We start from the raw sequence: 60527 nt of genomic DNA on the forward strand, positions 1-60527 counted from the left end.
CTGGAACTAGGGGTATCCCCAATGTTGGTTTTATTTTCTTCTTGAAAGTGCTGCTTGGCATATGAATTCCTTCTTTTAAGATTGCGCTTTCCAGTTTTCAGGAATGCGTTCCCAGTTTGCGGAGGCTTCCTAACAGCTAGAGTGCCTGGTTGGGATGTGCCTGCATCTGGTCTGATACAGAACGGGGCACCCTAAGCTCTCTTCACAGTCCAAAATAGGGACTTTACCACTTAGAGGAGGGGTCATTTAGCTTTCCCTCTTAGATTTGGGTTATATTTCAAATGTTTGAGTCCGATTATAATCTGTAAACTCCTGCCCAGGTCGCTGCACCACTTCAATGAAATTTGCATTCCTGCTGTCATTAAGGTTTGTATAAAGAATTTTTAGTTCTTTACTTTTATTTTTAGTTGTAAAATATAACATATATACAAATGCACATTAAACATACAAGTTTGGTTGCATGGTCAATTATGAAACAAACATATATCTTCAAATCAAAAAGTAGCTCATAGTCCCAGAAGCACCCCCAATTACCTAATAATGACCCCCCCTTTCTTTCTCACTCGTCCTGGGACCCATGTAATGGCTCATGTGAAAATCACTTACTTGCATTTCCTTAAACTAGTGTTTTGCCATCTATGTATGCATCCCTAAAGGTTTTGCCTGTTTTGAATTGTATATAAATAAAATCCTACCGAAGGTATGTTTTCATGTCTTGCATATTTTGCTCAATTTAGTTGTGAGTAGTTTGTTGTGATGTAATGTAGTTTTCTACTCTGGGAATTTGCAACAATTTATGTCCATTCTGCCAGAGGCTTGTTTCCAGGAATTAGGCTTGTTTGGGGGATTATGAACAATGTTTCTACCACCCTTTTTGTATGTGAGCTGGTGACTCTGTACCTGCGTGCATACTTTAGGATGCAATAGGGCAGCTGTAAGCCACATGTCTGTATGACTAGTTCACACATGTTTTTCAAAGTGGCTCTTGTATGTGTCTTCCCAATGAATCAGCAGGCCTGTGTCTCACAGGCCATTTGGGGCTGGACGGAGCTAACATCTCGATGGATGCTCAGGTAACGTGGGCTGTGGCAGGGGCCGACTCCAGTTCAGAACTGGGATATCTGGTTCCTAAATTGTGTGTCCCTGGAAAGAGACAGGGAGAAAACGGGCTGGAGGCAGTGGAGCATTAGGAAACTCCCCAGCTACCTTCTAATTCTGAGATTTGGGGGGATGAAATAGCATGATTCTAACCAATTGGCTCAAACAGAGCAGGTGGGCTGGGGTACCCACAGTGTCTGAGACATGGGAGATATTAGTAGATATTTGTTTAGTAATCCTATCTAATAAAAGAGAAACATGGTAATTAGCTGTACCTCCGCTACCCTTCCCATTGGCTAATCAGGGCGATATGCAAATTAACTGCCAGCCAAGATGGCGGCCAGCAGCCAGGCAGCTTGAAGCGAACATGAGGCTTGCTTGCTTCAGTGACGGAGGAAACCAACTTTCCCCGCCTGCCGCTGCTGGCCTCTGAGCTTGCAGTTTGAAACATTGTTACAAATATAGAAGCTAAACAAAACCGCAGAAACCTGCTTTCAGCCAGCCGGGATCTCAGAGCTGGAGTTGAAACAGTGTTTCGATTATAGAACCCAAACAAACCAGATACCTGCTTTCAGCAGCCGAGGCCTCAGAGCTGGAGCCAGAGCTAAAGCTGGCCCAGAATAATAAAAAAAAAAAGGAGCGGTTGGGAGCTTCAGTCACCCGCCAGCCTGAAAACAGCCTTCAGCCCTTCACCCAGACTGGCCGGGCACCCCAGTGGGGACCCCCACCCTGATCCAGGACACCCATCAGGGCAAACCAGCTGGCCCCCACCCATGCACCAGGCCTCTATCCTATATAGTAAAAGGGTAATATGCCTCCCAGCACCGGGATCGGCGGAGCCGAGAGGCCTCCCAGCACTGGGATCAGTGTGACAGGGGGCAGCGCCCAAACCCCCTGATCGCCCTGAGGCTCTGTGTGTGACAGGGGGCGGGGCCACAACCTCCCTATCGGCCCTGCTCTGTTCGTGACAGGGGAAGGCGCCCCAACCCCCTGATCAGCCAGCCCTGCTCTGTGCCTGATAGGGGGGAGCTCCCCAACCTCCTGATCTCCCTGCAGCTCTGTGTGTGACAGGGTGCGGCGCCCCAACCCTCCCCCCCCCCACGGGCCCTGCTCTGTGTGTGACAGGGTAGAGCCATAACCTCCCCATTAGCCCTGCCCTGAGTGTGACAGTGGCGGCGCCCCAACCCCTGATCGGCCCTGCTCTGTGTGTGACAGGGGGCAGTGCCCCAACTCCCCTATCGGCCCTACTCTGTGAGTGACAGGGGGGAGCTCCTCAACCCCCTGATCGGCCCTGCTCTGTGTGTGACTGGGGGGAGCTCCCCAACCCCCTGATGAGCCCTGCTCTGTGCGTGACAGGGTACAGAGCCCCAACCCCCCTGATGGGCCCTGCTCTGTGCATGACAGGGGGTGGCGCCGCAACCTCCCCATCGACCCTGCCTTGAGTGTGACAGGGGGCGGTGCCCCAACCCCCCAATCGGCCCTACCCTGAGCGTGACTGAGGGTGGCATCACAACCAGCCGATCCGCCCTGCTCTGTGCATGACAGGGGGCGGTGCCTCAACTCCCCAATCAGCCCTGCTCTGAGCCCAACCAGGGGCTGCACCTAGGGATTGGGCCTGCCCTCTGCCACCCGGGAGCAGGCCTAAGCCAGCAGGTCGTTATCTCCCGAGGGGTCCCAGACTGCGAGAGGGCACAGGCCGGGCTGAGGGACCTCCCCTCCCCACCAAGTACACAAATTTTTGTGCGCCGGGCCTCTAGTGCATTAATAATTTTCAAAGAATTGTGTGAAAAATTTAATTTTTTTCTAGTTTCTCCTGAAGAAAACTGTAGCCACTAGGTGGCGATGTTGCTCACATCTAGATGGCTTATTAGTGGGAATTCAGATGTGGCATCAGGCATTTGAAATAAAATACAATCTGTTTCAATTCTGTCTTTGAATTCGTTAATCATTAAGTTTTTTTTTTTAGGAAAAATAGAAAACTTTATTTTATGATTCTTCAAAAGAAAAATCATTTACATATTGTCAAAATTGTTTTATATATCTAGTTAAACAATGGTTTCAAATGTGGGTAAATATGTCTTTAATTGCAGACTTTCAGAGACAGGCTGTGCTTTTTTCTTAATAAAAGTGTAGCTCAGTGAGAAGTTCCACATTGTGGACTTGGGCAACATGGGCTTTCAATCTTTCTTCAATTCAAACCGTTTCTGGTTTACTGGTATGTGCAGGACAGCTCTCCACACTGGTAGGCTGGTGAGGGATGATGAAGGATAGGACGTCCAGTCACTTCAGGTGTCAGGGGTGTACTCTTATTTTCAAACCTAGTCAGCACCACAAAGTAGTTTGTTGGAATGGGAACACTGCTGTTAACTACATATTCTGTAATTTCCCTTGGGTCATCAAAAGGATCATCGTAATTATAATCAAACTAGAGGCCTGGTGCACAAAATTCATGCACTGGTGGGGGGGCAGGGGGTCCCTCAAACTGGCCTGTGCCCTCTCACAGTCCAGGAACTCTCAGGGGATGTCCGACTGATGGCTTAGGTCTGTGGGGGAGCAGGCCTAAGCTGGCAGTCGGACATCCTTAGTGCTGCCATGGAGGTGGGAGAAGCTCCCTCCACTGCCGCTGCGCTCTCCAAGCATGAGCCCAGCTTCTGGCAAAGTGATGCTTCCCCAGTGGGAGCCCACTGCCCACCTGGGCGCAGCTCCTGTATTGAGCATCTGCCCCCTGGTGGTCAGTGCACATCATAGTGACTGGTAGTTCTGCTGTTCAGTTGATTTGCATATTACCCTTTTATTATATACTAGTCTACTAATGACATTTACTCCATTTCTTTCCATGGCATGTTCTAGGAGAAGAACATTGTGGAAGTAATCCCATATTTTTTTGAATGCTTTATACATAGGAACCGAATTACTTATAAATTAAAGCATTCTATTGACTATCAGAAGTGCTATTGTATGCAGGAGGATAGAGGAAGCCGTGGGTGATATTCTTGTGTGATAAATAGAAGGAACATATTTGCTCTCAGAAGGAGCAACCCTGAATCAGCCCTCAGACAGTCTGGGACAATGGGAGGAAGAGGTGAAGTATCTCCTGGTTTGGGGACTGTATATGAGCTCCACATGAGCATCTTGGTAGCTTTTCCAACTCCACTGACATATTCCCTGTGATAAAGGAGACAGTGTTCCTTGTTCTTCTGCAGAACCCTGGGCCTCCCACATGGCAAGTTTAGTTTCTCTGTCGCTGTCATTTCATCGTGAGGGAGATTTGGCATTTGATTCCCCTGTTCTACATTAGGATTTTCTGGTAGCTCAGTGCATAAACAATCTAGAGTATGTGTGGCCGATGGAACAGTAAAGCCACAAACTGAAAACTTGGACACTTCTGCATGGGATGGCTCATGAAAAGGCACCTTCAGAAAATGGTTTAAACTACCACGGGTACCATTGTTTGGTGCTAGTTGGATGTGTAGAAGATCACACATTAGGTTATAGCCTTTAATATGGTCAAATGGTTCAACTTCAGCCTTCTCTTTAAAACTGAGTCCTTGCGCCAAAATGATAGCCTCCATGGCCTTAAACTTATTGTCAAAACCACGATCACCTAAGTCAGTCATTTTATGGCCCAACTGGATGTAAATTCTTTTCATTTTTCGTTCAGATAAATGAATGTCAAGTCAGTTTACCCTGCTGCTCAGAAGTGGTCTTTTATTGTCAGAATCTGGCGATCTCCTTTTTTGATTGCATCTGGTGGATATGAGTCTGTTAGAGACCCAATTCCCTCTGCCAGACCCTTCACAACCCTCTCCCTGAGCCCCTCTGGGCTCTGTCTCCCTGAGTGACCCTCCTCTTTCCCAGCAGCCTCAGAGTCCTAGGTCTTTGCTTTTCTCTTCTGTGGGAAATGAGATGTCATGCCACTCTACCATTTTTTAAAAATTCAAAATCTATTTGATTATTTGAAAATACAGCTAAAGCCGCAGGTTCCTGTTTTCTATGGGGAAAGTGAATATGAAAACCTAGAGATGACTTTGAGATACTGACATAGAGATAGGAAAATAACCTCAAATTCATCTCTTCATCACTATCTTGGTATACATTATCATTATAGTAAAACTGACATTTTCCTCTCCTGTGTACAGTTCTGTAAGATTTAATACATATATTGAGTCATGTAACCAACACCATGATCAGGATGAAGAACAGTATCATTACCTTCAAAACGCTCCCTGTGCTAGTACTCCCTTTTTAGTCATGCCGAAATGTTGCTGTACAACATGGTGCCTATACTTAACAACTAAAAACGCACACCATTCTGCTGCTTCCTTTGCCATAGAGTTTCTAATTTGGATCACTCTTCTCCATGGGCAATGGGTCATTTTTATTTAGCTGTTTTCAAGATTTTTTTCTTTAGTCTTTAGCAGCTTAATTACGATATATCTGGGCTTATAGGTTCTTGTGTTAGCTCCTTTGGGTTCACTGAGCTACTTGAGTTTGCAGGTTCAACCTCATTTCTTCACACACAAACAAAAGTCATTGTTCTGGATATCTTTTATATGCCTCTCCAGATATTCTTTCCACCTTTCTCTGGTCTTCCCTGTCCCCCAAATGAGTGTCTTATATGGATCACATCACTGGGCTCTCTTGTCCTATGACTTCCTTTCTGTTGGGTTTGGCCAGTAGGGAACCTTAACAAGATCTTAGAGGAGGGTAGTTTGGGCATTTACTCTCCAGGTCCCCTCACTGCCAGGTCATGTCAGGCTGGCTGTGCTTCTCTGGGAAGCTCAGTGAAGCACCACTTCCATCAGTTAGCTCTGTCCCCGAATGAAACACAGTAAGTACTCCCTTTCCTCACCTTTTGGCCCCAGGGGTGCTGACACCCTCCCTGACCTACCTTGGTTACCAACCCTAGTGTGGTATCATCACTGACAGTTTTCCCCAAACTTTGCTGGCATCTTTGTAAATAGTCCCTTTATCACACGCTTCTCAAATGACCCACTCTGAGCACGTTGAGTGTGCCATCTGTTTTCTGCTGGGATCACGACAGCTAGGGTGTTTCTTTGGGGATCATAATTAGCCTTACTCTGACGGACACCCCAGGCAGCTGACTCCCATTGGCCTTCCAGGCTTTTAATCCTTTTTCAGGCTGGGCTTCCTGAAGCAAGAATGTCCATTTTCTTAATTTGATGATCAAGGATTAGTTTAACATTAACTGATATAATTGACTTTTGCACTACATATTGTTTTTATAACTTTGAAGATAACTCAAGAATAGGGAGTTCTAATGTGTATCTATTATTGTGATTATATCCTTCATACAGAAGAGGGTATAAAATGTATATGTGCAGTTTTAATAATAATAATTGTGTCCACCACCTAGGTTAAGAAGAAAAGTTGCCCCGACTATAGACCTTCATGCAATTCTCTATAGATGCATCTTTCCCCTTCCCATTCACCCCTGCCAGGAGGAAACTGCTGTCCTCACTTTCATCTTATTCATTGCCCCACTTTTCAGTTTTAAGAGATGTAGATATGAGTAATACAGGTGTTTTTTTTTTAAATCCTCACCTGAAGAAATTTTTTTCCATTGATTTATCGAAAGGGTAGAAGTGAGGGAGGAGGAGGGGAGGGAGAGAGAGAGAGAAACATCAACGTGAAAGAGACACATTGATTGGTTGCCTCCTGCACGCGCTCCAACTGCGTCTCAGGAACCTGCAACCAAAGTACATGTCCTTGACCCAGAATTGAACCCGTGACCCTTGAGTCCACATACCAATGCTCTAATTACTGAGCCAAACCGGCCAGGGTTAAGTAATAGCATTTTTGGTTTCGAAGAACTGAGGAGCATGTATAAAGCGAGGTGCATCCGTAATGGTCAGGCTGGTATTCGTAAATGAAGAGCATGGACCGGATTCTGCCCTCCTGCAAGTTTTAAGAACCCTCTCTGGGGGAGTCGGTGGAGAGTCCTGAGCAAGTCTAGGGCAACAAAAGCTGCCCATATTTGAGGCTGTATTGTGGGCCAGAAGGAATACGGTCAGTGGGTCCCCTGGCTCACTGGACTAGAATAGACCAAAGCGGAACACTTCTGTGGAAGGTGGTAGGAATGTCCTCAGCATAGCCAAGTGGGGATATGATCCTGAGGCACAGGGTCCAGACAGTTCAAGTAAAATCAGAACCTGGCCACCTCTCTCTTTGGTTCATTGTTGGTTGGTCACACCCCAGTTTCGCTCTTCTGATTCTCATTTTATCCATGTTGCCCAAACAATGCTTCTTCTTTAAAGAGAGAGCACCAGTCCAGTCAGCTGTAAGCAGGGTACATTTTCCAGCTTCTGCTCTGGGAGACCATCCTTCTTTTAATGATGGATTTTATCCACAATATACTGACTGGACAGGCTGAGTTCTCATTATTTTTGAGGTGAAATGTATTAATTAGAGTAACGTCTGGTTGTAAGCGACAGAATAGGTGAAATGACTAAGTTTTTTTTCTCACATAAACATCTAGGCTGTACTCACCTCCTCCCATGACCACACCAACATTACAACTAAATTATGGAACGATCAGCCTGGAGAACCATCCTAAGACTCGCTGAACAGAAGTCCTATAACTAAGGATATAATGGAGAAGCCACATGGAGATTGGTAGGAAGGGCAGAAACACAAAAGGGGCTGGCCCCACACCACATGCGGAGGTGCAGAATCCCGAGGGCTATCTCAGCTGCAGAGGTCACCTCTGAGGATCAGGGCTCTCAGCCCCACCCCAGGCTTCCCAGCCTGGAACACCAGTGCTGGGAAGAGGAGGCTTCATGTAATGTCTGGCTGTGAATATCAGTGGGGTTTCCACCATCCTCATGAGATGGAAGGCTGCTGGAAACCCAGACAACTTCTTTTTTTTTTTTTTAAATATATTTTATTGATTTTTTACAGAGAGGAAGGGAGAGAGATAGAGAGTTAGAAACATCGATGAGAGAGAAACATCGATCAGCTGCCTCCTGCATATCTCCTACCGGGAATATGCCCGCAACCCAGGTACATGCCCTTGACTGGAATCGAACCTGGGACCCTCCAGTCCGCAGGCCGACGCTCTATCCACTGAGCCAAACTGGTTTTGGCCAGACAACTTCTTAAAGGAACCACATACAAACTTGCTCACTAGCACTTATCTTGGTCTCCAGCAGAGGAACAGTGGCTAAGGGGGTGCCAGAAACATACAGGGAGAAACTGAGTTGTGTGGATTCAGAGTGAGGGCTGGAGGGCTGGCTGCCATTGTCCCTGTGTTGAGCCCTTCTCCTGCATGGCAGTTGGATGCCACCTTTCCTGTGTTGAGCACCTCCCCCCTCCCCCAGGTGGGGCCAATTTAACCTACATTAGCCTAGCTCCGCCCTGAGGACTCCATGTAACTTGGCCAGACCTCAAGGTCTGCAGGCCCTAGCTGTGGCAGCTGTACCCTGAGACTTTTGCTGAGGAAGAATTAACATTGTTAAAATGTCCATACTACCCAAAGCAATTTATAGATCCAATGTAATCCCTATCAAAATACCAACGACATTTTTCACAGAACTAGAACAAATAATTATAAAAGTTATATGAAACCACAAGGACCCTGAATAGCCACAGCAATCTTGAGAAACGTGAACAAAGTTGGAGGTATCATGCTATTTGACATCAAACAGAATTGAGAACCCAGAAATAAACTGATGCCTTCATGGTCAATTAATCTATGACAAAGGAGGCAAGAAATATACAATGAGGTAAAGGCAGTCTATACAATAAATACTATTGAGAAAATTGGACAGATACATGTAAAAAATGAAACTAGACCACTTTCTTATACCGTATAGAAGAATAAATTCAAAGTGGATTAAAGACTTAAATATAATACTCGAAGTCATAAAACTCCTAGAAGAAAACAGAGGCAGTAAATTCTCTAACATTGCTCTTAGTAATATTTTTTTTTCTGATACATCTCCTTGGGTAAGGGAAACAAAAGAATAATAAATAAATGGGACTATATCAAATTGAAAAGTTTTGCATAGAAAAGGAAACCATCAACAAAATAAAAAGATAACCAACTTGCCCTGGCCGGTGTTCTCAGTGGTTAGAGCATCAGTCTGTGCACTGGAGGGTCAAGGGTTCGGTTCCCTAACTGGGTTGCAAGTTCAATCCCCATCCCCGGGGGCACATGTAGGAGACAACCAATCAATGTGTCTCTCTCGCATGGATCTCTCTCTCTCTCTCTCTCTCTCTCTCTCTCTCTCTCTCTCTCAAAATCAATGGGAAAAATACCCTTAGTCCTCTGGTGAGGATTTAAAAAGACAACCTACTGAATGAGAGAAGATATTTGCCAACAATACATCTGATAAAGGGTTAATATCCAAAATTTATAAAGAACTCATACAACTCAAAACACACACACACACACACTCTGTAGGGTTAAGCCTCAGACTGACCTGTTGGCAAAGCCACAAACAAGTCCCAGCTTAGAGGGCACAGCCTGCTTAGCATAATTAAGCTTGACGTTATGATACTCCCTAGATCTTATCTGGGCAGCTAATGGGCTGTGGGAGGAGTAGCAAGTGCTGCCAAAACAAGTGAAGGTCACAAGAACATTGTAACTATGGTGACCACTACCTTGTTTACCTCTGGCTATAAAATAAAGGCTCAGCTTGCCTCTGGATCTCTCTCTGTGGCCTCAGCCAGGCACAGGAAGATCCACCTAGACCCAGCTTATTCTCTTTGCCATTTCTTCATTCATTCGACACCCTCACTCAAGCTTGTGAACCTTTGGCTGAGCTGGCTCAGCACACACACACACACACACATTCCCCCAAACAATCCAATTAAAATATGGGCAGAAGACCTGAGTAGAAAATTCTCTAAAGATGACATATAGACGGCCAACAAATAAATGAAAAGATGCTCAATGTCACTAATCATTGAGTAATACAAATTAAAACCACAATGAAATATCACCTCATACCTGACAGAATGGCTGTCATCAATAATCAACAAACAACAAGTGTTGGTGTGTATGTAGAGAAAAAGAAACCCTTGTGCACTGTTGGTGAAATTGCAAATTGGTGCAGCCACTATGGAAAACAGTATGGAGGGTCCTCAAAAAATTAAAAATAGAACTACCATTTGGTCCAGTAATTCCACTCCTGGGAATATATCTGAATAAATCCAAAACACTAATTTGAAATTATATATGTACCTCTATGTTCATTACAGCATTATTTACAATTAGAAGCCTGGTGCACGAAATTTGTGCACTGGGGGGGGGGGGCTGTCCCTCAGCCCAGTCTGCACCCTTCTCACAATCCAAGACTGCTTGCTCCCAACCACTCGCCTGCCTGCCTGTCTGATTTCCCCTACCCACTTGTGCCTGCCAGCCTGATCACCCCCTAACCACTCCCCTGCCTGCCTGATCTACACCTAACTGTTCCCCTGCTGGCCGATTGCCCCCAACTGCCCTCCCCTGCCAGCCCGATTGCCTCCAACTGCCCTCCCCTGCTGGCCCGGTTGCCCACAAATGCTCTCCCCTGCTGGCCCAGTTGCCCCCAACTGCCCTCCCCTGCAGGCCTGGTCACCCCTAACTGCCCTCCCCTGCTGGCCTGTTTGCCCACAACTTCCCTCCCCTGCCAGCCATCTTGTGGTGGCCATCTTATAACCACATGGGGGCAGCCATTTTGTGACCACATGGGGGTGGCCATCTTGTGCGAGGGCATGATGGTCAATTTGCATATCACCTCTTTATTATATAGGATAGCCAAGTTTTTTAAGCAACCCAAATGCCCATCAATGGATGATTGGATAAAGAAGAGGTAGCACTATATACAATGGAATATCACTCAGCTATAAAAAAAATGAAATCTTACCATTTGCACAACATGGATGGATCTAGAGGGTATTATGCTAAGTAAAATAAGTCAGACAGAGAAAGACAAATACCATATAATTTCACTTATATGTGAAATCTAAAGAACAAAACAAACAAACTAACAAAAACAGATTCATGGATACAGAGAACAAACTAAAGGTTGCTGTTCTTGGTCTTCTGATTCTATATCAATGTGAGAATTGACTAATAACTTACTAAGAAAACTCTGCTGATATTTTGATTGGAATCACATTGAATTTAGGTATAAATTTGGAAGGTGATGACGTCTTTACAAAACTGAGTCTTCCCTTCCATAGACAGGTGCATATATTTCCATTTATTTAGATATTCATAAATATTTTCCAACAATGTCTTATGGTTTTATTAATGACTTGACTGTCTAGATTTAGTCCTAGCTAACTTTATCCCTATTGTTTTTTTTGCCATCATAAATGGTTTAAAAAGAAAAATTTTTTCTTTTTAAAAAATCAGCAAGGAATTACTTTATCTCATATAAAGATATTCAAAGGTAAGCCAAAGGTGGGCATGTTCTGTTGTGCTATAGAAGGCCAGGCTCCTTGGGTCTTCCTCTTGCACCATGGCTCTGACTTATCCTCCTGGCCATAAGCTGGCTTCTCCAGCTGGAGGGATGGGGTCCCGGTCCCAGGAGGGAAGGAATGAATTGGAAGAAGGAAGGAGAGAATGCCGGCAAGACTGATCACTTTATCTCTAGGAATGCTGTTTGCCTTAACGTCTGATTTTAACAGAGCTGTACCAATTTATTTGTTATAAATGTATTCCATCCTCTTACTCTCAATCTTTCTGTATCCTTGTTTTAGACATGTTCCTTGTAAATAGTACATGGATGACTTTTATAAAAATACAGTGGGCCAGCAACTCTAGACGCTGGGAATGGGTTCACTCTTGGCTCATTCTCCACTGCCTCCCCAACCAAGGGAAATTCACTGGAATAACTAAGCAAGAGGCTGGGAGCAACAACGTAAGAGTTTATTATCATCACTGCTCAAGAGGGGACATGAAGTGGGGCAGGATGGTGGAGGTGTAAAAGAAATGGGTGAGAGGCACTGTGAGGGGTGGTGGAGCAGGGCTGTGGCTGTGGCCGTGGCTGTGGGGCAGGACAACTGGGGCCACTGGAGGGTCTCATTTCCTTGGTCTGGCTCTTATTCCAGGAGTCAGATGCAGGGACATGGGTGCAGAAGGAGCTCCAGGCATGAATACTCAGGAGAGGCAGGGCTAGATTTTACTTGCTCCCAGCAGTGGCTTCTGGTCTTTTTCCTAAGGGAGGAAGAGGAAGATGAGGAGGAGGAGGTGGAGGAGGAGAGCCAACCCAGAGGGGGAGAGGAAGCACAAATTCTCTCCTGAAAGGCAGCTTAGTTCTGGAGCCAACCAGATCCATCCTCATCCTCATGGTACCAAATGCAAAGAGCCCCAAAGTCCCACCATGGATATGAACTTCCCTGGCTTCCTGGGGTCTTTGGCCTGGGGGCTACTTGGTCAGGGACAGTGTCTCTCTGGGTTGGGCCACCACTGGGGTAGAAAGACAGGCACGATGTTCTTGGGACTCACTGTTACGGGGTCTTTTCTCTCCATTCTATCTCCTAGCTGCATAGCCTCCTGCCCCAAACACACAGACACATATGCTAGGGACTCACCTCCTTGGGTTGGAGTCTTCTTCTCCAGCAGTACAGAAACATGGGGGTCAGAGAAGTCAGAAACAGTAGAACCCAGATACTCAAAAGCATGGCCCTAAGGCCCGTGGACAGGGCCTGAGAACAGAGGAGCAAAGCTGAAGGCACCAGAGCGACCATCTGTGATCTGTCCTCAGCCTCATCACTGACACACAGTCACCCTCCACCCTGTCATCCCAAGTCTGTAGGGGGCTGGAGGGGACTGAGGAAGGAGCGCTGTGTGTGGCGGGGTCAACAGGTCTAGTGTACAAGAGCACCCAGAGGTCCCTCTCCTTGAGCCTCAGCATCCTCATCTGAACAGGGACAGGCTCGGGCTATGATTTGGTTTCCCAGCTGCCCCAAGCGTGACCAGACCTAGGGAAAAGGTGCATTCATGCCTTTGCACCACTGCACACACTGGCAACATGGATTCACTTATTGTTGTTTCAGTGTTTGTGTTCCCACTAGGCTGTGATAGCCACAACCGCAGGAACTGTTTCCGTTTGTTCAACACCATCATCTGTGGTGACAGTAGTCAAGCTTGGTGCAGAAGAGGTGACACTTTTGGATGGACAGTCTTCTTGTTATAGAACAGTGATGGCGAACGTATGACACGCAAACTCATTTTTTTGGTTGATTTTTCTTTGTTAAATGGCATTTAAATATATAAAATAAATATCAAAAATATGTCTTTGTTTTACTATGGTTGCAAATATAAAAAAAATTTTTTATATGTGACATGGCACCAGAGTTAAGTTAGGGTTTTTCAAAATGCTGACACGCCGAGCTCAAAAGGTTCGCCATCACTGCTATAGAAGCATTGTCTGTGCTGCTCCTCTCCCTTGCCCACCTACCTTGACCTGGCGCAGGTAGGACAGGCATAGGTGCTGCCTGTTGGCTTCTTCAGGAGAGCTGGTGGGGCGGGTAGGCTCCCAGGGGGGGCGGGTAGGCTCCCAGGATGGGGGGCTAGTACACAATGCCTGATGGAACTCATCGCTTAATTCCTGGAAATAATAAGCCCCAGTGTAGATGGCTGCACTGGCTGTGGCGAAAGCTGCCGGAGTGAGCAGGGTCCTCAGCAGGGCCTGGGATGAAGAGGAGACAGGGAAACCTCAGGATTCAGTCTCCCTTGGGGACCAATGAGGGGGTGGGGGGTTCAAAGGGGCAGGAGGGAGATTTGGGGTGGCCTCCAGCTTCTGCCCTTCCCCAAACTCACCCAGCAGGTGCCACCCCATTTCTCGTAAATGAAGCATAGGACTCCAGCCAGCATAGCCTGCGGAAAGATGGGACACATAAGCCCTTCTAGCTGCCTGTGTCTCTGTCCCTCTGTAACTCTCACAGGTAGAGCTGGCCCTGCCCCAGAACATATGTGGGCTGGGAGTTTTGAGTTGAGTTTGTGCGGGAAAGTAGCAGTGAGGGTGTGGAGGGCTGGATGACGCCTCAGGCTGTGGGACCCTCTGTTTCAGTGACATTAAAGGTACTAGTGGTCAAGCCAGGTGTGAACCCTCTCTTCTTTCTCCAAAGCCTTTCTCTTTTTAAGCCACACCAGGTGCTTTCTGCAAGTTTAGGTAGAAGACCAGGGCTGTTGGAGAAGCTCTCACTTCAGGATGAGTCTGCCCTCCTCAGGTTGGCGCCTTCCCCACATTGCTCTGCTCCTGAGTTCACAGAACAGGAAGTCTGGTCCATCCTTTGGATACATGATGACTTTGGCCCCTCTTTCAATAAATACATTTTGCTGTTATTCTGTGAGTGTGTGTGAGTTTGCCAAAGGGCTTCAATCCCACCATGACCTGCCCACCAAGCTGCCACTGCAGATCGCACCCCCTCCCATCTGTTGACATTAGCTGTTGTCCTTCAATGACACCCACATGGCCCCTGTGGTACAGAACCTGCAGAGGGCAGTGTGAAAGGACTAGGAGGTGCCCCTTCTTTGTGGGCCTACATCATGCAGCACAGGATGCCTCCCCATCTCTATGCAAGTGACGAGATCAGCTGGGGCCTAGATCATCACAGCCCCCTCTCCTGCTCCTTTCTCAGTTTATATTGCTGTTGAAAGTGGGGAGAGGTGGCCAGCTTGGTGGGGGATGCCCTGGGTAGGGATCTGGGACAGCTGACTTATGCCACTACTTTTCTTGGCTCTTTAAAAATTTTTTTTTTTAATTATTGATTTCAGAGAGGAAGGGAGAAGGAGAGAGAGAGAGATAGAAACATCAATGATGAGAGAGTCATTGATTGGTTGCCTCCTGCAAGTCCCATACTGGGGATCAAGCCTGCAACCTGGGCATGTGCCTGGATTAGGAATCAAACCATGACCTCCTGATTCATAGGTCAACACTCAAACACTGAGCCATACCGGCTGGACTGTTTCTTTTCTCGTCTGTAGAAACAGGGATCGGCCTCGAGAACTTAGGGTCTTTTGGGTTGCCAACATTCCGCAGTACCACATTGATGGTGGCCGTATTGATGGTGTTGGGCAGTCCCTTCCGACAGGTCCACCGACCCGCCCACCATCCTCTGGCCCCACTCACCACAACCCCTGTCCAGATGCCAGCGACCCATCTGGCCATGGAATACGGGTAATTTTCATGGAATGTGATGCAGCCAAGTCCTCCCAGGACCCCACTCATCAGCCCCAGCACGACCTGCACCACCTGAAAGATGAAGAGCTTGAGAACCTGGCCTTCAAATCTCAGAGAAGCTTTAAGGACCTGCTGTTCCAGGTGTTCACTGTGAGAACCCCATACAAGAGAAAGAGAGGAAGGTAGAGGAAGAGAGGTGGGGGAGGGACAGGAGGCAGAGGGAGGGGTTCCGGCCATGCTGTGTCCGGCCCAGGAGAGAGGCTGGGATTAGTGTTCCACAGGCTGAGACTTTCAGTGGTCAGCTCTCTAGCCCACAGTGTACCCTACCTACAGTTTTCACCAGGAAGGCCAGTTAGTGATGAAGAAAGCCAGAAACAGAGCACAGGGGAATGAGTTTCTAGGCATTAGATACAACAGGCTCGATGTCCTATTCAGATTGAGGCTGGCAGAGAGTGAACTTGGCGAGAGTGGGCGCCTCTCCTTTTCTGATATGGAGGCCTGGGTCCCCCCACCCCCGCAGCAGCCCTGCTCACCCAGGAGGCCACGAGCAGCCGTTTGTGTCCTGGGGTCCAGGGGATGGTGTTGCGGGAAGAAGGCCACTGCAGGCAGCTCAGGTTCAGTACAGGCTCCTGGTGGATGTGCACGTCGATGTGGGTGGGCTTGGGGGCCCCAGGGGCCACCTCACCCCCTTCTGCTGTCCCCATGGTCGTGGACATCTGCCTGGAGGAAAAGTTGGCAGGTTTTCACAGATTCTACTAGAGTTCGGGACTGGAGGAGGCCCCTGGTCCCGGAATAGCCTTCCTGGGCCCCTCTGCAGGGGTGAGGGGTGTTGTGGCAGGGCAGCCCCTGGAACCTCCCCCTTCATCTCTGATCTGCTCTGTCCCCTCTCTTCCTCCTGCGGCCTCAGGGTCTGGACCAGGGGTGGGCAAACTTTTTGACTCGAGGGCCACAATGAGTTCTTAAACTGGACTGGAGGGCCGGAATAAAAGCATGGATGGAGTGTTTGTGTGAACTAATATAAATTCAAAGTAAACATCATTACATAAAAGGGTACAGTCTTTTTTTTTTTTTTTTTTAGTTTTATTCATTTCAAATGGGCCGGATCCGGCCTGCGGGCCGTAGTTTGCCCACGGCTGGTCTGGACCAAGCAGTGTCTGCCTCCCTCACCTCTCCCCTCTCTGCTCCCTTGGCGCCATCGCAGCCCCCACTCAGGTTCCTCTCTCAGCCTTTTCCTGGGCCTTCAGGCTACAGGACAGAACCCCAGTCCTTGCTGCCTGTTGAGCTTCTGCTGCTGCAGCAGGGCCTGGGGACACCCCTCAGCCCCTCAAGACCTCCCTCTCCACCAGTGGCCACTCAGCTAGCCGTGTGGGGCCTGGTGAAGCTCCTCCAGCCCCAGGAAGGATGGCATTGTGGGCGAAGGTGGAGTTAAAAGGGCAGACTGACTTGGCATCAAACAGGGACACAGGTGGCATCCACTCTTGCCACCTTCCTGGAGTCACATTCTCTATGTCATTGTTGTTCTGCCCTCCTTCCCTCCCCTACCTCCCCTCCCTCCCTCCCTCCCTCCCTCCCTCCCTCCCTCCCTCCCTCCCTCCCAGCAAATTCTCTGGGGTGAGGCTGCAGAGGCTGTGAGGGGCAGCAGGATGAGTTTCCCTGGAGAGGGGTCCTGTGAGCAGGTCTGTGGGAAAGGGCCGGGGCTGGGGGTTGCCTCACCTAAGCTCCCCAGAAATCGGAGGCTAGTGGAGCAGGGAGGCCTGGAGGAGCTGAGCACGGAGACCAGGCAGAGGGAGAGGAAGGTGATGAGCGGTAGGAAGCCGGTGGTTGGGCTTTAACAAGCAGTTTCCTAGCATCCAGCTGGGACAAAGGGGCCCCTCTGGGGTTTTCCAGGGTTGAGTGGATCAACAGGAGCCAGATGGCTTTGCCTGTTCTGTGGGTGTGTTCGCCCCAGTGTGTGTACAGTCTGAGTAGGTACCAGTGTGCGAGTGTGTTTGTGTATGTGTGTGTCTGTGTGTGCTCTGCCGTCTCTAGCTGCCTGATTATCTGCTCAAGTCAGAAGCCCCCCCCAGAAGGGCCCCTGCCCCAGCTGTTTTCTGGGAAGTTGTGACGCTGAAGGTCAGACCCTACCTCCTCTCCCCCTTTTGTCAGCTCTTCTCCCTCCCACGAAAGCAGGTCTTCAAGTCCAGGCCAGCCTCTCCCAGCCCTGCTCTGTGGGGTGCCGACTCCTAGGGGACAGCAGGTGAGCAGGGCCCTTACAGCCCAGGTGGCCTCTCACTGCAGGATCTCTGTCTCCCTCTGAGTCCCCCAGACCAATCTCTAAAGCCCCATTTTGTTTCACAGGATGCCATTCTCTCCCCATTCCTGGTTCCCATAGGCTTGGCTGGGAGGGAGAGGGGCTGTGCCTGGTATGTGCCAGTGTCTCAAGCCTTTATTCTGGGTGGGGTGGCTGAGGCTCAGGCGGTTGGGCAGTGAAAGATTCCTCCAGAGTGGAGCCCAAAGTGGAGGGCCCAGGATGTGGCCTGGTCCTCTCTCTTCCGCTCCAGGGGATCCTGGTCCCTTCTCCCCAGCTCCAGGGGGAGCTGGCAGCAGGGAAGAGCCCATAGCCTAGAGACAGGGCATTCAGAGGGAGCTGGAGCTGAGGCATATTCAAGGCTGAGACATGATGCTGACACCCGGGCCTGCAGGGAAGTTGTTGGAATCCAGGCTGGACTTCCTTGCGTGTGTCTGTGAAAAAGTTGGAAGCTCCTTGTGTGTCTGCAGAATTGTCAACCACCTGTACTTTATACTTTAAAGGAGGCCAGGCAGGCGAGAGTGGACCTGCTTTCAAAAGCACATAAATACAATGGGAAGACTTGAGGATTGCTGTGATTGCTGCTGCTGAATAACGTCATGATAGAAACAGTGAGACTTAGGTAGGATGTCTGCTAGAATCACCCACAGAGGATTTCTTCTGGAACTCGGCAAGTTGATTCTAACGTGCATATGATCAGACATAAAGTAATCTAGCAAAAATGGCTGTGGAAAAAAATAATATGGAGGGGGGGGTTGTTGTTGAAATAGCTCAACTAAATATTAAACTCAATAGTCATAATTAAAATTTTGGCCATGGTGCATGACTCATCAGACACACCAATGGGTAGAATATCAAGATTAGAATAAACCTGAATTCCTATGACAATTTCATTTTTGTTCAGGGAGCGTTTTTATTTTAATTTTTAAAAATAATTTTTATTTTTCAACTACAGTTGACATATATTACATTAGGTTTACAATATAGTGATTAGACATTTATATAATTTATGAAATGATCACCCCAATAGGTCTAGTATCCATCTGACACCATATGTAGTTATTATAATGGGATTATTATTTTTAAATTTCACCTTAAACATTTTTAAATTGATTATAGAAACATCAATGAGAAAGAAACATCAATTGTCTGCCTCCTGCATGCCCTGGGGGAATTGAGCCTGAAACCTGGGCATGTGCCCTAACCGGGAATCAAACCGTGACCTCCTGGTTCATGGGCAGACCCTTAACCACTGAGCCACGCCTACCAGGCTATTACAATATTATTGCCTCTATTCACTATGATGTATTTTACATCCCTGTGACTGTTTTTATAGCTTGCAATTTGCATATCTTAATTCCTTCCAGTTTTTCACTCATTTCCCCTGCCCCTTTCCCATCTAGCAACCATCAAAATGTTCTCTGTATCTATGAGTTTGTTTCTGTTTTGTTTGTTTATTGATTTTGTTTTTTTTAGATTCTACATATACATGATATAATATAGCATTTGTTTTTCTCTGTCTGACTTATTTTACTTAGCACAGTACCCTCTAGGTTGCTCCATGTTGTTGTACAAAATTTCATTATTTTTTTACTAGAGGCCGGGTACATGAAATTTGTGCATGGGGGAGGGGGTGGTCCCCTCAACCTGGCCTGCACCCTCTCAAAATCCAGGACCCCTGGCTTCTAACAGCTCACCTGCCTGCCTTCCTGATTGCCCCTAACCACTCTTCCTGCCTTCCTGATCTCCCCTAATCACAGGTGGTTGCCTGGGCCTGGGGCCATCCCTCCCTCCTCCGCAGCCTTGGGTGGGCAGGTGGCTGTCTGGACTGGGGTCCATCTTTCCCTCCTTCCTTCACAGCCTTGGGCGGGCGGGTGGGTGGCTGCAGCCCTGGCTTGATCCAGAAGGATGGAAGGAGGTCTGGAACGACTTCTGACCTATCTAATTAGCATATTACCCTTTAATTATATAGGATTATTACATAGGATTGCTGAGTAATATTCCATTGTGTATATGTACCATCTCTTCTTTATCCATTTGTCTATCCATGGACACTTAGATTGCTTTCATATCTTGGCTATTGTAAATAATGCCACAATGAACATAGGAATGCAAATGTCTTTTCAAATTAGTGTTTTGGGTTTCTTTGGGTAAATATCCAGGAGTGGAATTGTTGAATCTTTCTTTGTCTCTTGTGATAGCCTTTGTTATAGACTTTGTAGGTATTACTACTCCAGCTTTCTAAAATTGCCATTTGCATGAAATATCTTTTTTCATCCCTTTACTTTTAGTTTGTGTGTGTCTTTCAATCTGAAGTGAGTATCTTGTAGGCAGCATATGTATGGTCTTGTTTTCTTATCCATTCAACCATCCTATGTTTTTTATTAGAACATTTAATCTATTTACATTTAAAGTAATTACTAATAGGTATGTAGTTATTGCCATTTTATTATTCATATTTTTAAATCTTTTTGCTTCTTCTTCAGTTCCTTTAAGATTTCTTGTAATACTGGTTTGGTGGTGATTAACTCCTGAAGCTTTTTCTTGCCTGGGAAACCCTTTATCTCTCCTTCAGTTCTAAATGATAGCTTTACTGGAAGAGTAATCTTGGTTGCAGTTCCTTTCTTTTCATCACTGAATATTTTGTGCCAATCCCTTCTGGCCTGCAAAGTTTCTGTTGAGAAATTGACAGTCTTATGGGAACTCCCTTGTGTGTAATTAACTGCTTTTCTCTTGCTGCTTTTAAGATTCACTCTTTGTCTTCAACCTTTGGCATTTTAATGATGTGTCTTGGTGTGGGCCTCTTTGGGTTTCTCTCATTTGGGACTCTCTGTGCTTCCTGGACTTGTATGTCTATTTCCTTCACCAAGTTAGGGAAGTTGTTGTTGTTGTTGTTTTTTTAATATTTTTATTGATTTCAGAAAGGAAGGGAGAGGTAGAGAGAGATCAAACATCAATGATGAAAGAGAATTATCGATTGGCTGCCTCCTGCATGTCCCCCATTGGGGATCAAGCCCTGAACCCAGGCATGTGTCCCCAACCAGAATCGAACCTGGGACCCTCCAGTCCATAAGCCGACACTTTATCCACTGAGCCAAACCAGCTAGGGCTAAGTTAGGGAAATTTTTTGTCATTATTTCTTCAAATATGTTCTCAATCCCTTGCTCTCTCTTTTCCCTATGATATGAATGTTGTTATACTTGATGTTGTTCACAGGTCCTTTAAACTATCCTCATTTTTAAAAATTCTTTTTTCTTTTTGCTGTTTTGATTGGGTGTTTCCTGATACCTTGTCTTCCAAATCACTGATTTGATCCTCTGCTTCGTCTTATATACTGTTGATTCCCTGTAACATATTCTTTTTTTAAAATTTTATTTTTATTTTTAGAGAGTAAGGGAGAGGGGTAGAGGGTTAGAAACATCGATGAGAGAGAAACATTGATCAGCTGCCTCCTGCACACTCCCTACTGGGTATGTGCCTGCAACCAAGGTACATGCCCTTGACTGGAATCGAACCTGGGACCCTTGAGTCCACAGGCTGACGCTCTATCCACTGAGCCAAACCAGTTAGGGCAAACATATTCTTCATTACAATTATTATATCTTTCATTTCTTACTCATTCTTTTTTATGTTTTCTATCTCCTTTTTTATGTTTCATAACCCTTTGTTAAAGTTCTCACTAAGTTCATTGAACATCACTGTAAACAGTATTTTGAACTTTGTATCTGGTAACTTGCTTGTCTCCATTTTGTTTAGTTATTTTTCTGAAGTTTTTTCCTGTTCTTTCATTTGGAACATGTTTCTTTGTGTCCTCATCTTGACTGCCTCCCTGTGTTTGTTTCTATGTATTAGGTAGAGCTGCTATGTCTCTCAGTGTTGGTAGAGTGGCCTTATGTAATAGGTGTCCTGTAGGGTCTAGTTGGGAAGTCTACCTGGTCTCTTGATCCAGGTGCTCCAGGAGTATTACCTTGTGTGGGCTGGGTGTGCCCTCCTATTGTAGTTGAGCCTTTATTGCTGTTTGCATGTCAATGGGAGGGATTGACTCTCACTCTGATGGACTGTGAGCACTGGCTGTGACTATAGCTGAGTTGCTGTTGTGCAGGGGCTAACATCATGCAGCAGTATTTACGTTAGTGAGGCTCTGGTGCCTGCAAAGTCCTCCCTCTTGGTGTGTCATTTGTGGAGGTGGTTGTGTAATGCTCTAGTGTGGTCTGAGCTGGCCACCAGGTTTGTTGGTTCTGGGGCCTCTTGGGAGGGGCTCTGGTTCAGGTAAGGTCAGTGGCTGCCTGTGCCCTGCCCAGGGCCACCTGGCATGAGCTACAAAGTGACCTACAGGTAGTTGCTGCTTTTGCTGAGATTGGAGGTGCCTGGGAGAGGCTAAGCTATGAACCAAGGCTGGCTGCCACTAGTGCCAGGCTTGGGTTTGCTTAGTAAGAGATACAGGGCATGCTTGGTTATTCAAGTTGGGTGGGGTCTCAGGGAATCACCAGGATGTGGCAAACAGCATGAACCAGGTTGATGGAGACTCAGATATGGTGCCTACTTGCTGGCTCTGTGGGTGGGGGTCTCAGTAAAGGAACAATGGCCTCAGCACTTCTGTCTGGGAGAAAGCTGCCCCTTTAGCCCTTGTCCTGAAGCCAAATAATTCACTTCCTCCTTGTATTTCCCTCACTTTTTGAGCTGCTGCCCCAGCACTGGAGCTCAGAGTGAGTCAGAGTAAGTCTATGCATGGGTCCTTTAAGAAGAACTGCATGGCCCGAACCGGTTTGGCTCAGTGGATAGAGCGCCAGTCTGCAGACTGAAGGGTCCCAGGTTCGATTCCGGTCAAGGGCATGTACCTTGGTTGTGGGCACATCCCCAGTGGGGAGTGTGCAGGAGGCAGCTGATGGATGTTTCTCTCTCATCTATGTTTCTGACTTTCTATCCCTTTCCCCTCCTCTCTGTAAAAAAATCAATAAAATATATATTAAAAAAAAAAAAAGAACTGCTTGGGGCTTCAGCAGCCTCCATCTTCCTTAGTCTCAATCCCTGCTGGTTTTTACAGCCAGAAGTTATGGGAACTTCTCTTCCCAGCACTGGAACCCTGAGATTGGGGTCCTGATGTGGGGCTGGGACCCCTCATTCCTCAGGGGGAACCTCCACAGCTGAGATATCCCTCTGGATTTTAAACAGGAGGGTATGGGACCAGCCCATCTGTGTCTCTGCCCCTACTACTAGTCTCAATGTAGCTTCTTCTGTACATTCTTTTCTTATTTACTTATTAAATCTTTATTGTTCAGATTATTACATTTGTTCCTCTTTTTTCCCCCCATAACTCCCTTCCTCCCAGTTCCCGCCCCACCCTCCGCCCTCACTCCCCACCCACTGTCCTCATCCATAGGTACACGATTTTTGTCCAGTCTCTTCCCGCATCTCCCACACCCCTTTCCCCCCCAAGAATAGTCAGTCCATTCCCTTTCTATGTCCCTGATTCTATTATAATCACCAGTTCATTCTGTACATCAGATTATTTATTCACTTGATTCTAGATTCACTTGTTGATAGATGCATATTTGTTGTTCATAATTTGTATCTTTACCTTTTTCTTCTTCTTCCTCTTCTTAAAGGATACCTTTCAGCATCCTATCTAATAAAAGAGAAACATGGTAATTAGCGTATGACCGCTACCCTTCCCATTGGCTAATCAGGGCGATATGCAAATTAACTGCCAGCCAAGATGGCAGCCGGCAGCCAGGCAGATTGAAACTAACATGAGGCTTGCTTGCTTCAGTGATGGAGGAAACCAACATTCCCTGCCTGCCTTGCCGGCCTCTGAGCCTGCAGTTTGAAACATTGTAACAAATATAGAAGCCAGACAAACCCCCAGAAACCTGCTTTCAGTGAGCCGGGATCTCAGAGCTAGAGTTATACATTGTTTCAATTATAGAACCCAAACAAACGAGATACCTGCTTTCAGCAGCAGAGGCCTCAGAGCTGGAGCCAGAGCTAAAGCTGGCCCAGAATAAGAAAAAGAATAAAAGGAGCAGTTGGGAGCTTCAGCCCTCAGCCCCTCACCCAGACTGGCCAGGTACCCCAGTGGGGACCCCCACCCTGAAGGGTGTGTGACCAGCTGCCAACAGCCATCATCCCCTCACCCAAGCTGGCCAGGCACCCCAGTGGGGACACCCACCCTGATCCAGTACACCCTTCAGGGCAAACTAGCTAGCCCCACCAATGCACCAGGCCTCTATCCTATATAGTAAAAGGGTAATATGCCTCCCAGCACCGGGATCAGCGGAGCCACAAGGCCTCCCGGCACTGGGATCAGAGTGACAGGGGGAAGCACCCAAACCCCCTGATCGCCCTGCAGCTCTGTGTGTGACAGGGGGCAGGGCCACAACCTCCCTATCCGCCCTGCTCTGTTCGTGACAGGGGAAGGTGCCCCAACCTCCTGATCAGCCCTGCTCTGTGCCTGATACGGGGGAGCTCCCCAACCCCCTGATCACCCTGCGGCTCTGTGTGTGACAGGGTGCGGCGCCCCAACCACCCCCTCCCATGGGCCCTGCTCTGTGTGTGATGGGGTAGAGCCATAACCTCCCCATCAGACCTGCCCTGAGTGTGAGAGTGGTGGCGCCCCAACCCCCTGATCCGCCCTGCGCTGTGTGTGACAGGGGGCGGTGCCCAAACTCCCCTATTGGCCCTACTCTCTGAGTGACACAGGGGAGCTCCTCAACCCCCTGATGGGCCCTGCTCTGTGCGTGACAGGGGGGAGCTCCCCAACCCCCTGATCGACCCTGCTCTGTGCGTGACAGGGTACAGAGCCCCAACCCCCCTGATGGGCCCTGCTCTGTGAGTGACAGGGGGAAGCGCCCCAACCCCCGGATTGGCCCTGCTCTGCGTGTGACAGGGGGTGGCGCTGCAACTTCCCCATCGACCCTACCTTGAGTGTGAGGGGGCGGTGCCCCATCCCCCCAATCAACCCTACCCTGAGCATGACTGAGAGTGGCATCGCAACTTCCCAATCTGCCCTGCTCTGTGCATGACAGGGGGTGGTGCCTCAATTCCCCAATTGGCCCTGCTCTGAGCCCGACCAGGGGTTGCACCTAGGGATTGTGCCTGCCCTCTGCCACCCGGGAGCAGGCCTAAGCCAGCAGGGTGTTATCTCCCGAGGGGTCCCAGACTGTGAGAGGGCACAGGCCAGGCTGAGGACCCCCCCCTTCCCTCTGAATGCACAAAGTTTTGTGCACCGGGCCTCTAGTTTCATATAATACTGGTTTGGTGGTGATGAACTCCTTTAGCTTTTCCTTATCTGTGAAGCTCTTTAACTGACCTTCAATTCTGAATGATAGCTTTGCTGGACAAAGTGATCTTGGTTGTAGGTTCTTGCTATTCATCACTTTGAATATTTCTTGCCACTCCCTTCTGGCCTGCAAAGTTTCTGTTGAGAAATCAGCTGACAGTCGTATGGGTATTCCCTTGTAAGTAACTGAGTTTCTTTCTCTTGCTGCTTTTAAGATTCTCTCTTTGTCTTTTGCTCTTGGCATTTTAATTATGATGTGTCTTGGTGTGGTCCTCTTTGGATTCCTTTTGTTTGGGGTTCTCTGCGCTTCCTGGACCTGTAGGTCTATTTCTTTCACCAGGTGGGGAAAGTTTTCTGTCATTATTTCTTCAAATAGGTTTCAATATCTTGCTCTCTCTCTTCTTCTGGCACCCCTATAATTCTGGTGTTGGTACGCTTGAAGCTGTCCCAGAGGCTCCTTACACTATCTTCGTATTTTCGGATTCTTTTTTCATTTTGCTTTTCCGGTTGGGTGTTTTTTGCTTCTTCGCATTTCAAATCTTTGACTTGATTCTTGCACTCCTCTGGTCTGCTGTTGGGAGTCTGTATAATATTCTTTATTTCAGTCAGTGTATGCTTAATTTCTAGTTGGTTCTTTATCACAACATTGAGGGTCTCATTAGAGTTCTTGTAGATCTCATTAAGTTTATCGGCAGTTTCTAGAAACTTATTGAAAGACCTTAAAAGTGTGGTTTTGAGCTCTATATCCTCCATTTCTGTCATGTTTCTTTGTCTCCGCATTTTTTATGCTTTCTTGGTGCACCCCCTTGTGGTCTTTGTGCGCAGTCTTGTTGTAGTTAAGCCTTGATTGTTGTAGGTAATACTGGTGGGGATTTGACCTCCAGGCCAACTGGCTATGAGTATCAGCTGTGTCTGCAGTGGGAGAACTTCTGTGCTGGATCTCTAGGGCGGTGCTAATCTAGCCTTTGCCTGAGGCTATCCGGCAATGCCTCTGAGCAGGGGTTGGGCGGGGCGGGTCCCAGGGGAGCAACAGGGCCGGTGGAGTGAGCAGTTATGGCTGCTGTCAGTCCCGTCCCCAGAGGCTCTGCCTCTCAGAGTCCCAGCAACCACTGCCAACCTCAGAGAGAAAGCTGCCTTCGAGTCTGACCGAAGCCAGACAATCCTGCTTCTCCCGTTTGAGTCTGGGTCCCTAGAGACTTGCCCGGATCTGGAGCTCAGAGTCTGAGACTCCCTCCGGATTGAAACAGACAACCGTGCCCTCAGCCGCCTGCCGGCTCTGCACGCACCTCCACACCTTAGTATTTGACTTCAGCACTGCGCCTCCTCTGAGTCTCGGTATGCTATTCTCTTTCCTCCTAGTTATAGAACTTACACTCAGCCAGCCTTCCTGTGGTTCTGGGTGATGTCCGTTCTGTCTTTTAGTTGTATTTTTGAAGTGGTTGTTCGAGGCAGCAAACTCCTGCGTTAACCTATGCCACCATCTTGGTTTTTTTTTTCTGTACATTCTTATTATGGGGCTTCCATTCAGCTAGACTTCAGGCGGATCTGAATGATGGTTGCTCTGTAGTTTAGTTGTAACTTTGGTGTGGATGTGGGAGGAGGCGAGTGCAGCCTTTACATATGCCACCGTCTTGAACAGAAGTCTCCCAAATAGCAGAAAGGACTTCTTGATGCTAATGAGAAGCTACATGAATTGGTGGGCAATTGATCCAGACTGGACATAGAGAAAATGGAAATGAATATGATTCATTAATCCATTCCAGAGAAACCTGAGTCCAGGTTCACACAGGGACAGGCACAAAGATGTTCATTACAACAGCAGGTTAGAGGCAACTGAGTGCCCATCACTTTGTCAACAAAAGGACATGGCAACAAATCCAGTAGAAGCAGTTGTCCTCAACCTGGGGTGTGGTGAAAGGAGAAACTTTATTCTGAAGAACAGCTTGCAAAACAGGGAAATGCAGCCTCTGGTGGAAACCGAAAGTGAGCTCTCAGGGAAGCATTTAAATCAATGGAAGAAAGATTCCACAGACAGAACATACCCTTCAGATGTTAACCATCTGAAAAAAGAAACCCAACCCATGTCTTCCAACTGACAAGAAATAATCCTGATGGATCAACATCACTGAAAGCCTAAAACCACTTAGAAAACACACACAAAAGAATTCCTTTATCATCTTGAAACGGGATGTTCTTTTTAAGTATGATGCATCCCCCCAAAAAGATGGAAAACTTTGATTGCATGAAAATATAAACAAGGTCCAAAAATAAATCACAGATTGTAAAGAATTATTTGTAACTCATGTCACAGATGGTAATTTTTTTGAACACACAATAAAACTCTTATACAGACAAAAAAAAAAAAAAGTAAACTGAGGAGGAAACAGGGTATGAATGGAGCACTCACAACAGAAGAATGAAAATGGCTCTTAAACATATGAAGAGATGACAAACCTCATTCATCACAAGATAACCACAGATTAGTCACAGAAAGCAGCTCAGAGGTTGCCTGGGGCCAGGGGTTGGGGGTTGACTGGAGAGGGGACATTAGGGAACTTTTGCAAAATAGAAATGCTCTATATTTTTATTGTAGTTGTGGTTTAACAAATGTACAAATTTGTCAAGAGTAGTTGATGTATACATTTAGAAGGGAGTGTTTTATAAAAATGACTAAAAAAAATATACAATGCAATGTAATTTTCCTGCTATACAGTGGAAAAAGATTCAGTGGTTTGCTGACACCTTCTGCTGGCCATGGGCAGGGGCAGTGAACACTCTTGACTTTGTTTCTGCATGGGGATTGCATGCATGTTCCCATTGACCTGCCAATTCCACGTTACTTGTGAGAAAAAAAATAAATGGCTATTTATAGGGGAGTGCTTAAAAAATTATGATGCATTCAGACAATGGGATGATATGCAGCTATACAAATGAGTGAAGAAGAATTTTTTACACTGATGCAGGATTATTTTGAATTGGTTCTGGGAACAAATCATTGTGCAGTATAGTGTGTGCAGTATCCTGCCCTTTGTGGGGAAAGGATATTTTTACATGCCTTTATTTGCAAAAAATGTCACTGTAGGAAAATGCCATCTGGAAGGCAACTAGGTGGCTGTGAGAGAAAGAAGGGAGAGAAGGTCTTAAAGGTATACCCTTTCATGTCTTTTGAAATTTTTAACCATATGAAACTATTATGTGTAAACACACAGTTGACTCTCAAACAAAGTGGGGGGTAGGAGCACTGATCTCTGGTGCAATGGAAAATCCACATAAAATTTTTGACTCCCCCAAATTTAACTAAGAGCATAATATTGACCAGAAACCTTACCAATAATAGAAGCAGTCGATGAACACATATTTTGTATACTACATGTATTATATATGCTCTATTTTTACAATAAAGTAAGCTAAAGAAAAGGAAATGTTATTAAGAGAATCATAAGGGACAGAAAATACATTTACAGGGTTAACTGAAAAAAAAAATTCCGAGTATAGGTGGACCCATGTAGTTCAAACCCTAGTTGGTCAAGGCTCAGCTGCACATACTAACTCACTGAAATAAATAATACAGATTCCTTTCTTTGTCCAACCAAAGACCCAGACAAACTGTGTTAGGCCATTCTGGGGAGAGGCCCAGGAAAATGTGTGCAGAGCTCCCGAGGCGATTTGGGTTTGCAGCCCAGATCAGGGTCACTGTGACATTGATACTAGCACTGGGAAGACCCTTGGGATCTTGATAAAGAGGCTGTTTTCTCTACTTTTCTTCATGAAGTGTACTCCTTGTTATCCCACCCAGTTCCCAGACCTGATTTCTGTACATCTTCTCCCCAACAGGCAGGATGGCTCAAAGCATGGTGACTGTGAATGGGGTCGACGTGAACTCTATACTGTCCCAGCCCACCCACATCAACATCCACATCCACCAGGAATCGTTTTTGACACAACTGCTAAAAGTTGGGGGCTCCCTGAAGGAGTTCTTCATTGGCCCTCGGGACACTAGCCCTCCCATGACCAGGATAAACTATGGGCCACTGGCAGGAGGGGTAAGAGTGGGCTGGAGAGGCGGGCAAGCCAGGTGACAAGGACGGTAACTCTCCTTCAATAGGATGCAAAAAAAGAAAGTGGGTCGAGTTCCCATGAGGCCTTACTATTTGTATCCCAACTTGTTTGGGTAAAGAAAGTTTGGAAGTTTCTCCATGGAGACTTGGATGGAATGAAGGAATTCTTCTTTGGTGCAGTGGGGCAGTCCCAGCCAGAGGTGGGAGTGGGGGCTGGGGGAAGATCCCTGAAGGTGTTCATTTTATTTTTAATTTTTTTAACAATATATATTATTGATTTTTTACAGAGAGGAAGGGAGAGGGATAGAGAGTTAGAAACATCAATGGGAGAGAAACATCGATCAGCTGCCTCCTGCACACCTCCTACTGGGGATGTGCCCGCAACCAAGGTACATGCCCTTGACCGGAATCGAACCTGGGACCTTTCAGTCCACAGGCTGACGCTCTATCCACTGAGCCAAACCAGCTAGGGTGATTGAAACTCTATGGGCTGAGGCCTGGAGGTAAAGCCAAGTGATAGGCAATTTGGGAGAGAATCCCAGGGCTATACAACTTGCAAGTGCTCAGCACCCACCAAAGGATCAGACAACTACAGAAATGCCTAGAATTAAAGGTAGAGCAGGCGATGCCCTTGAGAGGCAGGGAGATGTTCTGCAGGAGTTGGCACCTGACCTAGACCTTGAATGGAGAAGAAGTGGGTTTAGACAGATAGAGGAAGAAAAGGAACCGTAGGTGAAGAGAATGGCCAGAGCAAAGAAGCCGGAGTGCACAGGGCAAGTTCTGGCAGAGTAAAGAGAATGGTTCAACTGAGAATGTAGACCACAGGGCTGAGAGCCCAAGTGACAGTGAGTTGCCCATCCTGAATCAGCTTCGATAGCGGAAGGGCTGTGGGTGGATTCTGAGCAGGGACCTGGGCTTTAGGCTGCCTCACAGCCAGGAGCTGTCCAGGCAAGGAGTGTGGAAGGTCTGCATCTGTGTGGTCATGGCAGCAATGACGAGGAAAGAGCAGAGCCCAAATCCTTTGTGGATGGGATCTCCACGACTTGGGAGTGAAGAGGCTTGGGTTACAAGGGAGGAGAGGAGTCTAAGCACATGCTGAGGCTTGGAATGTGGGTGACCAGGAGGTTAGAGCCCTGGAAGTCAGGAGAGGCAGGCATTGGGAGTGTGAGTGGGGTGTGGGATTCGGCTATGACAATTCCGAGATACTGGCAGGGCATGCAGGCAGTAATGTCTTAGATGCTGTGATAATTGGGCTCTCCAGGAAGCAGACATGACTTGGAGTTAGGTGTGCATAGGTTTATTGGGGTCCAACCACCTATGAAACAAAAAGAGAGGGAGTAGGATTGGGCAGGGGGAGGCATCAGACCATGGTGTAGGCCTGACAGGTCTCTGCCAGCCCAGGGGCAGCTGGGGAGCACAGACTGCCCACTACAGAGTTCCCTGCTAGGTGGAAATAGCTCTGCACCACCGCCTTGCTTAACCATGCTTAACCATGGTCTGTGATGGTGCCTTTGGCAGCGAAAGATGAGGGGACCTGAAGGAGCTGACCCCTATAATCTGTGAGCCAACCACACTCCTTTCTTGCAGGGGCGTCTTTGCAGCCCTAGACAGGATTGTGGAACTCCCAAGGGAGAACCATCAGGTGGGATGACAGAGTGTGGTGTTTAGGGAAAAGAAATGAAGGACAAAAGCCTGGCATGTCAGAGGGTTTGGGGAGAACCAGGACATGCTGCCTCATGGATGTTAAGGGAACAGAATCTTCCAGAATCAGAGCTACAGAGAGGTCAGGACAGGAAAAGGAGAGAAAAGGCGCCTAGTAGGAGTTGGGTGGCTGCTCTTGGGTACATGGGCTCATTGGAAGGGGTCTGACTTTTTCCCTGTCTTGCAGGTGACCCAGATATTGCTGGGGGCTGTGAGCTGTGCCTTTGGAGTGTTTTTGTACTTTGGGCCCTGGACTGAGCTGTGTGGTTCAGGCTGCGCCTTCTGGGCAGGGTCTGTGGTGAGTAAGGAAGCGACTGTGAGCTCATTGGGAGGCAACTGGTTATGGGCCAGGAGAGAAATTCCTTTGGGTCTCAGTCAAGGTTTTGGGGAAGAGACCAACAACCCGAGTCCGAATGCCCTTTGCCAAGAGGAAGCTTCTTAGGGGGTGAACAAAAACTTCCCACTCTCCATTTTTCTCGTTAAGGCAATGTTGGGAAGGGTGGGACAGTTGTATGGAGTCTGATCCACCTGCTAGGTGTCTTTGCCTGTCCTTTGGATCATGTTGCAAACTGGCTGTTGTGGGAACTGTTGGGGGAAGGATGGTGTCAGGGATCATTTCAGGAGAGTAACTAGGAGGCCTTTTCTGGTGTTTTCCCTCAGGCTATTATAGCAGGAGTTGGGACCATTGTCCATGAGAAGCAGCGGAGCATACTTTCAGTGAGTCTGGCCCCCATTGCCCCACCTTATCCCCTGCCCCCTTCTGGTTTTCTGCTCCTCTCCCCTTTGGGTCCCACTAACCTGAGATTTTTCCTGGAGGGCTGGGAAGGGTTTCCTGGGCCAGGAAGCTGTGGAGGAGACAGTGTTGAGGCCAGGACCCCACAGCTCTGCCATCAATAGAGAGAGTCTGCATCCTGAATCTCTCTCTTCTAGAGTCGGGTGTCAGGCCTGCTCACCCTGGCTGGCATTGGCACAGCCGTGGCTGCCGTTGTCCTCTGTGTGAAGAGCATAACTTGGGAGAGTGACGACCTCTTGAGCTCCCTGTGTGATCACCCAGCCCCTCCCACCACAACCACTGATTACAGATGGAGGCGGAGAAGCTACCGAAACTCAGATTGGTGGGAGGATCCGTGTAAGATCTCTATGGAGTTACTGAAGGTGAGAACGGGGAGTCCCATCTGACAGGGACCCATCACAGCCATTTGTTCCTAAGGAACTGGGCACTGGAGGGCAGAGATGTAGCCTCTTTGAGCTTGGACCTCATCCTAGGTCTTTGGTTAAGGTTTTAGCTTAAGCTAAAGTCATTTCTCAGACCCTCATGACATGAATATTTCCTGAATCAAAGCAGATGAGAGGCGAAGTGGAGACATTTAGGAGTGGGTGTCATGGGCCACTCATCTGTCTTTTCTGGTAGGTGGGTGTTCCAGTTATCTGCTGCTGCATAACACACCTCTCTCAAATGCAGTGGCTTAAATTACAACTTCTCACAGTCTGTGGGTTGAGTGGGCTCAGATGGGCAGTCTTCACTTGGGTTTTCTCATGAAGTCACAGTCAGATGTCAGTTGGGGGATGAAGTCATCCAATGGCTGGATGGGGCTGGACATCCGTGCTGGTGCACTCCCATGGATGTACTGGGTGCTCAGCTGGGACCGTCAGGCAGAGAGCTTGCAGTGGCTTGGGCTTCTTCATAGTATGGTAACTAGGTTCCAACTCAGAGCATCTCACAATGAGCACTCCAAGAGGTAGGAATGGAAGTTGCCAGGCCAATTAAGGGTTACCCCATAATTGGCATAGTGTCATTTCTACGGTATTTTATTGGTCAGAGCAATCACAGGTCCTTTCACATTCTATGGCATCGGTTCTCAACCTGTGGGTCGAGACCCCTTTGGGGGTCAAACGACCCTTCACAGGGGTCGCCTAAGACCATCGGAAAACACATATATAATTACATATTGTTTTTGTGATTAATCACTATGCTTTAATTATGTTCAATTTGTAACAATGAAATTGGGGGTCACCACAACATGAGGAACTGTATTAAAGGGTCACGGCATTAAGAAGGTTGAGAACCACTGTTCTAGGGGGTAGAGAAATAGACTTCACTTCTTCATAGTGGGTGGTAAGGTCACATGGCAGACAAGCAAATGGGGTGGAATCTGCTCTTGTGGGAAGAAGTAGTTAGTTGAGCAGAGTCTGATTCCTTTGGGGGAAAGAGATGATTAGGTGGTACTCAGCAGAATCAGAGAAGTGGACTCCTGATTCTAACCTTTTTTCTTCCTTTATCTCCAGAACTTGTTCCTAGGAATCCGTATTCTGCTCCTGGCTGTCTGTACCCTACAGGTCATTGTATCCTTGGCTTCCCTGGGCCTGGGCCTTCGAAGCTTGTGTGGCCAGAGCTCCCAGCCCATGGTGAGCTGTTAGGGAGGCACTGGGGCAGAGTGGTCCCCATTGGTGAGGCCCTGGGAACAGAGAGGAACATGGGGCCGGGAACACTGCTTCTCAGAGGTCATGCTCCACCTCCCTCAAGCTCTTCACAGGGCTAAGCTTTGCCATTGGCTATCTGGGGAACGTGACCCATCACTGTGACCCATCACGGGGCCCTTCACCTCTCCGTACCCTCATTTACTCTCATTCTCCCACTTTCCCTTCCCTTGTGTCCTAGATCTTTGTCCAGCACCCCTTCCTCTGTTACCTTTCCCTTCCTCTCCTTTTCCTGATTTCAAGTTCTGTGAAGCTGCCTCTGCCCCATCCTTTTCTCCCCAAGAGTTGACTCCCCCCTGTCTGTTTTAGGGTGAGGAAGAAACCGAGAGTCAGGGGGAGAATTCAGTGCCGACCTCTCCCTCCAAGGAGAAGACCACGTCTGCCATGGTTCAGTGAGTGGCCAGAGACCCCGCCTGGACCCCCGTTGTCCCTCCAGAGTATCTCAGGGCCTGTGGAGACCACTGTGCACTCTCCCAGGGCCCCTCACTGCCCTGTCCCTCATACTTGTCTCTCCTTAGACCGCTGTCCAGCCCCTCTTCCTTTCCTCACCATCCTCACCCCAGTGCCCTTAATTCAGTGAAGGCTGATTAAATAGAAACAATAATAACAAATACTTTAAAACAACAAGGATGTGGTCTCTCTTTGCTTAAGAAAGGTGTGCCATGAAAGGTCTTTCTCTGTGCTGATACATGTGGAATTACATGAGAGCTGATCTGTGACAAGGAAACAAGGTCCCAATAAGACGAAATTGAATTATATTTGCTTTATATCCCAAGTGGCAAAACTGCTTTTTATGACATTCTGTGTAAAGTGAAAATTACTCTCGTATACTTAAGAATTTTTTTGCCTACTGAGATTATCTTTAGATATCTGCAACCTTGACCGGTGGGATTTATAGAACTATGTGAAACATGGAACAAGATTTCCCCCTAATTTAGCTTCCTTCCTCTCCCCACTTCTCTCTCTCTCTCTCTCTCTCTCTCTCTCTCTCTCTCTCTCTCTCCTTTCTCCCTCCCTCCCTCCCTCCCTTTCTTGCAGCTATACTAGTGTTGGTTCGCTCTCTGCCCACGCAACAGTTTGAGATAATGATCTGGAGAATGGCAGTTTTGCACCTTATACATTATAATCAAAAGAGGAGAGATAAGTGGGTTACATGAAATCCATTGGTGATAGAGTAGGGAGGTGGGAGAAAGCAAAGCAGGGAAACCTCTGGGATTGAATAAAAAGTAAAATGATAAACACATATTTCTTTTACTTAGGTGGGTGCAGGATAGTTAACAGTCAACAGTTAACTCAATAGCAATGAGGAGATGTGTGGTCTCCACAGAGTGACTATCCACCATAAACTGCTTTTTAGTTAAAAAAATTTTAATTTCAGATCATCCTTTGTGGTTATTGCAGGTCTCTGAGTTACACAGGCCTTCCCTAAGCTTGTCAGGTTAGCATGTGACTCCTGTTTGTCCAAAATACATATGTAAATATAGAGATGTAAGGATTTCTGAAGGGTAGGAAAGCAGGTTATGGTCTGTAGAATTAAAGTGTGACAGATTCTGTTCACAAGTCCAACATGGCAAGCAGCCTTGCATCTCCATTGTGAGTTTGAAATCTGTGAGGCAGGTTTTATTGCTTAGCAGACCCACAGGAGAAGAACTGGTCTTAAAGCCACCTGGCCCAGAGCCCCACCTTTACCCGTGCATAATACAGCCTCAGAGGCTGTGCTGATGGACTGGGCAAGGCCTTGAGGGGTGGGGGTAGGGTGGGGATGGGATGGGGATGGGGTGGGGGTGTAGGGGGTGGGGAGGCGGGGATTTGAGAGTGGAAGGCCCAGAGTGTCTCCTCAGGGCTCCCACTGGCATCACCCTTAGAGATTTATACATGAGCTTGTGTAACGAAAGGTCACAGACATGAGGCAGAAATACTTCAGAGTATTGAAGCAGTAAACAGGGGCACTGGACAGCAGTTGCCAAATTACAGCCTGAGGATTAACTCTGTTTGCCACCTATTTTTGTAAGTAAAGTTTTATTGAGCATAACCACAGGCACTTGTTTATGCATTATTTACACTATAAGGGTAGAGCTGAGTAGTCTTAAGAGAGACCGAGTGGCCCTGGCTGATGTTCCTCAGTGGTTAGAGCGTTGGCCTATGCATAGGAAGGTCTCGGGTTCCATTCCAGGTCAAGGGCATGTACCTACCTTAGTTTCAGGCTCAATCGATCACCAGCCGGGTCAGGGTATATACCGGAGACAACCAGTAATAGGTCTCTCTCCCTCCCTCCCACTCTAAAAATCAATGGAGCCCTAACCGGTTTGGCTCAGTGGATAGAGCGTCGGCCTGCGGACTCAAGGATCCCGGGTTCGATTCCCGTCAAAGGCATGTGCCTTGGTTGCAGGCACATCCCCAGTAGGGGGTGTGCAAGAGGCAGCTGATCGATATTTCTCTCTCATTGATGTTTCTAACTCTCTATCCCTCTCCCTTCCTCTCTGTAAAAAATCAATAAAATGTATTAAAAAAAAAAAGAAAAAGAAAAAAGAAACAAAAAACCAACAAAAAAGAAATAAAAAGACAAGCAGGGCAGTAGCAAAGATACTGGAAAGAGAAGGCATCTTTATTTTCTTCTTTAGAAATCAGGAATTAATGCTATTAATTTCTGTGCTCCAGAGTTTCCAAGCCAGTCCTTTTATGGACAGATCAGTTAGAAATTATTTTAATGTTTCATTCTAGTAAGTAAATGTCAACGTGTCCCCTCGCTCCCCCTTTTTCGGTTGTTTTTGCATGAAATGGTCTCTTACTGTTGGAGTCTGGCAATTTCTTATTTTTCCTCTAAAGTTTCTAAGTCTCTGAGGAAAGATGTTCTTCCCCCCACCTCGGCCCCCTTACGCCCCCACTTTCTGGCTCCCTGTCCTCCTCTTCCTCATCCTGTGAATTTCCTTCCAAGTTTCTGAACCTTTGTTTTCCTTATTTGTAGGACATCAGGTGTCACGCCCCCTCCCCTGGCTTTTGTTTACTTAGAAAAACCAACCACTAGTTGTCTATTTGCACAACTCAGTCTTGGCGTCAAAGCTGTATATATACAGATAAAAATGACTCACGACCCTGACACGGGGTTAGGCAATAACCCAAACCTATGTATATATAATATGTTTTTTGAAGAATTTAAAACCATTTAGAGTATAAACAGGAAATGGTTCTAGTTTTCTTTTCTCACCACTGCTTTGACCTGGTGTGGGGACACTGTTCAGAGTGCACCAGCTGGTCAAGGCTGCCCTGAGCCTGGGAACCTTATCAGCTTCTGAGCCTGGGAATCGTAATCAGGCCAAGACACCATGAGCGGGTGCAAGGACACATGGTGCACTGTGCCCTCAGTAATCCAAATGATCGATGGCACTGTTGGCAACTAGCCTTCTTTGTCTCTGACATACAGGTCACTGTATATACAGGTCACTGACCAGAAGGACTGTGTGTGAATAAGTCAGCTAGACAGAGCAGAGAGAGCTGGGCAGCGCAGAGCTAGAGAGAGCTCAGAGAAGATAGGCACAGAAAATGCAGCTCCTATGTGTGCAGGAGAGGCTAGCGAGCTCAGTCGGAGTTGAAAGCTGATATGGCTACGATGTAAGGCAGTGAGTCTGGGGCAGCATGTGGCTGCTCAGATACTAACTGTGGGTACAGAGATTAATGCTACTATGTGAGAAAGATATGTATTCACCAGCCAGTGTCTGGCTGCCTGCCTGTATGGACTTTGCTGTAAAGAATTGTCTTGTCTGATAACTATGTGGCCACTGGCTTCTGCAATAAAGACTCATTCTTATATACCTACTATATATATACACAGGTCAATTCTCATGGCTTCTCTGTCTGCCCTTCCGCCAAGAATTGACCTGTTTCCCTGACCGGAGGTCCAGCCCCAGGCAGGGGGGCTTGGACCCAATACCTGTAACTAGTGAGCAGAAGATAAAGGAGGAACTTGGACTAAGTTCCCAACAGTTCGTACAGTGGGCAGGGTTCGAGAAGGAGCCTGCCCTGTGCTTGGTGTAGTTGAATGGGAGAATTTAGAAGAATACATGGACTCAGAACAACTCAGAGCAGCAGTGCTTGTATAGAGCTCTTGTGTGCTCTGACAGTAGGGGTTTTGTAAACTCCTTACTCCCATTGGATATTGGATCCTTCACCATCAGGACCAGATTCCAGACTCCATAGCTTGGTCATTAAAATGGTCTCAGGTTTGGTGTTCAAAACCCAGTCCTGTTCATTTTAAAAACTGCAGTCATCAGCTTGGCTAGTGTGGCTTAATTGGTTGAGCATCATTCCATGCACCAAGAGGTCACTGATTCAACTCCTGGTCCAAGCACATGCCTGAGTTTTGGGTTCAATTCCCAGTAGGGGGCATGCAGGAGGCAGTCTATCCATTGATGTTTCTATCTCTCTCTCCCTCTCTTTGTCTCTCCCTCTCAAATCAATAAAAACATATTCAAAACAAAACAAAACAAAACAAAACAAAACAAAACACCCTGTAGTCAGAGCTTGGCATCCCCTCCCTGAGCTGACCAGGCTTCTTGGTGGAAGAAACACTGTGTTCTTGGCCTTTGGCTCACGGCTCCACCCTCTCTCTTCCCTGTGGTTGCTGCAGAAGGCAGTGGTGGGGATAGGTGTCTGGGCTTTCTTGGCACCTTTGAGAACAGCTGATGTTGGAGACCCTGGCAGATGTGATGTTGGTAGTGTCTATTCTTGTTGTTCAACCTGGGAATTTCCTTGCTCTCTGCTCTGCAGCTGCTTGGATCAATCAGAAGAACTTCCTGGAAAAATATATCCAAAGGAGAGAATGAAATGGCAGGAAGGGGAGGGCTTTCCTGCAGTGGGGTTATTCACTGACTCTTTCTTGCCCAAAATGTGCATGTGTGCATGCGCGCGCGCGCGCACTCACACACACACACACACACACACACACACACACACACACACACACACACAAATTGCAATTAGGTTTTAGAAAAATATCATCAACTTCTGAAATAGGAAGGAGACTGTTTCATTATTAGGTACAGCTGTGAACTTCAGCATTTGTTGGTTTAGTTTAATTCCTCCCTCTCCCCTTCTCCCACCCCCAACTTCCTCATGAGAAGGATTTCTATTTTTTTTTTTAGTGGTTTCCCTTGAGATTTTTTTTAAAAAGCATGTGTGCTTAACTAAACACATTCTAAAGGCAATCAATATCTGTATCCTCTCTCTGAAATATACAATGCCTTTAGAATGCTACTTGGTACATATTCTTGTCTAGAATTTATTTTTTTAATCTCCACCTGAGGATATATTTTTTCCATTTTCATACAGAATGGAAGAGAAGGAGGAGGGGGGCAGAGAGAAAAAGGGAGAAATATAGACGTGAGAGAGACATATCAATTGGTTGCCTCCCCCTTGTGCCCCGACCAGGGCGAAGGATTGAACCTGCAAATGAGATACATGCCCTTGACCAGGAATCAAACTTGTGATCCTTCAGTCTGCTCTAACTACTGAAAAATACTGTCCAGGGCATAGGAAAGATGTCTGTGGGTGGGCTCGAACCATCAACCTTTCAGTTAACAGCCGGACATGCTAACCGATGGTGTCACAGAGACCCATTCAAATTTTAGTTCCATCTTGATATACTTTAATCCCACAAATGAGATATTTTAAGTTTTCTTGTATACTCAATGCTTGTTTAGATTTTACTTTTATTAAAACATATTGAGGTCAGGAACATATTTTTTGAGAACCAATGGTCCAGTGTTAGTGTGGGTTTCATAAGCTAAGTGTGGGTTTCTTCCATTTTTAGGACCAGCCTTGGATTTCCACGTGGGGAATCCACTTTTTTCTCATTGTCTGGTGATAATGTTCATGGTGGGGCTTTATTCTCAGTTCCAGGGATAAAGCATGTGACCCAAACTTAGATCAAGCAGCAGATCCTCTTCTCCAGATGGACCATGGGGATGATTTTAGAGTTGGCACATGAAAAGGCTCTTGCTTTTTATGTTGAACTTGAACCTCCAAGGATGTAAAATTGGAGCTGTAGCAGCCACACTCTCCCCATGAAAGGTCCTCCTGCAGCCACCAAAGACCATGCAGAGAGCTTGTGAAGACCATCTTGCAGGAAGCTTGTGAAGACCACCCATGGGAGTCAGAGCTGAGAGTTGTGACCTTTGTAGTGGGGTTCAGGATCTGAAGAAGGGGTCGACGCACAAATGAAAATGCTATACAAGAAATATGAATTTAGAAGGCATTGGGGGCCAGGTGGAGCCTCTTTCTCAAAGAGGCACACCAACCTCTCCCCTGGTCCACTTTTTATTTACTTGAATACACATTTGCCCTTTAGCAATGCATACAGGCAGATCAAAGGTAAAATTTGGTAAACAAATGTAAAGATTATCAGGTCAGGAAATCACCTCGAGCCATTGCAATCATAGCAGGATTCAGCCTGCTGAATATTAAAGTCCATTGCCCTTCCAATGGTAACTGTTGTTTGCTTTAGCCTCTGGCAGAGAGTGGAAAAAACCACTCCTGATAACCTTGCCCTGAATTCAGCAGTGCCTGAAGCCAGATGACTCATCACCATTTGCTTAAGCCACTTGCAGTTGAGTTTTAATTAATAGGCTGAGAGACTGGAATATGGTAACCGGCATTTAAGTTGGTTGCCCAGATCCTGGGGTACTGCACTCAAAGCATCCTGAGCTAGGTGTTGTTTCTGAGAGTGAACCAGGTGTACTTGTTTGATTGCTTTTATTTGGGATAAAACAAATAAGAGTATTGGGGGGAAATCACATAGGCACCAACATGACTTCCACCATTCACTTAATTTACCATTCCCTATCAGTGAATTTGGGTTACAAAAACATACATGTGGCATAACAGATTGTATATATTCTTTGCAATGTATGGAAATAAAAACATGCATATATGTAAATATATGTATATTTATTTATATGTGCATAAGATAGTGTTGAAAGGAAACACCAAAACTAGCAACATAGACTCTCTCAAGGGAGGGGAATTGAGCATCTGGGAGTTGAGGGAGGAGGAAAGCTTTTCATTGTATACCCATTCTTTCATTTTGAATATTCCCTAATCAAAAGGATAATTTAAATTAGATCATTAAGCGATTTTTAAAAAATTGAAGAAAGACCTCTCCTAGATCCTTTCTATCCTCTCAAAGCACCTATCTGGCTTCATCACTCAGACAAAACCTGCCTGCTTTTGTCACTTTACTTCTTTAAAATGAGACAATACCGAGGGAGAGACAAAATGGTGGCTGGGTGGGCAGATGTATCCCAAGCCTTGTCCCGGAGCAGATAGAAGGAACAACTAGGTCAAATAACATCCACCCAGAATTGGCGAGGTGGACACAGCTGGTGAGGCAGTTTGCAGCTGGGAAGGGCAGAGGATGTCTGGAGAATGGTGAGGTCGGGGATCTGGACTGGAGAGAGTTGTGAGACCTCTGAGCCCAGAGGATCAGGGAGAAACTGCATGGCACCAAGGCTGCCTTCTGTGGGCACAGGCGTAACATCTGACTGTGGAAGGGAGATCCACAGAGCTGCTGGCAGCAGGGATTCTGGACTTGAGCCCAAAGCCACTAAAGGCTGAGCCTGGAAGAGGCAGCCTGAACAACTGTCCAGGCTGCATGGTGCTGGTCGGGGGGAAAGAAACTCGCAGTGGTGCAGCTCTTTCCCCTCTTTTTGGTCTTTGCTCTTATTCACTAAACCTGGTTCATAGGACCTTTCAAATACAGACACTCACCCATGGCTGGGGTGCAAGTGAAGGTGTAGACTTGTAGAGTCTGGGGAGGGGGAGGTGGCCGAGAATCTGACACTGGGACACGCCTGACACTCTGGATCTAAGCAGCCATTTTCTCCTGAAGAGATAGCCCCTCCCTGCAGTCTCCAGACAACCAATACAGACACACCCTGACTACACCCAGAGTGGTACAAAGGATAAAAAAAAATATGAATAGTCCCTGAGAGTCCTTAGGGCTGAAGAGAGGCCGTTCAGTCCTGGAAAGCAATATGGTAACCTCCCCACCTGTTGCCCTGTCAGAAACAGCTGCTTGAGAGATTAAGATTAAAAGCAGGCAGACAGGCTAAGTGTGCAGATTGGTCCCACCTGCTGGCAGTCAAGGTGGTGGAGATAGACACAAACAGAGGAGAGGTGGACCGCTTGGAACTTCAACATGGTGCTGACTACCTAGTAGGAAACTGAGAAGTGGCAGACAGTACAGAAGAGTGGGATCTTAAACCAGCCCCCATGGGGCATTAAAACTCAGTGGAAACGAATGAGATTTCACTTTTTTATTTTATTATTATTTTGTTATCTCTTTTTTTCTTTATTTTCTTTTTGTTTGTTTATTTTTATTTCTTTTCACATTATTTTTCAACATTATATTTTTTAATTATTTTATCCTTTTAAAAAATTTTGTTTTTCTCTTTCTTTTTCCTCTTACCCACTCATCCTCTTTCTACCTTCTCTATAATGAATTCCAAGGTCCTCCTCATATTCTTCCAATTCCTTAACCTTACTTTATGTATATAAGCTTGGCCTCTACAGATTCTGCTCCCACTCTCTTTTCTGGGTGTTTGTTGTTTGCATTTTTTGGTTTATCTGTTTGTTCTGTGGTGTTTTCTCATTTTTCTTCTTTTCTTTTCTCTATTACCATTTTCTCTCTCCTTGATATCATTTCTTCTCTCTTTTCTTTCCCCTAATTCTCTTTTCCCTGTTGGTCACTTATATTGGGGTTATCTGTGTCGTGAGTACATTCGTGTTTTGTTCCCTTTGTGTCGTGTCTTGTCGAGTTGCATTTTGTCCTGTTTGGTCAATGTGGTAGAGAGCGAGCCACATAAACAGACACCTGGAGAGGAGTCAATAACACTAAAAATGGCACAATAACACTCCAGACCCAACTACAGAGGGAAGAAGATGGTGGCCAGGAGGACAGCAGTGAGGAAGAGAGCATGAGTGAGTGAAGGAGTGAAAGGGCAGTGTGAGGAGGTGGTGTGTGTGTGTGTGTGTGTGTGTACGTGAGTGAGGGACAGTTAGATTCTGCAGGACCTTCGGGGGCTGTTGGACCGGGCTTGCCTAGCTAGGCAGCCTCTGCTAATGTTGCAAACAATCCCGGGGCAGTGGGCTCTACTGAAGAGGCCACACCATCTTGAAGGAGAGAGCTGCTGTGACTGGGAGCCCAGCCTCCTCAGACATCACCCTGGACTCTACAGCCACCCCTGCCAGGGACCTTCTCCCTTGGCTGCAGTCCCACAAACGCCAAGACTCCAGCCACCCTGGCCATGGGATCCTGTGAATTCAGAAGGGCAATCCCCTCCAGACAGCCCAATGCTTTAGCTCAAGGTGATGTGACTGCACAAGCAGCTGCCACACAAGCAGCCCACCCCCATCCAAGGAGCAGCAGCCCTGTGAACAGCCTGCGCCAGTCCGAGGAGCAGCAGCTGTGAGAGCAGCTTGCCCCAGCCCACCCATCCAAGGAGCAGCAGCCATGCGAGCAGCCCGGCCCCTTCTGAGGAGCAGCAGCCACGTGAAAAGCTCATCCCAGCCTGCCCGAGGAGCAGCAGCCACATGAGCAGCCCACCCCTGTTTGAGGAGCAGCAGCTGCACAAGAAGTCAATCCCTGCCAGCTGGAGGATCCACCACTGGTGCAAGCAGCGGCATGAGGAGCGACCATTTGAGGAGCCACCAACTGGGGAAGAGCCTGAGGAGCAGCTGCTGCCCAAGTAGTCATTGCTGCCCAAGGAGCAGCCCCTGCATGACTTGACACATAGATCCTTCGATGAGAGAAAAAATGGAGAGACAAAGAAACTCCCAAAGGAAAGAAAATATGGAATTGCCAGAAAAGCAGCTAAGTGAAACAAAGGCATGCAGTAAGTCAGAAAAAGAATTCAGAATAAGGGTCATACAGTTCACAAATCAGATGGAGGGAAAAAAAAATCAACAACTTATATAAGAATCAAGAAGAAATAAAGAGTGATAGCTGCAATAAAAAACAATATAGAAAGTTTCAACAGTAGACTAGGAGAAGCAGAGGACCGAATTAGCGAATTAGAAGACAGGAAAGCAAAACACAGCCAAACTAAACTGCAATTGGAGAAAACAATTAAAGACAGGAGAAGAGCCTAAAGGAGCTTAGGGACAACATGAAACGAAGCAACACATGAATAATAGGGTTGCCAGAATGAGAGGAAGAGGAACAAGGGTTAGAAAACCTATTTGAAGAAATAATGTCAGAACACTTCCCTGATTTGGGAAGAAAAAAGTCACACAAGTACAGAGAGTCCCAAACAAGATGAACCCAAAAACCCCTATACCAAGACATGTCATAATTACAATGGCAAATGTTTAGGACAAAGAGAGACTCTTAAAGGCTGCAAGAGAGAGACAGAAAGTTACGTACAAGGGATCTCCCATTAGATTATGAAATGATTTCTCAATAGAAGCACTTCAGGCCAGAAAAGAATGGAAGGAAATTTACAAAGTGATGCAAAGCAAGGGACTGAATCCAAGAAAATACTCTATCCAGCAAGGCTATCATTCAAAATTGAAGAAGAAATAAGGAGTGTCACAGACAAAAAAAAAAAAAAAAAAAAAAAAAAAAAAAAAAAAAAAAAGGCTAAGGGAGTTTATCAATACCAAGCCAATAATGCAAGAAATGCTAAGGGACTAGTGTAAAAAGAAGAAATAAAAAGGTAAGAAGGAACACAGGCACAAAAAATAAAAATGACTATAAACAAGTACTTACCAATAATAACTTTAAATGTAAATGGACTAATTGCTCCAATAAAAAGACATTGAGTGGCTGAATAGATAAGAAAATATGACCCATATATATTCTGTCTACAAGAGACCCACCTCAGAACAAGGGACTTACACAGCCTGAAAGTGAAGGGATGGAAAATATCTTTCAGGCAAATGGAAATGAGAAAAAAGTTGGGGTAGCAATACTTATATATAACAACATAGACATCAAAATGAAGGCCATAACAAGAGATAAGGAGGGCCACATCATAATACTAAAGGGATCGATACAACAAGAGGATATAACTCTGGTATACATATATGCAACCAATGCAGGAGCACCCAAATACATAAAAAAACTCCTTTAAGATATCAAGGGAGAGATCAACAACAATACAATCATTGTAGGGGACTTTAATACATCACTGACGTCACTGGATAAATCCTCTAGACAAAACATCAGCAAAGAAACAGCAATCCTAAATGACTCACTAGATCAGATGGACTTAACTGACATCTTCAGAACATTTCACCCCAAAGCCACGGAATATAAGTTCTTCTCAAGTGCACATGGGACTTTTTCAAAGATAGACCACATATTTGGTCAGAGGCAAAATCTCTCCAAATTCAAGAAGATTGAAATTATATCAAACATCTTCTCAGACCACAATGCCATAATATTAGAAATAAACTACAATAAAAACAATCCAAAAAATTTAAACACTTGGAAGCTGAATAGCATGCTATTAAACAATGATTGGGTTACCAATGAGATCAAAGAAGAAATGAAAAACATCCTGGAAATGAATGACAACGAAAACACAACAATACAAAATCTATGGGACACAGTGAAAGCAGTCCTGAGAGGGAAGTTCATAGCTCTACAGGCCTACCTTAAAATCAAGAAAAAATGGTAATAAATTATGTAACTCTACAACTTAAAGAATTAGAAAGAGAGCAACAAGAAAAGCCCAGAGTGAGCAGAAGGAAGGAGATAATAAAGATCAGAGGGGAAATAAATGACACAGAGACGAAAAAACCAATACAAAAGATCAATGAGACTAACAGCTGATTCTTTGAAAGGATAAAAAAATATTTGTGGGCGTTGGCACGGCCATGGCAAACTCATGCCAGCTCAGCTGGATTCAGTTACCCTGAGTGAGGGCTATGAAAGGCTTAGAAAAGACAGACAAGAGAATGAAAGCTGGGTCTCGGTGGGACACTGCTCCTCTGATGGACAGCGCCAGCGCCCACAGGCCATGTCTTTATTTTATAGCAGATGCCACGAGGCAAAGTAAGGGTGTGATCAAGATGTTTACAACATTCTAATTGGTTTCAATCCTACTCAACTACATGCACCTGAACTCTACCACTCATGCACTTGGGGCCACGTGTTCAGACCATAGGTTCAAGCTTACAGATATAGCTGTTGGCTAATTGTGCTGGGAGGGCTCCGCCATCCAGGCTGGGACTTGCATGTGGCAATGAGAGGACTGTGCCCTCTCATCAGTCCAAGGCTTGAACCTGTTCAAAACACTGTAGCCGTGCCCCACAAAGATTGATCAACCTCTAGCCAGTTTCACCAAGAAGCAAAGAGAGAAGACCAAAATAAACAAAATCAGAAATGAAAGAGGTGAAATAACTACAGGCCCCACAGAAATACAAAGGATTGTAAAAAAAAAAAAATACTATGTACAACTCTATTCCAACAAACTAGACAACTCAGAGGAAATGGACATATTCCTAGAAAAATACAGCCATCAAAAACTCAATCAGGAAGAATCCAAAAATCTTAATAGGCCGATAACTATGGAGGAAATTGAAGCAGTCATCAAAAAGCTTCCAGCAAACAAAAACCCAGGGCCAGATGGCTTCACAGGGGAGTTTTACCAAACATTCAAGGAAGAACTAAAACCTATCCTCCTCAGACTATTCCAAAAAATTCAAGAGGAAGGAACACTTCAAAGCTCTTTCTATGAAGCCAGCATTACCCTAATACCCAAAACCAGATAAAGGCAACACAATGAAAGAGAATTACAGGCCAATATCCCTCATGAACATAGATGCCAAAATACTCAAAAAAATTCTAGCAAATAGGATGCAGAATTACATCAGGAAGATCATACACCATGACCAAGTAGGATTTATCCCGGGGATGCAAGGATGGTACAATATCCAAAAAATCAATAAAGGTGATACATCACATAAACAAATTGAGAGACCAAATCACATAGTCATATCAATTGATGCAGAAAAAGCATTTGACAAAATTCAACACCGCTTCTTAATAAAAATCCTCATCAAAGTGGGAATAGAGGGATCATACCTCAACATAATAAAAACCGTATATGACAAACCTAGAGCCAACATCATATTCAATGGGCAAAAACTAAAACCATTTTACCTGAGAACAGGAACAAGACAGGGATGCCCACTTTCACTATTCCTATTTGACATAGTACTGGAAGTGCTAGCCATAGCGATTAGACAAAGAAGAAGAAATAAAAGGTATCCAAATTGAGAAAAAAGAAGTAAAATGGTCATTATTAGCAGATGACATGATACTGTACATAAAAAACCCTAAAGACTCCATCAAAAAATTATTAGACTTAATAAATGAATTCGGCAGTGTAGCAGGATACAAAGTTAATGCCAAGAAATCTATGGCATTTTTATACACCAATAGTGAACTTACAGAAAGAGAGATTAAAAAAACAATCCCATTTACCACTGAACCAAAAAAATTAAGATACCTAGGAATAAACTTAACTAAGGAGTTAAAAGACCTGTACTCAGAAAACTACAGGACACTGAAAAAAGAGATAGAGGAAGACGTAAACAGATGGAAGAACATACCATGTTCATGGATCAGTAGAATCAACATCATTAAAATGTCCATACTACCCAAAGCAATATATAGATTCAATGCACTCCCCATTAAAAAACCAACAGTATATTTCATAGATCTAGATCTAACTCCAAAATTTTTTTTCTGGAATAAAAAAAGACCCCGAATAGCTGCAGCGATCCTGAAGAACAAAATAGGAGGGATCTCAATACCAGATATCAAGCTATATTACAAAGCCCCTGTTATCAAACTGCCTGGTATTGGCACAAGAACAGACATATAGACCAATGGAATAGAATAGAGAACCCAGAAATCAACCCAAACCACTATGCTCAATTATTATTTGACAAAGGAGGCAAGAACATACAATGGAGTCAAGACAGTCTCTTCAATAAATGGTGCTGGGAAAATTGGACAGATAGATGCAAAAAATTGAAACTAGACCACCAACTTACACTATACACAAAAATAAACTCAAAATGGATAAAGGAATTAAACATAACACGGGAAACCATAAAAATGTTAGAGGAATCCACAGGCAGCAAAATCTCAGACATATGCCAAAGAAATATCTTCACCGATACAGCTCCTAGGGCACTTGAAACTAAAGAGAAAATAAACAAATGGAATTACATCAAAATAAAAAGCTTTTGCATAGCAAAAGAAACCATCAACAAAACAACAAGAAAGTCCACTGCATGGGAGAACATATTTGCCAATGTTATCTCCAGTAAGGGTTTAATCTCCAATATTTACAGGGAACCCATACAACTTAACAAAAGGAAGATAAACAATCCAATAAAAAAAATGGGCAACGGACCTAAATAGATACTTTTTGAAAGAGGAAATACAGAAGTCCAAGAGACATATGAAAATATGCTGAAAGCTACTAATCATCCAAGGGATACAAATAAAAATGACAAAGAGGTACCATCTCACATCTGTCAGAATGGCTATCATCAACAAGTCAATAAACTGACAAATGCTGGCAAGGATGCGGAGAAAAAGAAACCCTCGTGCACTGCTGGTGGGTATGCAGAATGGTGCAGCCACTATGGAGAACAGTATGGAGTTTCCTCAAAAAACTAAAAATGGAACTCCCATTTGACCCAGTGATCCCACTTCTAGGAATGTATTCTAAGAAACCAGAAACATCAATCAGAAAGGATATATGCACCCCTATGTTCATTGCAGCACAATTTACAATAGCTAAGATTTGGAAACAGCTTAAGTGCCCATCAACAGATGAGTGGATTGGGGGGTGGGTGGGTGGGTAAGAGATCAACTGAAGGACTTGTATGCATACATATAAGCATAACCAATGGACACAAGACACTGGGGGGTATGGGAGGCCAGGAGAAGGTCAAGGGGAGAAAAAAAAGGAGACATATATAATACTCTTTGTAATATTTTAAGCAATAAAACAAAATTTAAAAACAATAACAACTGGTTTACATCTACACAAGGAATACTATGCTGCTGTAAAAAGGAAGGAACTCCTACCATTTGCAACGGTGTGGATGGACCTGGAGAGCATTATGCTAAGTGAAATAAATCAGATAAAGATAAATATCACATGATCTCACTCATTTGTGGAATATAATGAACAACATAAACCGATGAACAAAAACAGATCCAGAGACAGAGAAGCATTGATCAGACCGTCAAACCTCAGAGGGAAGGCAGGGGAGGGTGGGGGGAAGGGAGAGAGATTAACCAAAAGACTTGTGTGCATGTAAGCATAACCAATGGACACAGACACTAGCGGGGTGAGGGCACGAGCGGGGGTGGGGTTGGGGGGCAATAGGGGAATAAGGACACATATGTAATACCTTAATCAATAAAGAATAAAAAAAGACAATACCAAATTTGCTCATGATGATCATCCCACGGTATGATCCAGCATGCACAGAATCCAGGGCAGTCAGGCCCGAGGCCATGCTGGATTATACCATAAAAGGGCTGAGCAATCTCTTTGGTGAGAGCAGAGATTTCCAGTAGGGCTGTGAACTGCAGAGCAAAGTTCCCCTTTTGGATGTTCCTGCCAGACAGACGAAGGTCCCTGATCTGACTGCCTGAGTAGAGAAAAGTCCCCTGACTGTGCAGGCTGCCTCCTCCTTCCTCTGGTTAAGAAGGACAGAGAGCCAAGGTATGCAGAGGCTAAGTGAGCCGATAGAGAAACAAGCCCTAAGAGAAGCAGAGAACATCTAAACAGCACTTTCAGCGAGATGAAGACTGTAGCATACTGCATTGATCAGCGGAAAGGACATGCTATATATAGGGGCAGTTAGAAGGCAAGAGTTACTTAGAGATTAAGCATGCAGTTGCTGGAGTTAAAAATGTCCAACCTCCCCATCCCCCCCAAAAATAAAATAAAATAATGAAAAAGAGACCTGACCTGGTGGCTCAGTTGGTGGGAGCGCCATCCCGTGCACCAAAAGACTGTGGTGGATTCAATTTCTGGTTGAGACTCATACCTAGGTTTTGGGTTCGATCCCCAGTGTGTACAGAAGGCACAGATTTATGTCTGTCTCTCACATTGATGTGTGTGTCTTTCTCTCTCCCTTCCTCTCTCTCTAAAATCAATAAAAACATATCTTTGGTTGAGGATTAAAAAGAAAAGGTAGCCCAACCGATTTGGCTCAGCGGATAAAGCATCAGCCTGCAGACCAAAGGGTCCGGGTTCAATTCTGGCTAAGGGCATATACCTAGGTTGCAGGCTCCTGCCTGGCCTGGGCCTGGTCAGGGCTCCTGCAGGAGGCAACCAATCGATGTGTTTCTCTCACAGTGGTGTTTCTCTCTGTCTTTCCCTCTCTTTGAAAATCATTGGGAAAAAAAAATCCTGGGGTGAGGATTAAAAGAAAAGGTAAAGGACACAGGGGTGTCACATTCAAACCTCTGTCTCCCAAAAGGAGGCTTAACCATTGCTTATCTACACTATTTGGTCAATTACATGTTGATTTTTTCTTTGCAATTGGCTACACTTCTCTGGTTAAGTTCCTGCCAAACTCATCCTGTTTACCATTGTGTCTGTAAAATATTGTGCTATATTTTAACATTTACCAAGAATAGTATTGAGTAAGAACCCCTCAGGCCTTGATACCCTGACCCATCTAACAGAGGAGACATCAAATATGAGAGACAAGATAAGGTCAGAAGAGATGACCTCCATGGCCAAGTTCTGCTAATGAGACATCCACTAACAAGCGCTCTGAGAGAAAGGACAGGGGAGGGGGAGGGGAAAATCAAGAAAAAGGAAGTTGCACAGTTAAGGAAAGATTTTACTTTGTGAATGAAAAGCTCACTTAGTGACAAGCACAAGAAATAGGAATAAAATATGTTCTTGTACACATAGATCCATCTTCATGACATTTCAAAGCACCAAGGACAAGAAGATTTCAACACAGTAACATCTGGGGGGCTCAGGTATAGAAAGCAGATTGTTACCAGCCCCAGTATAAGCTGGAGGACAAATGGAGCGATGTCTTCAAAATTTTGAGAGGAATTGATTTGAACTGGGTTTTAAAAGTACATTTATTTTTCATTGATTTCAGAGAGAATAATTGACCAGTTGCCTCCTGTACGCCCCTACTGGGGATTGAGCCCAAACCCAGGCATGTGCCCTTGACCAGAATGGAACCTGGGACCCTTCAGTCTGTAGGCCAACGCTCTATCCTCTGAGCCAAACAGGCAAGGGTTAACTGGGATTTTTAAATGGGCTGGACTTGTACTGGGATTTTTAAATGCAGTTCATCCAGCTATGGACTGAATGGTCAGGGGAAAATTTTTTTTTTCTCAACATCAGGAATTTAGAAAGTTTGCTTCCCACACACCTTGAAGGTTTGTGCAGACAAAAGTAGGGTGGAAACCAACCAAAGGAAAGATGGGACCTACCACTGGATATGATCCAGAGGAGTCCAGTTGGCAGCAGGCGGGGGAGGAGGGTATGGGTGGGAATGCAGAAAGAAGGGCAGGGCAAAGAGCCTCATACTGCATGCAAGAAGTTAGAAATGGTTACTGCTGTTGATGGAACAATAGAGTCGGGTATCTATACTAATAAAAGGGAGACCTTCCGGGAGACGTTCTGGATGCCTTCTGGACAAAGCCATGGTGATGGGGCCAAGGCTGAGGCTGTTAGGGGCGATCAGGCTGGCAGGGGAGGGCAGTTGGGGGTGATCAGGCCAGCAGGGGGGGCAGTTGGGGGTGAGCAGACTGGGAGGGAAGTTGGGGCAATCAGGCTGGTGTGTGTGGGGGCAGTTGGGGGCAATCAGGCCAGCAGGCAGAGTGGTTAGGGGTGATCAGGCAGGCAGGCAGGTGAGCAGTTAGGAGCCAGTGGTCCCAGATTGTGATAGGGATGTCCGACTGCTGGTTTAGGCCTGATCCCTGCATGGTTCCTGGAGAGGGTGCAGGCCAGGCTGAGGGATGACCACCCCCGCCCTGTGCACGAATTTCGTGCACTGGGCCACTAGTCCTATATAATAAAAGCCTAATATGATAAGTGTCCAGTAGTCCAGTCAGCCATTCAACCAATCAAAGCGTAATATGCTAATGATATGCTAAGGCTGCTCAACTGCTTGTTCTGACGTGCACTGACCACCAGGGGGCAGCTGCTCTGACAGGTTAGCTTGCTGCTTGTGTCAGGCTGATCCGGACTGAGCGAGATGGGCTGGACACACCCTGGAGCCCTTCCATGGTCCCTCCCCAGCTGGCCAACTTCCCATGTCCCTCCCCGGCCCCAATCGTGCACTGGTGGGGTCCCTCGGCCTGGCCTGCACCCTCTTGCAATCCAGGACCCCTAGGGGGATGTCAGAGAGCTGGTTTCGGCCCGATCCCACAGGCCAGGTCGAGGGACCTTACTGCTGCACGAATCCATCCACTGGGTCTCTAGTACATAGATAAAGGTGTCACTGGCGGGAAAAAAGTAAAAACTGAAAGAAAACTAAAAATAACTTAGAAATGGGATCTATTTACTTAAGCTATGCATACAGAAGTCCCAAAACCACCCCTCTCTAGTGTGCACCAACATTATCAATACACGAATGGAAACATTCAGTGCTGAGGAATCTTTTTGGGACACTGGCTGTTTTTTGCTGCTTAGCATCTGATTTACTCTTCTGGGAACTTTCCTTTGGAAACAGCCCTTCTCCACTCCCAGTCCCAGCACTGCTATGACTCTAACTTTCACCCTCCAGGCCACCGCATGGGTTTAGGGATGGGCTGTGATCCAGGCTCACCCACAAAACGCTGAGATTTTTGTTGGAGTGGTTGGAAAAAGAAATTCTTTTTCTTCCTGGATTACTAGCTATAAAAAAATAATGTAAGCTGGCGCTCAGCACCCTCTCATGGATCGGCCTGTCTGAGAGTAACACTAACACAGAAAGCAGAGCTGAGAGGTGGAGGGAGCCAGGCAGAGAGAGAGAGAAGGAAGAAGAAGAGGAGGAGGGGAAGGAGGAGGAAGGAGGAGAAGGAAGGGGAGGAGGAGGAGGAAGAGGCTTAGCAGGAGGAGGAGTTGATACCAGACAAAACAGGTTGGAGACCACCTGTCACCACTTGAGCCAAATGAAACAGAGATGGGGTTGGATCATGTATGAGCGTTTATTCCAATAATGCCGGTAGTATGGAGGAGTCATCGGTCACCTCCTTGCTAGTTGGCTGATTATATATGATTGAGGGGTAAGATATCTACGTGCAGCTGTGGGCTGCAAGTGTAACAGGGCAAGGGGAGGGTCAGGTCTGCAGTCCGGCCTTCAGGAGCTCAAAGGCGGATAACAAGGTGGCTAATCTGTGATGCTACAAACAGCTCAGCCCTTCCTGGGACTGGAGAATGGTCAGATGGTCAGCGTTCTTGAGGCCAACTTGTGGAGGGGGTCAGGGTCAGGGCACAGCAACCAAATCAAAGTGTGTCCTATCCTTGGTCTGTTCTCAAAATGTATTTCTTTTCTGAGTCATGGACCCATCGAGGCATCTTATCTTTTTACAGCCTTGTTTCATCCTCCTGTTTCCCAGGGTCTGAAAGAAAACGTCTTATCTATAGTTAGTAAAGTGAATAGTCATTAGAGAACTGTGGCTCTATTCTTATTACATGCCCTCCCCCTGCCACCCTCCCCCCCATCAGAATCATAAGAGAAAGGAAAGAGCAGTGGGAGGGAGAAGGGAGGAGGGAAGAAGGGAGGGGAGGACAGGAAGAGTGACTGGAGAAGTCTCTGCACTGTTTTATTATCTGAGGTGATAAATCTCTTTTTTGCTTACGCTGGTGTAAGTTGAAATTCTGTTACCTGCCACAAAAGGGCCCTGACTGATTCAATTGTCTACTTAGAACCAGAAACCAAAGGGTAAAAGTAACAAGAATGTTGCCAAGCACGGAGCAGGCCCAGCTGGCTGTAACTGCTGAGAGTACACCCCAAAGTTAGAAAGCATTCAAAAGTTTGCCAAAGAGATCCCAAGGAGATCTCTTCCTGATTCTGGGGCTGGGTATAATTGTTTAAAAGTGAGAATGTTACAGGATTCCAAGGTAGGAGGAATAGGGGAAACTGAGACAGAAAAATTAGGACAAGGCCAAATAGTGTGAGTAATTTGCAGCCAGTTTGCAACTAACAAACAGTTATTATCTTCCCCAACCACGGGTCCACGGGTGCAGAGCAAATGGTTAAAATACTTCCCTAATGAGAGAATGCAGAAAGGGAGGGGGATGGGGAAAGGAAAAAAGGGCAGTTTTACTTCCTAAGGAGAGAAGCCAGCAGTCTCAAGGCTTGGCAAGATAAAATTGCCAGGATTCTGGGAAGACCACGACAAGAAAACCTTGAGACTTAATCTGTACCAAGACACTCAGCAAAATAATCTTTTGAAACCTATTATAGACTGGAGGAGGGTATATTACTTCTCAAACTTGCTTCAGACACTTGCTTTTCTGAATTAGCCAGAAAAGCCCATCTGTGCTTGAAGCCGGATAAAATAGATTAGCTTGCTTTGCTTTTTCAATAAAGGTGCATGCTTTAATTGCTTTAATAAGTTGGCTTTTCACAACGCAGCCAAGGTCTCTTGTATGAATTCATTTATATGAGAAGCCAAGGATCGAGGCTGGGGACAGCCCTCTCCCTCTAGCTAGGAGGCTGTCCTGTCTAGTAACACTTCTCTGGTGTCAGTGAGAGGTGCCTGTAACAGGTAAGGCTTTAAAACACAGCAGACATCACGCACAAATTATAAACGAATAACCTGAATGAGTAATTTTTGGGGGGGGGGTAATTTTTTTTTAATTGGAAAACAAATATACAACTTGGAATGGATTTGAGGCAAATTGTTCCATAAGCAGATTTTCTTTAAGTGGCTAAACAAAGTTTAAAAAGCAAGTAACAATGAAAGTAAATGTTTCTGGTACTGGACCAGCAGTACAAAAAAATAGTGTACGAGTACCTGGATGATACACCCGTTTTGCAATAGTGCAACTCTTAAGTACATGCTGTTGACTGCCCATAGTCCATGCAGAGTTACAACTCCACACCTCGACAACAACATGCTGATGGTTCCTAAAGAAAACTACTTAAAAAAAGGCATAACCAGAATGTTCCCTCCGTTGACCAACTCCATCTAAGTTTAGATGTGCAGAAGGGCTTAGATATATCCAGAGTAAGCCACATGCAGCCTGTTACTTGATCAATTTTCTAAAAGAAGGTTTCAGGACAATAACAGTAAGATAAGGGAAGAAAACATGGAGGAATGAAGTCCTAATGACTATACTTGCATATTTTTTTTTTTTGATAGTAGGGGGAACCTTTTACAGACAAGTTACAAACAAAGAAAAGGCAAATGAACAATTTTGTACAAGAAATTTAACACATTCTGTACAATATCCCCACTTTGCTGTCATCATTTGTACAAACTCTTCATAGTTTACGTGACCATCACCATCAATATCTGCTTCCTGATCATTTCATCAACCTCTTCATCTGTTAACATCTCTCCAAGGTCTGTCATCACATGGCGAAGCTCTGCTGCACTAATATAGCCATTGCCATCCTTATCAAACACCCGAATGCTTCTCGAATTTCTTCTTCACTGTCTGTGTCCTTCATTTTTCTTGCCATCACTGTCAGAAATTCTGGGAGGTCGATTGTGCCATTACCATCAGCACCCACTTCATTTATCATGCCCTGTAACTCTGCTTCTGTGGGATTCTGCTCGAGACCTCATTACCGTTCCCCATTACCTTGTTGTTATAGTTCCATCACCATCCTTGTCAAATAGTGAAAAAGCTTCTTTGAGTTCTGTAATCTGCTCTTCAGTCTTGTTTTTTTTCTTTTTCTTTTTTTTTTTTTTGTCTCCCCATTTTGGCTGCCTGCTGGGGTCAGTGTGTGTGTATTAGGTTGATCTGCTGTGATTCCCTATCTCTAGTGCAGGACAGTGTCAGAAGCTGTTTGTGACTGGTCCTGAGTACCCTGTTTGGCGCTATCAGCAATCCACAGCGTGTGGCGCCCTCTGCTGGGGCTGAATGCCTTAGGGAAGGACCAAGATGTGCACCAAGGTCTGCTTTTCCTAGCCGCTGGTCCAGAAGGAGATCACATAAAGACTGAAAGTGCCCAGAGACCTTCCTCGGCCTTCAGAATAGTTCTTATTCATCCTGATTTGCCCCAGGCTATTGACTCCAGGGTGGGGTGAGGGATTTCCAACAGGGTGGGGCAATTGTTTGCCCCTGCCCGCCCCCCCCCCCCCACCTCCCCAGGCAAAAGCTGTCTGGACGGTAAAGGAGGTCTGCTGGAGGAAGATGGCCCCTGCAGTTTGAGGCAATGACTCAGCACAGGAAACAGGGCAGCTGCCTTCCAAGCTCTAACTCCAGAGCCCCCCAGCCCGGATTCTGCTCACACAGCTACAGTCCACTCTGTCCTCTCTCTACAGCCCAAGGTGGGTGGCTGCACGTGGAATTTTGTCTGTTGGCCCTTTAAGTTGGTGCCTACATTTCCAGTGGTCTCTCCCAGGCAGACAGAAACCCTGCTGATTTTCACAGCCATATGTTGTCTGGGTGCTTTTCTCAGTTCTGGTGCTCTGGCTGAGGGGTCCAGCTTGGGATTTAGACCCCAGAGTTCTCAGTGGGAACCCCCCACAGCTGAGATGTCCCTCTGGAGCTTCAGCTGCTGTCTGTGGGAGCCCGGCCAGCCCTTCCTTGCCTCCGCACTTCCTAGCCATCTTTTTGCAGTCTTCATTTTCCCTCCTTGGTTACCAGGGTTCTCTCCATCTAGTCTTCAGTTGATTATTCAGGATGTTTTGTCTGTATTTTAGCTGTGATTCTAAAGTGTCAGTGTAGCTTCCACTACCTCGACCACCATTTTTCCTTCTCCTTGACTTCCTTCTTGATCTCATTGCTCTTTCTCCTGTCATCAAGTTATTGTCACTATCCTGTCCTTTGTGACAATTATTCCCTTGCATTTCTTTTCTTTTTCTTTTTCAATCTATTTTATTGATTTTTTTTACAGAGAGGAAGGGAGAGGGACAGAGAGTTAGAAACATTGATGAGAGAGAAACATTGATCAGCTGCTCCCGCACACCCTCCGCTGGAAGTAGTGTAAACTGCTTGACTTGAAAAAGGATTGATTATTCAGCCTTGGAGAAATTAGATTTCACAGTATCAACAAAGGCTTTACTAAGACCTATGAAATGACTATATAGATCTCTTAGTCTTCCACTTGAGAGGCTGAAAGGTATCTCATTTCATCCAATATACCTAAAAATTTTGAAAGAAAAAGAAATATTGTGAACGTTGGTAAACCTTTGTCAATATGATTTGAAAACTTTTAAAGTGGAACATTCCAAATAGAGAGAAGTAGCTAACTCAATGTATCATCATTAGCTGTCATTATTATACTTGGACAGTCTTGTTTCATCTACTCCCTCCCTTCCTGTCTTGATTATTTGAAAGCCAATCCAGATATCATATCATTTCATATCTAAACTTCTTAGCCCATAACTTTAAAGCTGTAGGACTCTTCCCTTTATTAATATCACATCCAAAACAATCAATACCTAATAGTAAATATCCAGACAAGGTTCATAGGACATCTCTAGCCCTTAAATCAGTGACGGCGAACCTATGACACACGTGTCAGAGGTGACACGCGAACTCCTTTTTTTGGTTGATTCTTCTTTGTTAAATGGCATTTAAATATATAAAGTAAATATTAAAAATATAAATCTTTGTTTTATTATGGTTGCAAATATCAAAAAATTTCTATATGTGACATGGCACCAGAGTTAAGTTAGGGTTTTTCAAAATGCTGACACGACGAGCTCGAAAGGTGCGCCATCACTGCCTTCAATGCTTGTCACTTTGCCTAAATGACAGCGTGGGTGGGTGGGTGGAAGGACAGATGTCATCCTAGTTTCTGTGGAAATGCAGGTCTGCTTCTGTGAGGAAACCTCCTAAACTTGTTTTCCCCCAGGTCACAGCTTGGGTAACCTGAGGGGAGGGTATTTGACAGAAGTAAGAGGGAGGCCAGAGCCATAGAATGTCTCAAACATCGTGCCTGCCTTGAATTCAATCTACCCTGGCATCTAGAATTACCCGTAAGATAGAATCTTGATGCCAGAGAGGCACAGGGTGGGTGGGGAGATGCGTTTGCTCCAGTCCAGGCAAGTGGCTGGCTTTCATGCTGAGTCCAGTCCTGTGATGGGGACAGAGGAGGTGACACCCTAATTGACCACAGATGCTCTTTCTTCTGGGTCTTTTCCTTTTTCATTCTTCTCCTCTTCCTCCCCAAAAGGCATTTATTACTCTCAGTCATCTCAGGCTATAATAAAATACCATAGACTGGGTGGTAAACAACCAACATTACTTCTCACTGTTCTGGAGGCTGGAAGGTCTAAGATCAAGGTGCTGGCAGATTCGGTGTCTGGGGAGAGCCTGCTTCCTGGTTGCTGTGTCCTCATCTGGTGGAGACAGAGTCCACTCCCTTCTTCTTCTTCTAAGGGCACTAATCCCATCACGTGGGGGCTTCAACCTCCTGCCCTCATCTAGCGCTAATCACCTCCCAAAGGTCCCAGTTCCAGATGCCATCATATTGGGGACTAGGGTTTCAGCACATAAGTTTGGGGGATACTAACATTCGGTCCATAGCAATTACACATTATCTTCTCATGTGCTCTGACAAGTGGAAGAGAAAAATCTAACTCTAAGATCATCCTCACTGAGGCTGATCCTGGTAGGCAAATCCAACTGAGGGAAAAGTGCCATTGGGAACAGCATCCTCTGCCAGACCGTGTTGGAGTCCAAACTGGGAGCCCAGATGGTGACCAAGACCTGCCAGGTGGCCACAGGCACGTGGAATGGGAGGAACATCCTGGTGGTTGGCACGCCCTTCATCTTAGAGGCAAAGACCAAGGACCAAGAGATGTACAAGGACATCAGGGACTGCTACCTGCTCTCAGCCCCAGGGCCCCACGTGTTGCTGCTGGTTACACAGCTGGGGTGCTTCACTGCCCAGGACACGATGGCAGTGAGGAGGGTGAAGGAGGTCTTTGGGGCAGGGGCTGTGGGACATGTGGTGGTCCTCTTCACCCACAAGGAGGACTTAGGGACTCGCCCCCAGTGAGGCGGGGTGGCACCCTTTGAGAAGAGCACAGATGTTACCTGGCCAAGGTGCAAGCCCACATTGAAAAGCACAGGCGAGACCTGAAGGAGACCCAGAGTCACTGGGTTTCCAAGGTGCTCCTCAGTGTAAAAAGGTAGAGTCCTTTTGCATTATGAGATTTGTGTTTGTCCAGTTGGGTGCAGCTTATTTCTCATTATTATTTTACTGATCATCTGGCATCATCTTTAATTCTATGTGCCATCTGTATGTCAAAGCATTTCCCAAGTGTCACCTCATGGATTCATGGTTCTGCCTGTCCCCAGTTCAGAAATTAACTCTCATGGTCTGTAGAGGATATGCTTTAGTGTCTATGAGTTCCTATTCCTTCTTTTTTTATGGACGTCTGGTTTGGTTCAGGCCTTCACCTGTTCCGAAAGAACCATGGGCCTCAGGAGACAGTGACAACAGCTGAGCTGCAGGGACACCTGATGGGTATGACTGCAATCCTGTGCTCTTTGCTAGTGAGTAGTTCAGGAATGGGCCTGAGACCCAATTTAGGCCAAAGAGAAGTGAGTACAGGTCTGCAGAGGTGGGGACCAGAGGTTTCTGTTTTTCCGGGAGACCCACAGAGAGACACAGCCCCCCTGCTCCCCTGAGCATGGTTGGGTCTGAGTGTGACACTTGGAACTCCAGCCACCATCCAGCTACCAGCCTGAGGGTGATGGCAACACCTCAAAGCAGAGCAGAGTTGGAACAAACCTGAGGATTCTGAGTCAACCAGCCCTGGAGGGAGGGGCATCAAGGCTGGCATCCTGATCCAAAGTCCTTACCCTCCCCTGCTCAGCCTGCTCTACCTTGAGGGCACAGGGCAGTGAAGGGAGCCACACGTAGGGGGGTGGCCCAAGATAGAAACCTGGTTCCCTCCTCAGTATTGCCGTCAGTGACCATATTTTTTTGATTCTAGCACCTCCTCAGTGTCTCCCATCTGAGTCTTCATTCATTTTGTTATGGCTCAGACCCTGATCCCTGACATGGAATTCTTTCTTTCTAAATGTTCTCTTGCCCCCAGGTTTACACTCCTACAATCCAGCCAACACATTGCTGTCTCGTGATCTTTCTAAAATATTGTCTGCTAATCTGCTCTGACATGCAGACAATATCTAATGACTCTCTGTTCTCTGCTGACAGCCCTCGAGTCCTGAGGGTGATGCACAGACTGTGGCCCAACCTCGCCCCTTGCTGTACCCTCTCTGGGGGCTGATTCTCATTCCCCCCTTGTCCGTGGCCTCCCTCAGCCCAAAGTGTCTCAGTGGGTTCCCAGCAGCTCCAGCACCACCCATCTAGGGAGCCCCTGCTGAGCCCGTGTGCTCTCCCTTTGGCCAATGTTTGACCTCCAAATCCTTTCTCTCACACCCCATTTACCTGCAACTCCATCGCCTATCACACAGGTGCTTTTTGGAGCAGGAACCTTGCATTATTTCTCCTACATTCCTGGGGCGGAGCAGAGAAGCTGACACTCAGTATTTGTGAAATAAAAGTCTGTGCCGCTGGACTGAATTAAGTCCAGGAAGGGGGAGACTTAGGCAGGCTGGACAGTTTGGGAACCGTGTTGGGGAGGTGATCCCTGGTCAGAGAACGCAAGTTCCTTAGGGTGGACAGGGTTTGAAGAGCTTGTACATAACCCTCCCTGTGTGTGTTTGGAGTAAGTAATGTGCTACAGCTGGTCAGATCAAGGCACCACCTCTGTTACCAGTAGAGTTTTGGAGAATGACAGCTGGGTGGCACCACTGAGTTCCTAAGAGTCCTCCCAGACCTAATCATTTACTCATCCAGTCACAGGCTGCCTGGGACAACTGCAGGTCTCCATACAGGGTACAAATGAGCAGAGAAAGGGGGACAGCCATCAAAACAAGGAGAGGGTGGGGCAGGGGCCACCTGGGGACTTCATCTGGCTTCCCATTTCCACTAACTTCATGACCTCTGCCCAGATGTCACCCTAATGCCTGCCCTCTTCCCTTTGCTGCCGTGGAGGTGGTGAACACCCCTCCTTCCTCGAGTTCCCAGACATGATTGTACTGACCTTGGGGCTAAAGAGGCTGCTTCACAACACAGCTCCACCAACAATGGTAATTTACTGTAAATGCAGGTGTGACCACATTGGCCTGGTGCCAGTTTTCAGCCTCCCAGCTAAGAAGGAAAGGCTTTTAGGTATTTAAAAAGTTGAAGAAATAAAAAGACGAAGAATGTTTAATCGCCATATAAGAAAGTCAATAAAATTCAAATTTCAATGTTCACAAAGTTTTATGGAATTCAACCTCACACAT

General features: G+C 46.1%; 2 protein-coding genes and 3 pseudogenes across 6 annotated transcripts; 2 read left to right on the forward strand and 3 right to left on the reverse strand.

Annotated features, from left to right (window-relative positions):
- Nucleotides 1-3107: 3107 nt before the first annotated feature.
- On the reverse strand, nucleotides 3108-4748 carry LOC132211305 (ectonucleotide pyrophosphatase/phosphodiesterase family member 3-like; annotated as a pseudogene).
- Nucleotides 4749-11959: 7211 nt separating this feature from the next.
- TMEM176A (transmembrane protein 176A) lies at nucleotides 11960-17099 on the reverse strand. 3 transcript variants are annotated; one of them, XM_059711517.1, is made up of 7 exons: nucleotides 16953-17099; nucleotides 15773-15959; nucleotides 15189-15311; nucleotides 13877-13933; nucleotides 13515-13745; nucleotides 12646-12759; nucleotides 11960-12268 (listed from the first exon to the last, which is right to left on the reverse strand). In XM_059711517.1, the coding sequence occupies exons 2-7, from the start codon at nucleotides 15953-15955 to the stop codon at nucleotides 12227-12229; spliced, it is 750 nt and encodes a 249-aa protein (XP_059567500.1). In that variant the 5' UTR covers nucleotides 15956-15959; nucleotides 16953-17099; the 3' UTR covers nucleotides 11960-12226. The 3 variants fall into 3 exon arrangements, with proteins under 3 accessions (XP_059567500.1, XP_059567501.1, XP_059567499.1); XM_059711518.1 differs by having other exon boundaries at nucleotides 15773-15955; nucleotides 16953-17039; XM_059711516.1 differs by lacking the exon at nucleotides 16953-17099 and adding an exon at nucleotides 16407-16596.
- TMEM176B (transmembrane protein 176B) lies at nucleotides 16838-33669 on the forward strand. 3 transcript variants are annotated; one of them, XM_059711515.1, is made up of 7 exons: nucleotides 16838-16915; nucleotides 28640-28848; nucleotides 30752-30862; nucleotides 31225-31281; nucleotides 31495-31719; nucleotides 32851-32970; nucleotides 33352-33669. In XM_059711515.1, exons 2-7 carry the CDS (start codon nucleotides 28645-28647, stop codon nucleotides 33436-33438), a joined length of 804 nt encoding a protein of 267 aa, XP_059567498.1. In that variant the 5' UTR covers nucleotides 16838-16915; nucleotides 28640-28644; the 3' UTR covers nucleotides 33439-33669. The 3 variants fall into 3 exon arrangements, with proteins under 3 accessions (XP_059567498.1, XP_059567495.1, XP_059567497.1); XM_059711512.1 differs by lacking the exon at nucleotides 16838-16915 and adding an exon at nucleotides 17225-17351; XM_059711514.1 differs by lacking the exon at nucleotides 16838-16915 and adding an exon at nucleotides 17352-17475.
- Nucleotides 33670-53887: 20218 nt separating this feature from the next.
- On the reverse strand, nucleotides 53888-55965 carry LOC132211306 (calmodulin-A-like; annotated as a pseudogene).
- Nucleotides 55966-57026: 1061 nt separating this feature from the next.
- LOC132211307 (GTPase IMAP family member 5-like) lies at nucleotides 57027-58530 on the forward strand (annotated as a pseudogene).
- Nucleotides 58531-60527: the final 1997 nt, after the last annotated feature.

This window comes from Myotis daubentonii, chromosome 10, assembly GCF_963259705.1.
Source record: "Myotis daubentonii chromosome 10, mMyoDau2.1, whole genome shotgun sequence".
NCBI classification, from domain to species: domain Eukaryota; kingdom Metazoa; phylum Chordata; class Mammalia; order Chiroptera; family Vespertilionidae; genus Myotis; species Myotis daubentonii.

Bases quoted from the DNA above. Each gene is read 5' to 3' on its own strand.
- TMEM176A (XM_059711516.1), bottom strand. From the start codon at position 16,435: ATGGCGCCAAGGGAGCAGAGAGGGGAGAG. The intron at 13,934-15,188 runs GTGAGTGGGGCC...ATCTTTCCGCAG, and splicing joins GCATCTGGACAGGGGTTGTG to GCTATGCTGGCTGGAGTCCT. The intron at 12,760-13,514 runs GTAGGTGGGCAA...CTCTGTTCTCAG, and splicing joins CCTACCTGCGCCAGGTCAAG to GCCCTGTCCACGGGCCTTAG.
- TMEM176B (XM_059711515.1), top strand. From the start codon at position 28,645: ATGGCTCAAAGCATGGTGACTGTGAATGGGGTCGACGTGAACTCTATA. The intron at 30,863-31,224 runs GTGAGTAAGGAA...GTTTTCCCTCAG, and splicing joins CCTTCTGGGCAGGGTCTGTG to GCTATTATAGCAGGAGTTGG. The intron at 32,971-33,351 runs GTGAGCTGTTAG...TGTCTGTTTTAG, and splicing joins GCCAGAGCTCCCAGCCCATG to GGTGAGGAAGAAACCGAGAG.